Genomic DNA, 72,089 nt, shown 5'->3' on the forward strand with positions numbered 1-72,089 from the left:
TAAACTGTTTCGTTTCTAAGGATGGCGTAGTGTATTAAGTTATGTATGAATTTATGGCAAACTTTTTTTTATGTCAAAAAGGAAAAAAAAATTGTTCCTGTTTTGGAATCGACACACTCTCTTTGTATGTTATCCACATCTGCTGAGATTTCTGGGAGAGGGTTTATAAACAGAAGATATGCAGAATTCTAGCAAGCACATAAAAGACTGCATTCATTCTAGGTGGATGGTGATGACTTCCTCTTCTAAGATGGTGGCAAGAGATGGGACCCAACGCGATGGTGCCGGAAACGGCTGAGGCTGTAACTGACGTTCGCTTATACTCAGGTTATGCAATATATTGTTAAGTATAAGCATTTCGTCATCTAATACGGGTGAATAAGAGGGGGTGTAATCCTCTTCTTCTACTAATTCTTCTGTTACTACTTCTACCTCTACTTCAGCTTCTTCTTCTGATTCTACTGTTTCTTTTTCTTTTTCTCTCTGTTCAATTTCTTCCAATGAAGTTGACTCAGTTTCACAAAGCTGATTAGAGGAAACGTTAACATTATTTATGGAGTTGGTTGGGGACCGAGGGGCACTCCACGGATGTAAGTTCAGCTTTCGCCGCAAGGATATAATACGGAACAAGTTATCATCACTGTCTACTGAAACAGCACTGTCCGTCGGTGGAACCTGGTAAGAACAGGAAGGACGCGGACGTCGATGAGACAGCGCTCTGGCCTCATCGACCATCCGAGCGTGACGTCAGGCCATGTCCTTTTTTACTTGTATGATTACACATCTACACAACGGGCAAGACGTGATCTTTGATGTGCAGACTGAGCAAAAGCCACTGGAACAAGATACAATTCATAAGTTACGAAAATCAGACCAAACTACTACTCTATTAAAACACCATCCTTCCCTCCATTATAATTAATGCAAAAAAAGCGTAAAAGAAGGAACTCATTTTCACACTTTAAATTTTTTTTAAGTATTTTGTGTGCATTATTTTAAACAACTTACAATGTAATAACGGAATTACGCTCTAGAACTGTCCTTTTCGGCCAAAAACTATCTCTACCTATGCAAAAAATCTATGGTGGCGTGAAAATAGATTTTGTTCCGATGTACTAGTCTGCAATTTCAACTGATGGCATTATAATATGGAAACGTGCTTATCCGCACGAAAGGTTCTATAGTTAGGCCCAACTCGTTTCTTCACAGCATCGTATCGAAATACTTAATTGTTTGCTTATACTGCTAGGTAGACCACTTATAGGTGGGGTCGGTAACTTTATATACAACTTAGGTTGTCTTCTTAAGTCGAAGGTCATGATAATGATCACCTCCTAATAATTGCTGCTTAAGTTTGCTACCACTTCACCCTAGAAGCTGCATTGGAACAGCGCTGCGGGTCTGTCATTGGCTTTATGAAAGTCAACCCAAATATGACGATAAAACTTACTTATGTCCGCAGGGCTCAAGAATGCGTGAAGGAACGTTGTCGTAGCATATTGAACAACTATTATCGTTTTCTGCGATGTTCTTGAGTTTTTCCAAGTATAACCTCTTTGGTAGTATCTGCAAAAATCAATAATAAGAGAACTTAAGCAAACCTGCTTAACCAAAACGGTTCTATAAAACGACTGTTAATAGTTTATTCCTATTAAATATGGTATATTTCTATAGATATTTTTTATATACGAGGGGAGCTCCAAATGTTCGTGGAATGGAAGGGTTTGAAATAAAATGAAACAACAAAACTATTTTTCCTTTTCAACATAATCACCCTGAATTTGAATACATTTATTAGATCTATGAATTAATTTTTCTAAACCGTCGTAAAAATATTTTTTCTTTTGCCGCAAAATGAGCCAAAATTGCCTCCTTCATTATTATCCTCATTTTCGTCGGAAAATTTCCTTCCCTTTAAGTCTTTTTTTAAATTTGGGAACAAATAAAAATCACTTGGAGCCAGATCTGGACTGTAGGGTGGGTGGATTAGCGATTCGAAGCCATGTGTGAGCAGAGCAGCCATTGCAACTCTGCTCTTGTGAACCGGTGCGTTGTCTTGCAAAAGCAACACACCTTTGGTCAGTTTTCCTTGATGTTTTTCCTTGATGGACTCCTTTAATTTTCCTAGAATCGTTGCGTAGTATTCTCCTGTTATGGTCCTTCCCTTTTCTTTATAATCAATCAGTAGAATCTCTTCACAATCCCAAAAAACAGTTTCCATCAACTTTCCAGCCGACTCCAACGCTTTGAACTTCTTTGACGGTGGTGTCCCCTTTTTGTGCATGCATTCATTGCATGGACTCTTGTTTGGATTTAGGCTCAAAGTAATGAACCCATGTTTCATCTCTGGTAACAATTCGCTCCAAAATCTGTGCAGGCTCGTCTCTGAAGCGGCGTGAGTATTCTCGGAACCCATCTTGCACTGACTTTTGTCTTACCCAGATGGTCATGTAGAATTCGCAAAATGGTGGTATCTGATACTCCAACTAATGCAGATATCTGTTTTTTCTTTAAACGGGTATCTTCCAGTTCTTTACACTTTTTCGATTATGTTTGATGTGGTGGCCTCAACTGGCCTTCCTGAGCGAGGTCGTCTATAGACTCCCGACCATGTTTAAAAAGACCATGCCACTTGTAAATTATTGATATACTAGGGCACTGGTCCCCATAAACGGTTCCCATTTCATTTAAAATGTTTTGACCAGTCTTTCCTTGCTTGGTAAGGAATTTTATTACAGCACGGTGTTCAATTTTCTCCATAGTTTTAGTGTTCTTCCGGATTTACTTGTTTATCAGGCGAGTATTCGTAAACGAATGACGCAATTAAGCTGAAACTCAGCTTATATACCTACTAATGATGAGTCCGCAATTAGTATGACACTAAGCAAGCATCCCTATCCCCACTCCATCCCCTTCATTCCACAAACTTTTGGACCTCCCTGCGTATATAATATAAATTTTTTAAATAAAATTTAAATCTGCATTCCATAATGCCATTGGCATTAAATTTATGAAGGCGTAATTTTAAGCAGACGTAAATTAGGCCTTCATCAATTTAATAAGACAGAGCGTAATAAAAAGCGCCGAAAGCCTGTTTATAGTGGAAGTGAAAATATAAGTATTACCTGTTTCTGATCCACTCTAAGACAGCCAATATCATTGAAAGTTTTAAATTCTCGGTCCGTGGGCGGATACCTAAACATTTCGTATCCGAAGTTAAAACGGCATTGTTGGAATGCCATAAAAGTAGCGGCAGCGAAGAATTCGCGACTGAAATACAAAAAAATATCTTAATGATTTAATAAAAACATACTTTTTATTTTCAGTTTCTAATTTTCATCAGTTTCACAGCGATCAGTTGCGTATGTGTGGATAGCAGTTTGAAGGAATGGATCACGCCTGTTTAAAGTTCAAAAGGGTTTAAACCATTTTGGGCTTTTCTTCAAATTTGAATAAAGAATTTAAAAATATAATCCATACGTTACTTACTTGGTGGCTTCGAAGATCTCTCTACAAGTAGTTATGCGCTGTCCGTTGAGGGAAAATATGATTTCTTTATTGTCCAGGTCTAATAGGCAGCCCAAAACATCACCGGGTTGCCAAGAAGGAACTGAATCGATTGCCGAATGCTGTGCGTTATACCACACTTTTATCCGGCAACCATCGTATGATATCGAAAACCGGTCGTTGCCTACAATTCGATTTTCCTACAAAAGACGTAGGGTGTTACTAACAATATGTAACAAGGAGACGCAAGGTTTTAGGGTGAATAAGTCTACTTTATACGCAATTTTTAGCGCAGTGTCTGTTAGTTTGTAGTGAATATCGTTGGATGGAAGCCGGCAAGAAAATTAGCATTTCCTATTTTTTAACATCAACGTTTTACTGTATTGTTCATGTTCACCAATGTATTCATAATTATTCTGTCTTATCTTCTACCGAACGCATACAAATGCACGTGTAAAAGTGATTGAAAGTAATTGCAGTTAGTTAGGGTTGTCAGTAACAGTTGGTGATCAAGTACCCCCTATTCATTTAGCCTTTTATGTTATTATTATATATATCTTCATACATTTTAAATAAATTATTAGAATAAAAATATATAATATAATAATGTTCATTTTACTTTCTGGTTTCTATCTGTAAAACTTGTTAACTAATTACAAAATATCTATTTTAATTATAAACCATATTTAGAATCGGCCTTTCAGTTACCAATATAAAATATACAATATTCGAAGCCATGGGAAACCTCTCTTTTATTAGAAAAGAAGCGTGTGCTCAGCAATTGGACTATATTTCATAATGCGGCAAGGAGAAATCCGATTAAGATCATCATCATCATCATCATCATCAAAGCTCTACAGCCCTGGGTGGGCCTTGGCTTGGTCAAGCATATTTCTCCAGAGCTCCGAACTCCTAGAACCCTCATATCCCTCTCAACTCCATCACTCCAACGACCCCCAGGTCGTCCTTGGCCTCTACGCCCCTCCAAAGTGCCCTCCATCAACCTCTTTCTCTCGTGCCTTCCATGCGTTGCACATGCCCTGCCCATTGCATTCTTAACAGTTTAATAGGACTATTAAACTAAGGACGTAAGGACTTACAAAATTTGGTTCTTTAATTTTTTTAAGATCATACAACTTATATTATAGCTTTACGTTAAGGTTTGAAATACAACAAGAGCCTGCTATCTTGCTTATTACAGAGCCACCAACATGACGACTAGGTACGCAACATCAAATAGCGAAGAAAGATGCACTTATCGTGAGTTTATATGGTGCGTAATAATCGCACATAATATTTTCGCGCCAAGATTAAATAACAATGGCAAACTTACATTAATGTTAATTGAAATCAACAGTGTATGTAGGTACTGATATATTATAAAAAAAAAAAACTAAAATTAACATATGTAAAACTCGCTATTTCATTTTGTGAGTGATAAAATGGCACGTGTATGCTAAATTACTAATTAGAAAACAGAGTAAGAGAGCCGCTTCTGGGGATGAGCGAGAGTTGCGATTAGTTACCACCTAACTGCAAATGAAGCTATAAGTTCACGATGCAGAATGCGATAAGATCGAGCGATCAAGATATTTTTTTAAATTGCAATTAAAGTTGATTTTTGTAAAAGGCGATAAGTAAATATTATTTATTTAAATTTTATTTAAATGCTATTTATGTTACTAAAATATAATGCATAAAAGCCTTGACAAAATATTGGTACCCTTTTGGCAACCATATTCTCGCTCTACCCTAATCAGCGCTGCTAAGAAATAGTATAAGTAGTTATTCACTTACAGATGTTAAAAAGTGACTTCTCATTGTTGCAAAGCCGATGTACATTAAGCCGGGTGTAACGATCAGGGTCTCGAAATACCAGCAACCTTTGTTCACTTCTACGGTGCAACGTACACTTTCAAGAGCGTACAAGTCGCAGCGGGCCTCGAGTCCGTTGCTGGATATTTGTAAATAATCGTTGCCGTCTTGGGCATTTAGAATAGCGTGTATGCCACTCATGTCCACTGTTTCATAAGAGAGGCTTCTCCCCTCAATGATAACTGAAATCACATATATATATCTATTATTTAAAGCCAAAGGCCTTCAAACTTCGACGACTTGCTAATTCACAAGACGTCTTGGTGAGAACAAGACAGTGTGTCTGAGTTTCTTTTGTTTACACGGAGATGTTTGGAACACCGTGCTTAAGACGGTACGAGTCCGACATAACCAATGTGCCTCCCCGTGGCGCGGTGGTATCCTCGAAAATTACCCCACGAAAAAAAGGTCATAGTCGCAATAACTGTATTTTTCAATATTTGTCACGTAAGATCGAAACATCCTGACCGTTGCATCAGGATATTTATCATTATCCAATTAAATTCTCTTGAAATTATTTGAATCGCACTTTAGAAGTAACGACGGGTATCTAAATAAAATTGATGCAGTCTGAATGAACATACGCTTTGTTATCTACGTAGTCTAATACATAAATTTTAAAATTTTGTCAGGCGTCTACCTAAATTGCGGCTACCTAAATATTGTTCTGATGTTAATCCAGAATATTTGTAAGTGGAGTTTTAAACTCAAATCTTAAACGCGTAGTGTTAGGTACGAATCCTAGTATTGTATTATCGGCTAAGTGGTCGTCAGACTTGCTCATGAAGTGTGCCATACCAAGGTGAAATACGAAACATTATTAACAGGCAGAAGACATAAAAAATACGTTTCTTGTATGTCCCTTTCATTGACAATATGTTTTTAAATTTGATTAATAACTGAGTTTAGATTGCGTGATTGATTTTGTAGTGAAGTCACGCCGTGGTTTCAGTCGCACGCTATAGGTGTAACTGCGTTGTTGTAGCAGTTAGTATGTCCGGCCTTGGGTCATGAAATCTTGGATGCTATTTGCGCGATTTGGGAACGACAAGACAAAATTTCAGGGCCTTAGCTCATCGCCTTTTAGGCATTCACTTGGTGGAACCCAATCCTCAGTGGAGCAGCTTTTTTAAGTTAGAAATAAGAATGATATATTGTAATTAACTGAGTTTGTGCTTGTGCTTTTAGCTATTAAGTTTTATTGTCGGTAGCCGAGTCTGAGTGCAGCAACCATTGGAATCTATTATTACAATTGAATGCGAATGCAAAATTTCGTGTCCATGCTCTTAGCCGTTGAGGAATTCATTAGCTGGGAGCCAACTCTGAGTATAGTAGCCATAACTGGATTGAACGAATATAACGGTATAAATCCTTTTAAAATATGTAACAACAACAAACAAATGAAATGAATATTTAGCCTTTCAATGAAATATTTTAAATAATTTAAATTTTAACTGTTTTGGCCTGGTTAATAAGGAAAGCCAGCTTTATAGTTCTAAAAAGCATACTTAAACTAGCGGAGGCGGGAATTAAGACGCGGACGGAGAGACAGGCAGACTGAGGAGCGATAATTAAATAAATCGCTGTCTATCGACAGTAAGTTGTTATTGAGATAAACGATTTTCCACTCCGATAATGCAGATAGACAGTCCTAATTGGCATTGCAACGTGTGGCACGCTAATTGGGAGGATTTTTCTAAAGCTTATAATACCACTTTAGGTCTGAACACTATTTGATTGATCAAATCGGCTCACAAGCGCATTTTCCATTGGCAACTTTAATTTAACTAATGTGAAACGTTCTGCGATAGCTTTCAATAGTGTTTTGTTAGTAGAGTGGCTTTTAGGAATTAAAAAGTTTTTTTTCCATACAATTTCAATTTCATTTTCCACTAAAGATGGATTCTTCTGTAAGCTTTTAACATTTGACCCGACCCAAGGAAACACTGCGCGATTTGACTGAACTCGAACTAAAAACACATAAAGCATTTACAACACACGTTAGATTCTAATCTAAAATCTATATTGGGTAACATTCGCGACAACTACAAAGAACAGTGAGTTGCCAGTGTCTTTTTGCTCGGAAACAGGTGCGCTATGCTAACAACTATGGATTTCATAGAAACCCAAGAATATCAGCAGACATAGCTCAGTATCTAACGACGCTGAAGCGGCAGTGAGCGTCGCATTTGCTTGGAGGATCAATTTACCATGCGATTGAAATGTTCAGCAACAATTTTTTTATATGCAGATATACTTACATATGTTGTCCAGCGCCCATTTAGCGCAAAAGCCAACTTGTCGCCAATCGCAGTCGTTACTGTTATCATAATTCTCAAGGACCAGTAACGGATTCTCTGGACACTGATCCAAGCGACTTTTTATTTTTAACTTGTTCACAGAGGTGAGTGCGAATTTCTTTAATGCTATTAAAGCAAATAATACTATGCACGGTTCGTGGTGCAGGCTCTGAAAAATATGATAAACACAGTGTTATATAGTGATACTGTTTTGTATAGAACGAATTTGATTTTTATTATAAAGATATACTCGTACCATGCTTTGAACCTAAGTCATTTAATGCCAACTACCTACTGATAAGAAATCCAAAACACAACAAAAGAACCTACGAAATATATATTTACACAGATATACATGAATATTATTATGAGTTTTCTCAAACCAATAAATTATAAATAATATATAAACCAAAAAAACCAAAAAAAAAAACCCATTTTGAATAAAATTTGACTAGACTATCGACATGAATCTAAATACTTGATTCCCATAAAATTGTAGGCTTTATGGATTTATGTTAAAGGTTTGATACCATAATAATACTATTCTATAATTTTCAACAATGAAATTAATTTTTACAATAAAATAGTGGGAGAAGTTCAGCAAAACGAAACAGCAAATGTCCTCGTAACTTCGTCGGAGCGAGCGATTGAGAATACTTGAGCTACAATTTAAAGTGGAAATACAAATATGCAATAAGAAGAAACACGAGGATAGAAAAGCTAAAGAATTTGCGAAATAAAAGATAAGGAACTGCAAACATGGATCCTGTTCTCGCAGATTGTAATGTTCTTATTATATTTCACGTGTCATTTGATCCACCAAACTGCTGGGCCAACGTGGTGGTCACGGCCTTAACCCCTTCTCATTGTGGGAGGGGACTCGTGCCCTGTAGTGGGCCGGAAATGGGTTGAAGGAAGGTCCAAAATATATTAACACAAAAACTCTTTGTGGGGCTAAGCTTTATCAGGACATCCTAATTAAAACAGTCTTAGGGTTCAGAATCCAAGTGTGATGAAAAGTATTATAGCACATATTATATAACAAATAATTATTTAGTTTCCATGGTAACTTACAAAATGTGTAATGTATTCTATCGTGTTCTCTCCTATTATTGAATTACGTCATTAAACCATATATGTGCCTATTTGAATAAAGAAATATTTGACTTTGAATAAATAAATAAATAAATAAATAAATATACTACGACAATACACACATCGCCATCTAGCCCCAAAGAAAGCGTAGCTTCTGTTATGGGTACTAAGATGACTGATAAATATGAATAATATACATAAATACTTATAATGTATAGATAAACACCCAGACACTGAAAAACATTCATGTTCATCACACAAACATTGTCCAGTTGTGGGAATCGAACCCATGGCCTTAGCTCAGAAAGCAGGGTCGCTGCCCACTGCGCCAATCGGCCGTCGCTCTGCTCGAGCTTCTGCTCCTATCCTCGCTAGAATGCTCTGAGAGTTAATAAAGCTGTGGGAGGACATACATTTTCCGGGGAGTTAATATTTTCCCGCTTAGGCTAGCCGTGCCGAAGCCTACAAGCCGACATAAGATAGATATGTTCAAAACAACGTTTGTTTCAGGCGCAGAAACAGCTACGAAACCTCTCTTACCCTGTCTTGCCAGGAGGAGCTGGTCGGCGTCGAGAGGGAAGCTGCTAATGCTGTCCATTCAGGGACAGGGCAGATACAAGTTTAAACAAAGTAAGAACATACTGCGCTTTAGAAAAGTTTACCCATTACTGTTGTCATCAGTTTGTAATGTTTTACCAATTTGTTAATTAAGTAAAGCGGAGCGGATGAATTAGTAGACCTAATAGGGTGGTAAATGTAAATTAAAGATTTACTGAAGTAATCCTTCATCCGGTTGTTGCATTCATCTTACGATTTATATTAATGCTCACTTGAAGCCTCTACTTCTTCAGACTCATGTTTCCCCCAAAAGTTAAAGTATTGGGTGTTATGCAGACTGCCCGCAGGGTACAAACATTTTTTATGTTTGTAGCTCTTTGTATCTTATACATAAAAATAGTAGTAAAATGTTAACTTGATTTACGTAGAATTCAAAAGCTCAAAGTATTTCGAGCCCTTCGATTATTGCCAACTACTTAATTTCGATTAATAACACAAATTAGGAAATAAATTCTGCTTTCGTACACCCTCTATGTGTGTAATGAAAACAGATATTTCTGCGTGACAAGTGTTAGTTGGGATTCTAAATGCGAATGAGTGGTTTTATATTTGCGTCGCAGGAAGTCAGTGACCTATCTGCAAAGACCCTTGCAATTCTGTCATAACAGGACTACGTCGCTTGCGACTGCTTACATTAGACACTGCAGATTTTGCATTTTATATTGGTAAAAATACATCTGTCTTAGTTTGTGGAAATTGTTAAGCATAAAACATACCAAGTAGGCCAGCAAATAGTCCAGTGTATTCTCGGTGAGTATCGCTTCACTGTTAGGTCCGACTAACTTTTCAGCGATGCATCCTAAAGTGATGCAAATATTCCGCTCAACACGTGTCCTCTTGTGTCTCAGATTTGTGCGTTTAGCTGATAGTCCAAGGTACTGTGTCATCTGGTAAAAATGATAAAATTAAATATATATTCTATATATATGTTACTTAAAGGTAACGTAAAGGGTAATAGGGTAAACCCTCTACGGGTGCGAAATTTGTGTTGAAAGTTTGTATGAATGGCTTATGATGTTAAAATAATAAACTCGAATATTAGCGTTAAAGTAAAAATACCTTTTCTTTTTAAACCACCTTATATACGTCGCTACAATTTACGTGCTTTACTGTAGCTGTTCAAAATAAAGTTTCTTGATTTTCTCTTTAATGTAGAAACTAATTAAAATGCTCAGTATTATAATTCACGTAAATAGTCCTTTTTACTTTGACGGTAAAGTTTCATAGCTCTAAAAGGGCTTTAGTTTTGCGAGCGTTCTTACGTTCATACAAAAGGCTGCACTATAAATAGGAAACTAATTTACTCACCCTTATTACTGTTTCCTTAGACGGTAGAGGACACTCATCTAGTAATACAGAAATAGCTGCCGGGCCGAAAGGATCTTCTATGGGGATCACAGTTACCATGGATACTACCATTTGAATCCAACCGTCATCCTTGTCCGCTATAACATGCAGTTTCACAAGTGAGACTGATGATGCTTCGTTACTGTAACAACAAAAATTAGGTTAATATTTTTATCCACCTTCATTCACGTAACCTTATCTAATCGATATACAACTTAAGAGGATCTTTGAGATAGAACCGAAAGCGGTAAAGGGAAGGCGCTAGTATAACTCGTTAGTAGAAGGACAGAAGGACTGGATAATTTTTGGCGCAGAGGATCAACTTGGCTGTTCAGCACCGAAATGCAGACATCGATCTAGGCACCACTCAAGTTTCGGTTATATTTTAATTTTGTTATAAGGTATATTGTAATTTTTTAATAAAAAAATATATGATAATTGTTTAAGTAACTTAATTTATGTAAAAAACTTTCTAACTTTCTAGTTTTTGTTTCTAGCTCATTACACCGGTGAGCGGTGATAGCCCAGTGGGTGGTAGACTTCACTTTCGAAGGGCCGAGTTCGAATCCCAGTACGCATCTCTAACTTTTCTAAGTTATGTAAGTTTTAAATAATTAAAATGTCACTTGCTTCAAAGGCAAAGGACAACATCGTGAGGAAACCTGCATGCCTGAGAGTTCTACATAATGTTCTCAAAGGTGTGTGGAGTCCACCAATCCGTACTGGGTCATCGTGGTGGATTATGTCTTGAACCCCTTCTCATTGTGGGAGGAGACCCTTGCTCTGTAGAAGGCCGGTAATGGTTTGATATGATGACGATGACACCGGTAAGAATCCACGCTAGCCCTATTTTAGTTGAGTCTACCATTGAGAATGAGACATAGGACCTATAAAATCGTTCGTTTGGCATAAAAAATCGTACACGCTGTGAAGAGGTTGTATCGCTGTACATCGGATCTTACTAGCGAAGAAACATTGTTGATGGCTGTTTGATCAGGTCTTTAAGGACGTGTTCTGAGCATATTGTGTGTTCTGAGCGCTTAGTGTTCAGGTTGAGTAGTAGTTTATATAATAAAAAATAGAATAGCCAATATTCAATAAAACTTCTTACCAAACTGTTATAAAGAAGCTTCTTGGTTTTAATATTTTTAAAAACTTTTGCATTTCGCATAATAAAACCTAGCATTCTAGAAGCTCGCTTTGCAACATTTTTTATATGAGGGATAAATGTTAACTTCTGATCATATATTACCCCTAGATCTCTAAATATCTCTAGTTTTTCCAAAACGTGCATGTTTATATGATAGTCGTAGCTAAGCGATTTTAATTTTTTTTAAATTTGACATAAAAACATCTTTTCTTATTTAACTAAATTAAATATCAAACTGCTAAAGACACTACTTTAAACAAAATTGTAGGTTATGTTAAGTTCGGATGGCCCGATCAAATTGAATCGGATCGTTATAAACAATATCACTTAAGGCGGGAAAATATTTTTGTAGAACAGGGATGTTTGGTTATAATGATATAGAGTAATTATCCCTGCCAGCTTGCACGCCGCTGTGATGGACGAATTACATTCCGGGCATATAGGCGTTGTTAAGATGAAACAGCTGGCTCGGAACTATCTGTGGTAGAGCGGTACGCCGATATCAAGCGCGTGTGTCACGAGTGCACCGAGTGCGCCGCGCTGCGCGCACAGCTGCCGCCTGCGCCGCTGCACTCGTAGGAGTGGCCGGTGGAGCCTTGGTCGCGGCTGAACATTGACTTTATAGGTCCGTTTTGTAATAAATATTATTTAGTTCTTTGAGATGCTCATTCCAAATGGTTGGAAGTGGAACCAGTGCCAAATACTGCGGCAGCTACCGTTATTTCTTGCCTGCGCAAAATATTTGCCCGGTTCGGTCTATGCAAGGTCATTGTGAGCGACAATGGTCCACCATTTTCTTCATCCGAATTATTTGAATTTTTCATTATTTGAATAAAAATGGAATCAATATCATCCATCGAGTAACGGTGAAAACTATGTTAAAACTGTAAAGCTAGTATTAAAGCAGGCTATAATCGAAAACGAGAATTTAGAAAAAGCGTTATGTACATTTTTATTTATATACAGAAAATTGTACCACTCAAAAAGAACCCTCCGTGGCACTTTTGGGACACAGGTTACGCGGCAGGTTAGGTCTTTTACGACCGAATACCAGAGATGTCATTCGCGATAGACAATCAAGTCAAGTAGAACGTCGCGGTGGCTCATTGCGTGTAATGAGCACTGGAGACCACGTTCTGGTCCCGAACTATAATAATAATTTGGTAAAACGGAAAGAAGGTGTAGTGTTGGATAGAACCGGTCCCGTCTCCTATGTTGTCAAAACAGACGATGACAATCGTACTAGTAGAAGACACGTTGATCAGATACTTGACAAAAATTACAAAAAATCTAGGTATACTTTAACATGTGCTTAAGCGATTGTCTGTATCCACAAAAAAAGCAATAGTATGCGGGGATTTTAATGTTGATATTTTACTTAGTAATGCAACTACGACTAGGTTGCTAAACTTATTTAAATGTTTTAATTTAAATTATGCTTTTAGTGAACCTACTAGAATCACAGCAACCTCAGCATCATGTTTAGATAATATTTTTCTCAACTGTGATATCTTAGGTAAAAAGATAATAACCAACTTAAGATCAGATCATTGTGACCAACAAATTACTGTTTTGAATAATATAAACAAAGATGAACATATCGTCAAGTGTAGGCCGACGACGAAGTGTATAACTAAGAGCAAATTGACGCGATTCAAAGGTGAAATATCATCCAAAATTCCTGCCCTTGTCTTTAAGAACGGTCATCCGGACAGCATTTATGGTACGCTCTTTAATATTATAGAAAATGAATTTAACAAAATATTCAATTTCAAACATATAGATTTTAATAAAAAAATAAAGTTTAGCGATTGGGCAACTATTGGCATATACAAAAGTAGAGATAATTTGTATGAGCTCTATAGTGAAAAACAATATAACCATACTCCAGCTTTCCTACAACACGTAAAAATGTACTCTAAAACGGTTAAGAACGTTTGCTTTCATGCTAAGTCGCTATACTTTAAGGATCAAATCATAAAATCGGATAACAAAGTACAAACAACCTGGAAAATTGTTAATAATGAAACTGGGAAAGCTAAATCTCGCAACGTAAACTTTGAATTAATTAAAATAAAGTTACCGCTGACAGTGAGGTTGCAAGTACCTTTGAAAACTTTTTTCAGAGTGTTCCTATTTTGTTGACTGATTCACTTAATTCTTCACCTACTGCAGCTCAGAGTTTATTGAGGAACAACGTTAATGAGTGCAACGTTTTATTTAATTTTAAACATATATCTGCATATGATATAATAAAGAATTTTAAGTTGTTGAAACAGAAAAAAACCGGTGATTTATGGGGTATGTCTGTAATGGTAATATCTAACATTATAGACGTTATTGCCCCTTACTTAGCCATACTTTTTAATGAATGTGTTGATAGAGGTTCTTTTCCAAATTTAATGAAACATAGTAAACTTATACCTCTATTTAAATCTGGCAATAAAAACGACATTAACAATTACAGACCCATTTCAATCTTACCAGCTCTTAGTAAGGTCTTTGAAAAAATTATATTAAATCAACTTTTGAATCACTTCAATGTAAATAACTTACTACATCCGGAGCTGTACGGTTTTACTAAAGGTCGTAGCACCACGGATGCAGGCGCTAAACTTTTAAAACATGTGTACGATGCCTGGGAACGTTCGCAGAATGCCATTGGTGTTTGTTTTTTGTGATCTATCCAAAGCATTCGATTGTGTTGATCATAAAACCTTGCTTCTTAAACTAGCCCATTATGGTATCAAAAACGTTGCACTAAATTTGGTTGCCTCTTATCTCAGTGACAGAACCCAAAGGGTTTGCATAAAAGACATTAAGTCGCAGGGGTCGGCTACGTCAATGGGTGTCCCACGGGGTTCAATCTTGGGTCCCTTTCTATTTTTGGTGTATATAAATGATCTACCACACCATGTCAGTGAAACCTGTGACATTGTACTGTTTGCTGATGATACATCTCTAATTAAACTGATAGAGGTAGAGACAACTCTGACGATGTAAGCCGTGCTATGTCGCATGTGTCGCACTGGTTTACTGTCAATAATTTACTTTTAAATGCAAAAAAAACTAAGTGTGTGGAATTTATTTTACCAAATGTAAAGAAAGTTAATAAAAATATAATAATAAATGGAGAATCACTAAAAATGGAAGATTCCACAGTTTTTCTGGGCATGACCTTGGATTGTAAGCTTCACTGGGGTACCCATATAGATACACTAGCAGGTAAACTAAGCTCGGCTGCCTACGCCGTCAGGAAAATTAGACAGATTACTGACGTAGAAACAGCTAGACTTGTTTACTTCGCGTACATTCATAGTGTGATGTCTTACGGGATATTATTATGGGGCAAAGCTGCTGATATTGAAACTATATTCATATTGCAGAAAAGAGCTGTACGGTCAATATATAAACTTAAATCACGTGAATCCCTCCGTGAAAAATTTAAAGAAATTGGTATACTTACGGTAGCCTCACAATACATTTATAACAATATAGTATTTGTAAGACAACATATTAGTCTTTATAAACAAAAAGTGGATATAAACAGTCGACTTACAAGAAATGGTCATAAATTAGTGACATCTGCATATCGTCTGCGAAAGGTGCAGAAGTCATTGGTGGGATTGAGTATACGCTTTTATAATATGATTCCTAAGGTAATTTTGGACCTACCAATGCATAAGTTTAAAGAATGTGTTAAAACACATTTATTACAGCGAGGTTATTATACAATTGATGAGTTTCTTAATGACAAGGTTGCTTGGAAGCAATGTTTCATCTCTCACAAGATAGAAAAATGAATGTTAAAATATAAAATATAAATTTTTGATGTTGGAAAAGAGCAACTGCTGAGTTTCTTGTCGGTAGAATCTGCCTTCCGAACCGGTGGTAGAGTCACTACACACGGACTGACTTGACGTTTCAAAAGTGCTTGTATTAGGCCTACTTGAAATAAATGAATTTTGAATTTTGATTTTTTTTTGAATTTTCAGGCATGGTGGATAGTGAAAACACGGGAGAAACAGAGATGAATGATGAAGCATTCAAAAGTTTCGATAATTCTGTTGTCGGTTCGTCTCCTGTAACAGATACAGAAAATCAGCTAGTAAAGGCACCTTCACCTTCACAAGTGATTCCCAATACTAATAGTCCTCTTCGTATGGTATTAAGACCGCGGGTCAAAAAGATGACGTAATTGTAATTAAATAAGCTATGTAAATATTTAGTTTTTTGGCTTTAATGTAAATCTAATTGTTAAATGTAGAGAAGAGCAGTGTAATGTAGGTAGTTTAATAAATAGCCCGTACTTAATTACGTTGTTCTACCAATAAACCATTCTGCGTTAGTCCGTCTTTTTATTAAGTACATTAAAAATACAAAAGGTTTGCAACACCTGACGTAAATAAGCTCCTTACCATCTATTTCAAGTAAGAAGTTAAATAATATTTACTCATCGGTAAAGGCTTTGAAAAAAAAATCTTTAAGCGTCATCAAAACGACAGAAATGTCTCCTGTACATTAACATATATTTCTTTTGAAGCTTTTTCGATAGAAGGTTCTGAGAGAAACGGTTTTAAATTACTCTTAATGAAGCCCAATTGACGTATACCCAACGGCGGATGCAGGCACTAAACTTGTTTAAGGCTTGGGCCCTAAACAAGTTTAGTGCCTGCATCCGTCGTGCTACGATCTTCAGTAAAACGGCATTGCTCAGGGTGTAAGTTACACACTAAACTGATATAAAAGTAGATTCAGCACAATTATTTCACAAGATTTACTTAGAGCTGTTAAAAGATTGGGATAGGTCTGTAATTGTTTACGTCATTTTTATAACTAGATTTAAATAAAGGAATGGTTTGGGAAAGTACCAATATCAATGCATTCATTGCAAAAAATTGCTAAATGAGGAGCAATGACTTCAATAATGTTTGATTTTACTATTACAGACATAATTGAGTTATGTCGGTAAAAGTAATATCAAACATTATTGAGATCACTTGTTTTCTTCAATTTTTAGAACATGAAGTTTGTAGTGATATTCGATGCATCTCTATATGTTTAAAATCAAATAAAACGTTGCACTCATTAATGTTGTCTCTTTATAAATTCTAATCGGTTCTAAGCGAGTAATTTACATAACAATAACATTCTGAAAAAGTTTTTAAAAAGAACTAAAAATGTACGTCCCGTGCTTTAGTTTTTTCAGATTCATTATTAACAATTTTCTAGGTTGTTTGTATTTGGTTTTCAGATTTTATTATCCGATTTCTTAATGTATAGCGACTTAGCATATTTACAAACGATTTTAAAATGCTAGAGTCTGATTATATTGTTTTTCATCATACAACTTCAACCTGCTTTTGTAAATGTTTTGGCTACTATAGGTAGTAGCCCAGCCACTAAAATGAAAATCTATGTATTCAAAACATTGAAGAGCGTACAATAGAGAATATCGGTATGACAGTTTTACAACGACGAGAGTATTGGCTGATGTTTCGCCTTTAAATCCAATGAGCCTAAAAATAGTAACAAATTAAATCAATTCTATTTACTCTGAGTTAGGTATCGGGCTGCTCTTAATATTTGCTGACCCTAAAAAAAATTAAATTAATCCCAACCCATAGGAATAGGAACAAAATATATAAAATGGCAGATGGTTAGTTAAATTTAAATTAAAATAGATAATGAAATCAAAATTGCAATTATAATAATAATAATAATTCTTTATTTTCAGGCCATAGTCCCATAGAATAGATTTGTTTTATAGTACAATAATAACAATAATAATAAATAAAGCTAATGCAGATGTAAAAAAAAAAAAAGAATTATCTTAAAACCTAAAATTATTATTTTTTTTAGTCCTCATTTAAAGTGCAAAGGATGGTATTGGTGGTGGTCTAAGTCTCTCCCAGAAGGAAGCCGTTCTTGTTCTGAGAATGGCAAAGAAATCGGGAACCCTTGCTGCAGCGAACATTGATTTAGCACTACAGAAACGAGGCAGCTGCATTAGGATGCGAAAAGCGTTATTATATTGTATCCTTAGCGCGTTATAGCTTCGCCTGGTAAACCTTGTCAACAGCTGACACGTGTAAAAACATTGGCAAAATGCTTTAAAATAGGTCACCTTCACGTCATCAGTGCAGCGAGCGAATCTGCGTGCTAACATGTTAGCTAACATGCAATGAACAATTAAAGTTATAAAATTTTTATTATAAAATAAAACAAAAACAAAATCGTAGTCAAATTTAATTTTATATTTAAATTACCTAATTAAAGAATTAAGAATGTAATCCGCGAAAATACAGATATTTTGAAAATTTTATACTAAAATATTTAGAACTAATCTGTTTTACATAAAAAATATTTATATGAATAGCAAATCTATAATGCTTACGAAGCTTGTACTAATAAACATCTTATACTGATGTATAAAACTGGAGAGTTTGTTTTTTTGTGTGTTTGTTTACTCGAACGCGATGATTTCAGAAACTAAAGGTCCGATTTGTAAAATTATTTCTGTGTTGGATAGCCTATTTATCGAGAAAGGCTATAGACTATATATAATCACGCTAAGACCAATATGAACATAGCACCAATAAAGAATGTTTCAAAAAACTTTCCGCTGCCTGCGCTGCGTTAACGGTTAAGTTAAGTTTCTATAAATTATTTATGTCAAAGTTGTTCTATCTTATGTTTTAAGGTGGACTTAGACGCGGACAAAGTCGTGTGGGGCCACTAGTATTAGATATAAGCTAACTGTACATGTTCAAAATGCCCACCTCAGAATCATACTACTTACTACTATTAATAAAAATATACGTTTAAATACGCTGCCAATAAGCATCATGACTGTTAGAAATAATCGCTGAAATATTGTATTTATCTAATGATATATAATTATGAAAACGTATTTTTATTTATAATCTAATTCAGATTTGTGTTTACTTTCATTAAATAAAACTGCAAAATCTAGCGATCCGTTAGGACAGGTGAAACGCTGAATTCAAAATAGTTATGACGACACGTCTATATAAACATAATTTTTTACCGCTTGAACTTCTATCAAATCTCTAAAATCTCAGCGTAATTGTTGATAATGAATTAGTTGGTTTCATCACTAGAGGTCAAGATGAATGCACTAACGAAATATTGTCTACGTATGCCATAAATAAACGTATGATAGATGCTTTACCAATCTATGTTGTTAAAAGCTGAATAGACGAAATTTTGTGATTTCAAACTATGTGTTGCTAAGTTTTTTGTTATCAATACCAAAATCAACCTTTTGCTATGGAACATGGACTTAGTACAGCTCCAATTTTCCTATTATGTCACGAGTACGGCTATGACACCTGGCGAGCGTTCACATTGCAAAATATAATTTACAATTTATATTCAAAAAAATCTGCAAAAATAACATATCTTTTAAATATAGTAGATACTTCCGAACGTGATAGGGCAGTTTTTCAAAATAAGTTAACATGCCTAGTCTACCTAAGGCATAATTAAAAATAATAAAAAAAAAGTAAATCACGTGGCGCTATTTTGATTTCTCGCGTTTCTAATTTTTGTTATATTTTTATTCCTTTATTCTAATACATGCAATGGAGGGAATGGGAAGAAAAAAATGAATACCGACGAGACCATAAGCGAGGCAGAATCCTTGGATATATCACCTGATCTCCCGGAACCTTGCGGTAACGTGTCATTGTGCAATACCAGACGTAAGAATACTCAGATACATGAAATTCGTCCAGCAAGTCCCAAACAATTTCCATTTATGATGGCAATCCTCCTTGTAACGAATACGTTTGCGGTGGTTATATTATTAAAAACAGTCTGATACTTACCACTTGTTGTACTTGCCCAGTGTATTGAATCTATTAGTCATGCCCTATTAAATACTACAAACAATAAGAAAGACGACAGTACAATATCTTAACACATAAATAAGTGAGAGCTTTCCAACATATACTGGACCGAAATCGACCAAAGATGTTGCAGTTATTTACACCCAGAAACGCAATAATACATTTGCTACCAAAATCAATCTTAGCAATGTAACGTTTTTACATGACCTTAATGAAATGGAAGCTATAGGTTTTGGATTAAATGCTGACGTTGGATAGGTGAAAGAATTACAATATGTATGAAAACAAGAAGCAATCGTTGGTTTTATCGATTGTATTGATACTGAAGTCGTTACGTGTTTTAAAGACAAAGGTGGACCTATTATTGTCGATAATGAATTAGTTGGTTTCATCACTAGTGGTCAAGATGAATACACTAACGAAATAATGTCTACGTATGCCATAAATAAACGTATGATAGATGCTTTACCAATCTATGTTGTTAAAAGCTGGATAGACGAAATTGTAAAACATAATGAACAAGAAGAGGAGGATCACAAAGTTATCCTAAAAAATCTGTACTAGGAGGAGACATGTAGGAGACATTATTAAAATTATGCATCTTTATTATCAACTGATGCTTTTCATTTTAAGTTTCTTTTAATTGATTAAAAACTAAATTTTTCTGTATTAACTTTTCTTTCATAAATAAATACTTGAATTTCACTTGATAATCCGGTAACTGGCTCGGTGACCAAAAACGCATGATTTCATTTCTTCTTTCCGATTATTATTTGTAGTCACTGACATTTTACCGAAGTTTCATTTCATATTACAGTTCAATTTTCTACAGCATATCAAATATCCTAGAAATATAAATTACATTTTATCGGAAAAATATCTATCCACTCCCTAGTCCGCAAATGATATAAAGCATGTTCGAGGGATTTCCATAACAACATGTACCTACCTTTCTACATGCAAGGTTATGGTTTATGATAGCCTGTAGGTTGATACTAGAGCAATATAAGCAATGTAACATAGTTATTGCGGCAAATAGGAAACCAGAGACGAATTTTACCTCTTAATAGAATAATTAAATCACTTATAGGATCGCTTGTTTTACAGGCTGTAAAAGGTTTGGTTCAGGTTAATTCATCGATTACGCTAGTTAAATAAAATCTATTCAAGTTGCTAACTATATAGGATTTGAACACGACTTTGAAGTTATGAATTGTGTATTAAATGTTTATAATCTTAGTTATGTGGATGCGGATGACATATATAGTTGTCCAGGGTTCAACGGTTAGGCCAATAAAAGAGTTGTTCAAATTGGTGATGGGCACGACGATCATGGGCTCATATATAATGAGAAAAAGAGCGAATACATGATTTAGGGCCAAAACAATACCGACTAAAGAATGTGAAGTAAAGTATAGTATCATACTGAATTGTAGCAAATATGTTAAACATATATAATAAGAGCGTAGTGATTTGGCGGTGTTCTCTTATATGTTGACCCACAGGTTTTCCAGTTGTAGCCAGGAAGCAAAAGTTAGTTTGTACAAAGCCTTATCTCAAACCTTCTACACGGGATCCCTGTGAACTTGCTAACTAAAACAATCCATTACCGATACAGGACACGGACATAATCCATCACGCTGGCCCAGTGCAGATTCGTGGACTTCACACATCTTAAAGAAAATTATGGAGCACTCTCAGGCCTTCAGGTTTCCTCACGATGTTTTCCTTAACCGTTGAAGCAGGCGATATTTAAATTGGTTAAAACGCACATAACCTGGGAAAGTTAGAGGTGCTTGGATTCGAACTCGACCCCCCGAAAGTTAAGACGAAGTCCCTCCCATTGGGCTATCACCGCTTCACTAAACAAACAGGCATCGCTAAACGCTCTAGGAGTTTAGTATAATTATGGTTTCAGAATGCTTTTGGGCTTACCGCGCTATTGAAGTGCTTCTGAAATGTCTCGACGGCTTATACTAATGACTTTCGTGCCATCAAAAGGAGTAGCATCCTTGACGATATTAAGAGCGTGGGTAAGCATTAACGGCATTCTAAGGGCGTCAATAGATCGATATTTCTCTCCAATCTAAAAGCTCTATATCAAACTACAAATAGTATGGTAAACTTAAAAAGTTACAATATTGTAAATTAAATTTTAATATCCAATGTATTTTATTGATTTGGTTTTTGATTACTTGTATTTTTATTTATTCAATTTATAATTATATATTATTGGATTGAAGCAGGCGTTACTTTGCGGAAATCCATGATAATATATTATCACAATTAAGCTTAATTTGCTATACTAACAATTATTATTATATTAATTATATATTATATATAAATTGTAATTGGGTCATTGTAAGCAAAATAAAGACTTGTTTTTATTTATTATTTAATTTACCTTTCTTCTACGTAACAGAAGAAGATCAGCCGTAGGTTCAAATTATTTTATTCAAACAAATTTTTGATGAAGAATCTAGGTTACCAATATAGCCCAACGAGGCGTGAAACTATAGCAGCATTGGGCTGGACGTATCACTCGGTAAAAACGATGGTGGGGTAGATGTCACGCAGCATTTTTGGACTCCTAAATATTCTCTTATAATGACGATTTACATAACGAAGAACAGAACTAAGGGGAAGCTTAGCTTTAGAACCTTTTTGTGATAATTATACAAGCTTTTATTTAAATGCGTTAAAAAGAATAGGAAAACTTTTCCTTTAGAACTTCGACTGTCAATTTATTATGTCATTACATTATTTGTATATTATAAAAGCTTGTGCTGACATTTAGTTACTCGTATTAACTTAGTTAGAAAACTTTAGAAATGAAAATAAGATCGAGTTATTTAATTTACTTGTTTATCTCGCTCATTAGCTTTATTTGTATAATGACGGTATAATATATTTATATGCCATCTATAAAATTCTATATGCCAATAAAAGTCTATGAAATCATGAAAGTCAGTCATGAAAGTCATATACAAAATATATGAAATAAAAGTCATGTCACTTTATTTTCCGAGTTATTCTCAGCAAACTCTTTCATTTGGTACCCATATTGCAGGAGTGTAAAATAAATAATCCACTATGTTGGAATAAGAATGACATCACATAGCCCACCATGCATTGTTATACAATCTAACCGTGTATACAAAAACAGCTTCATAAGCAGTATACAAATTCGGCTCAATCGGTTGAAGACATTTGCTTCAAAATTGAGTTACAAGATTTCAACCGACCAGATTACATTGCAAGTTAAATAAAAGCCTGTAAAAATAAAAACGTTAATTTCGGATGGAAGTTTAAGTTTAGTAAACATACGAGTAAGCAATTTTTTGACGAGCTTCCCGGCGCAGTGGTGCGGGGTCTTATAAGTGAGTGGTCCCAATTTTCGCTAATCGCTAGAAATGGATTAGAAGTTTGGGTGTATCATAACTGTCCTACCCCTAACAGGTTAGCATGCTACTTACTATCTAAAACTGCATCATCACTTACCACCGGGTGAAAATATAGTCAAAGGGAGTCAACCGATTTATTTCAACCCAAGCCGCTGTGTTACTATTTTCTGTCCGGGGGTAGTATCCATAATGTGGCCATTTAAAAACTAAATAACTTTCAGACAAGAAAAATTTCCTCGGTTATCCCAAGACATGATGCTCAACATTTAAAAAAAGCTGCCTCTCTGCGAAAAAGGTATGGCTTGCTTTTAAAATATTATATATTATTCAAGAGAAATAAAAATGGTACGAGGGAAGTAGCGTAAGTAGACAAGAAGTTTTTCTGACAATTATGGTTGAGGTCTGAGGCTGTGAATTTTATTTTATTATTTTATTACTTCTTTTTATTTAGTGACATCTATAATAGTCAAAATATTTTTTTTTTTAATTATTTCTAATTTTTTTATGAAATGTTGGGAAAATGGTTTAAAAACAAATGCGAACAACGTATACGACAGTAAAAGTCTATTAACCAATACAATTGGATTTTCTTTATCACCTGTGCTATCTGTCTTACCTTTATACAACATTTTAAGATTATAAGTCACTGGGAACTACCTGTAGGTTTTGGTAATCAGCCAGTGAATTGTAGTACGTTAATACGCTTTAAAGGCGCACGGTTTATATCTTTTTTATTGTTTCTACTAACTTATATATAAAAGTTCGCCATTGAGTTTGCCAGTAATCTTTTGATAGTGCAGATGGTGTTAATAGCGCTAAATATCTGTTGAATAAGAAAAAAAAGTCATTTGAAGTATAACAACAATTGACATAATCGCTTTGTATCACAAATTCGGTGCTAGATGTATTTATAACACGATCAGCAAAGCAAAGAAGAATTCGCTGAGGAAAAACATTATAGTTGCATGGCAGTATTAGTACATTTGCTACAAAAAATAATACGGTATTGCATAAATAATAAAGCAACATACCGACTGAAATAATATTTTTCAAAGAGATAAATGGTGTTAAGCCAGTCCCGAGCAAAAAAATTGATAGAAATATACGATTTTGAAAAACACGAGTGTTAAAAAATAAACGTGCCAGCGGCAAAAGCTTATGTTGTAAACACCTATAGGTACTCGTTTATTGAACAACTCTTTAAAAGAAAAATGGAAATAATTTCATTAGGTTCATTAAAATGCAAGTGACGACGCCGAGGAGCATATGCTTTTGTTCCCATAGAATGTCTCTTATCAAAATAATATTAAGTAGTTTGATGTCTTGACTAACGGTGGTAAACTTTTTTACATTGTGTGATTTTCATAGAAAGCAGAAATGTGTTGTGAATGTGTATTGGAAAAAATTATTAGCTTAGGAGTTGGAGGCAGAAATTCTAAAGCCAATTAGTGGCAACAAGCTCGAGTTTCAGTAGTTTAATACAGTAAAGTTAGAATTATATTAGTCGTAGAACGCGGATAAAGCAAGCCTAAACCGCGGAGTCCACCCGCGTCCTTAGCGGCGTAGCGTGAGGTTCGAGTCTTGTACTTCAGAATTTATACTCCCTTTGCAATATGTTTTACCATAGATGCTTAAACAGGATCCTTTTTTTTGATAATAATTTACCGGCAAATTTTATCAGATTATCAATTAATGCAACGATATAACTGACAAATAAATTTATGTTTGCTTCCGTTAACAAGCTTCAAAACGATTACCTACGAAAATCACTGATTATTCATAATGCCGAAATTGCAACCAGCTCTTAGTCTACATTACCTACTCTATTGTAAGAAATGAAGTAAAAAAAAATCCTTGGTACAACCTTGGTTGATTAATCGATAAGGATATCATAATATAATGAGCAATATGCGCAAAGCAACAATCATAAAATTTATCGCAAAATGGCATAGACCTACTTTTACGAATTCGCAAAGGACAATTTTCTTTTTCATACCAGTCGACAATGCATAATTAGAAGACCTGTTTTCTAAACGCAACGTACGCCATTACATAAAAGTTAGCGGGGCTGTAATGTGATTTGAATCAACCTACCTCTGAAGAAACCAGGCATAGTCCTGCCTGATTATGCCCGATTCTGAACTCTACTGCGAAGAACTGATGAGATTAAAGCAAGAAGTTGAGAGAAAGCGGCCAGCATTAATCAACAGAATGGGTGTGGTTTTTCATCATGATAACCCTAGACCTCACACATCTTTAGCCACTCAGCAAAAATTAAGAGAATTTGGCAGGGAGGTGTTAATGCATCCGCCGTATAGTCCTGAGCTTCAGATTTGCACCTGTTTCGGTCTCTTCAGAATTCTTTAGGCAGTGTCAGGTTAATATCACATGAGGACTGCCAAAACTACTTGTCGCGGTTTTTTGATCAGAAGCTCCAAAATGTCTATAGCAATGGGTTTATGATCCTACATATAAGATGGCAAAAGTTATCCAACAAAATGGTACCTACATACTCTAGTTAAATGTAAATAAACTATATTAAAAAAATGTTTTGAATTTTTAAAAAAAAAATGCGAAGAAACATTTTCCCCAACCTAATATATCAAATAGCATGAGAAGTATTAGTAAGAGAGAAAGATAAAGTTAATATTTGATGATTGAATTCCTAAATAACGAAGAAAATTTTTCCAATCTCTAATGACATGTCTTTTAGTAAATGGTTTATAAATATACATTTTGTGATTTTGGTCATCTCTTTAATTAACACAAAGCTTTAACATGAAAATCAAAACGAAATATGTAAAAAAATTAATTTCGCTTTCCCAGAACACGATGCCATTTTATCAAAGCTAATTCTGTATGGCGTGTATATATCATCAGCGTATTGAATGCACGGCTACGCTTCGACGATATTGATGTAAGCTTATACGTCAATATCCAATACACCTATGGACGCATCACTCCAAACTCGGACATAACAGAAACACGGAATATGTACTACACCTAACTGGTATTGCAATACACACAGTGACACAGACATACGTCCATCCTACCTATATTCCCTCCCACTCCGTTGACATTTGAAGCTGGAAATTGATTACCACATTTCGACGAAATTTGATAGCATAACTAAATATAGACTCTTGTATTGGGGAAAATATTATTAAATATGGATAACATTCTTGCATGAATACATTTTTTATTTGTAAACACACTGAAAAAAAAACTTGTTACAGAGATACAAACAGCATAAAGCGAGATAGAGGGTACAATAGCCAAATCGCTACCTAGTCATCTATTTCGGGCAACAAAAGCGTAAAATCTTGATCTTGGAAAAAGCAACTCTCAGCAGTTGTTGTTTTTAAACATTTCTTGCTTGCTTCTTCTCGGACCTAAAATGGTGATAGTCACTTATAACAAACAATGTTAACTTGTCAAAAGTGCTTATAAAGTAGGCCTGCTTGAAATTCCTAAATAAGTTTGAAATATTGAACGCCTTCGCTATAGGTAATACCGGTATATCGACGTTCACATGATTGTATACATATTTCCAATCCGATGTTATCGGGGACTCGTATAAAAATGGTAGTCCTACGATGCATTGTAATACCTTGGAAGTAGGACATCTCCATAGATTTTAAATTGGAATGGACTGGGCGGCGAGTGCACTCATATACATTTTTCCGATGTTATAGTCGTTATGATAGAAATTCTGGAAGACCACAGTACAATGCTGAGTGACCTCAGAAGGGCTTCGGCACGAGGACTTAAGAACGAATATGAGATTCGACTAGAACACGGCAATCGACGGTAGGTTGAATTTTGAGAAAGAGCTCACTGTTTTAGTAGAGCTCTTTGTCGAAATTCTGACAAAAAGCATTCGAAATTCCTCAGTGTATGTTTAAAAAGGGTATGTTGTCAGTTTACTATGATGGGCTTACTAAGAGTCCCCAGTCAGCCACCGTGCGACGGAGTAGAGTAAGATAGTCTATTTACCTGATCGAATAAGAATGAGGAGATCCGTAGAACCAGTTAACAGGGATGTGCTTAAGAGTGGGAATTCCGGTACTTCGTTATTGAATTATTAATTAAATATTCGAATTGAAATTAAGTTATGCAACTAATTCTGTCTACGAGCTGAAGATCCGTGCTAACAGACAGATACCAATGTTAGATCAATGTAGCTCCGTGCCGAAAACAAGGCACGGTTTTAAAAGCAATTTTAAAATATTGGATAGAAGCAGGCGTTACTTTTCGGGATGATATATTATGAAAATAAAGATAATTTGCTATGTAATTTACTACTTTACTATACTCAACACCAAACAGATCTTCGGCAATGTACTCTCTACGCACGTTTAGCTCCAAAACCGGAGCATCCTCAGGAGAGGTTGACTTTACAATGAATAATGTTAAGATCTGTTACGTGTGGAGTATAAAGATTTAAGAAATTATAAATTACACCATACAGACTCTCCTGCTTTTCGCGAAGTATAGCAAATGAAGCTTAATTTTCATAACAATTTTAAAATCGCCAACTCTGATAACTCGCACAACACAAGGTCCGGGTCTCTTTATGAAAATCGATACTAATGCTTACGTTTATTACTTTTTATTAAATGCACCAATTGGAACGATTGTTAATTTTATTTCCAAGATTTGGGAGCTCATTTCACGCAACACGTGTGGCATGTGTGATGATGATGATGATTTCCTAGTGTCAGCTGAGATATTCAATCCCTCATCTCCACAAATCATCACAAAATTTAAATAAGGTCACACATATTAATATAAAACTACGCATGAACATCGTTAAAATATAGCTACACGAGAATGAATTAAAATGAAACGGTTGATAAATCAATAGTTTTACATATTCAATGGGAAAGCTGCTCGCTAATGACTATGGTTTTACGTTTAATACGATTGTAAAATTTGCAACTAAATTATAATAAGACGGAACTTATGGGAAATTATCGGGAGCATAAAGCCAATCAACAACCAAACCTATGCTGAGTGGGCTGAGGGGGCTATACGCTATAGTTATCTATGTGTGGAGGATACTTAAAATACTTGTTCCTCCTCCGCACATTGGTAATAATAGGGAATGTACTAGAATGAGTGAGGGTGAAGATACTGACTGACTGACACAGACTGTGGATAGCCACCTGCACTATCGAAACTGTGGGTTGAAAGTAAAGGTAAGATTTTACCTGTTATTTTCCGTCTGTTGATATTTCATCTGTAGTCAGTGCACAAGCAAATATTTATTTTTCATCACACGTGTTCGTAAAGCGGCCCTTATTACATCCATACAAGGCTCATAATCCGATATATTAGACACGCGCGTTTTATTTAAAATAACCGTACTTTTTTATTTCTGATTAGCTGTTGCCCGCGACTTCGTCCTCCTTTCTTTTATTTTTAAAGTATCCCGTAGGAACATTTTAGTGTCAAACATAGTGTCATTTCGTATGGAATCTTGTTATGGGGCAGAGCTGTTGATATAGAAACTATATTTGTACAACAGAAAAGATCGATATATAAACTTAGATCACCCTAATCCCTTCGTGCCAAATTTAAAGAAATAGGTATACTTACAGTAGCTTTGCAATATATTTATAATAATATAATCTTTATTAAACAAATCACCTTACTAGAAACTACATAAATTAGTGATATCTGCATATCGTCTGAGAAAACTACAGAAATACTTTTTCGGGATGGGTATATGATTTTATATCATGATACTGAGGGTAATATTAGACCTTAACTTAAGTTTAAACCATATTTTGGAAAAAAAACTTTAAATCAATCGTGGTTACTACACGATTGAATTCCTTAACGACAAGGCTGCTTGGAAGCAGGCCACTCCGCTATCATCTGTCGCAATATAGAAGAATTCTAAAGACTGTTAAACTATAAAATGATGTTAGAAAAGAGCAAAAAGCTGATTTTCTTGCCGGTTCTTCTTGGTAAACTATGCCTTCCGAACCAGTGGTAGAGTCGCTACAAATGAAGAAAGACTTGACGTTTCAAAAGTGCATATAAACTAGGCTTACTTCAAATAAATGAATGTTGAATTTGAAGAATTATGAGTTTCAATTTCCATTGAAAACTAATCAAATTTAGCACTCATGATGCCAAGTTTGTGTATAAAACAGCTAAATTAGTTATAGGAGGCTTTACTAGTTTTTTGTGGTCGCTTTTATTTTTGGTTGTTTGCTGATGTACTAAATCGCAAGATCCTTTTCTCCATTATAAGTTCTTTATGAAAGCTCAAATTTCAGCTTTTTAACTATTGCTCAGTTCTCGTTGATATCTGGTGTCATATCTGAGTAGACACACGCTGATGTAGGTAGTTTATTTTTATGATGTTTATTGTTATTGTACTTCTAAAACTCCGGATCTCTCATGATTTTTTATATCCTCCAGCCTGCCTGGGCTCACTTTCTCAATGCCAAACAATATGACATTGCTGCTTCGATTCTCACGCTCAGCTTATATTATTGCATCAATATTTATCGCAGACGGAGGATTTTTTTCATTTCCAAAGCTCGCTCCTATAAACTCCGTATAAATGAAAGTATTTGTAAAATAGACACTGCGGATTGCGCGTTATAACTGTAGAGCTAGTACCCGCTGTATAGCTCTTAATATTTTTGCCTGGATATAATAAACGGTATAAGAATGCAAGTGTTTCCTCGCAGATACGCAGTTTTAAATATCCTTTAAGCTAAGTGTGGCCAAATCAAAATACAAATGACTATACAAAGGAATATATATGAAATGATTTGTTAAAATAACGATCGGACGCACGCATTGCGAGTTGCGACTGCGACAGCGACGTAACGATGTCTTTTACGGTATTTCTTATTACACCTACAGACGTTCGCGTTATAACTGTAAAGTGTAGAGTATTTTAACACAGCGTTGTCTTGTTCAAATTGCTTAAATTTTTTTTTTAAATATCCATTAACTAGCTGTAGAATATTTAAATAAAACATTCAAACTAGCTGTAGTAGTTTACTACTTTTCATAGTAGAGTATAGCAATACAACTTTAAAATTAATCTGTTAAAATCAATTTTCATTGATTAAAGAACGACGCAAGAACGCAGGTTTTGTCTCACAGAAACGTGTCAACTTAGTTTTAAATATATTTTATAAGTAATTGTGACAAATCAAGAAAAAACTACTATAAAACTTGACGGCCGATTGGCGCAGTTTGCAGCAACCCTGCTTTCTGAGTCCAAGGCCGTGGGTTCGATTCCCACAACTGGAAAAATGTTTGTGTGATGAGCATGAATGTTTTTCAGTGTCTGTGTGTTTATATCTATGTATATTATAAGTATTTATGTATTATTTTCATAAAAATATTCAACAGCTATCTTAGTACCCATAACACAAGCTACGCTTACTTTGGGGCTAGGTGGCGATGTGTGTGTATTCGTAGTATAATTTTATTTATTTATAAAAAGCTAATTAAATTAAAAATAATAGTCGTAGCCACGCGTAGCGGGCTCGCGGTGCACAGGACGGATTGCTAGTTGCTATTCGATGCGGCGTAGCTCGTCGTTAACGGTGATTCTTATCACTCTTAAGAGTTTTCGTGTTGAAACTGTAGCGCTTGTGTAGATCCGCTGTAGCCCCTAAAATACTAAAAGCATTCCTAAGAGCAAATACGATATACTTTTCTGCTGATCATAGAAAAAAAGATAGACAAGAACTCAAGTTATTTTTCGTTGGAACGCGCTAAGCACTGTTTTTATACACATTTATAACGCCATTCAGCGTTCTGAGTTTATAACAACTTTAGTATCTTTATAACAAAAGTCAATGGGTTCCCTTAAGAAAATTGCGTCTCATCTTTAGCTGCATCTACAACTCTGTTCTATTCAAGTTATTCTAATAAAGAAAAGACGCTCTATCCGCCAGAAAATTAAATATGGAAATCTATTAAAACATTATGTTGATAAATCACCTTTTTTATAACTTCTACTACAATATAAAATAAATAAATAAAACTTTCTATGTTTTGTACCGAACACAAGAAACCGCCTGCATTTTCTATTTAAGTAAAAAGTCGAGTGACATCAATTTTGCATACACCGTTTAAAATAATTTGAGATCCATCATCATAATATGAAACCAGCCACCAGCACTAGCAACTAACAACTATTTTTTATAACTAGGTACTTACCCATTTACTCGTACAGCAGCGGTTCTCAGCATTTCCATGATAAGTCTCTCCATGAGAATGGGATCCACCACTAGTGATAGCCTAATCGGTGGTTCGTCAACTACCGGGATAGACGGACGAGCTGGTGGTGGTAGATCCACCAGCTCGTCCGGCGCACTTTCTCTACTGCAACAGCAACCCATCGCCTGAACAAAAGTCAAATCAAGATTAAAGCATTCCAAAGAGGTTCATATAAAAACTGAAATATCATTTCTATAGTACAAAGATATAGGAATAAAAAAAGGAATTTAAATCGCAATCAGCTTATGACAGCTACCGGTTGAACTCGGTTCCACAGAACATCTTATCCTTAACGTCTTGAAATAATTTACAGCTAAGAGAAGGTACTAAAATACCTATCATTGGCATTTTGTTTCAAAATAAATATTAACATTCACACATCTGCCATGTAAAATATACTTCATCCTCCAGTTCAGGATCTACACACATCGGCATATTTAGCGGAACACAAAAAAAACGTTTGATATCAGTATCATATAAGGTTGCTGGCTGGTTTATACGTCATTTAATTTAAAAAAATATATTTTCAAATTAAGAAAACAACTGAACATCACATTTTATGCAACTGTATTTATTTTATTCAAATACACCTTATCTGCCTTTAATCGCAAAATCTGTTCTTAATGTGATCACATTTTAAGTAAAACAAATGAAACTTTGAATAACAAAAGAAGTGTAGTAAGTAGATTTTAAAATAAAACCATATTTTTTATGGACCTTTATTCTGTGTTCCGTTAAATATGCCGGTGTTTATATTTTACATTAGAAGCATGCACGACAATCTAGTAGACGGGAATTAAAGCAACGACCTTTTTTATTTGAATGCACCACTACATTGGCGTAGTGTCAGTGTCGTAAGAAGGAGGCTAATACCTGCCAAATTGACGACCTCCCTGGCGCAACGGTAAGCGCTGCGAATTTAAGTAGGAGGTCCCGGGTTCGATTCCAGGGGCAATTTGGAAATTTATAAATGCTTAATTTTCTCCGGTCTAGTCTGGTGGAAAGCTTTGGCCATGGCTAGTTATCACCCTACCGACAAATATGTGCCGCTAAGCGATTTAGTGCTCCGGTGCGATGTTGCGTAAACACCGATTAGGGGTATGACTACCATACTCCCTAGCAGGTTAGCCCGCTACAATCTTAGACTGTATGAACATTTACCACCAGGTCAGATTGCATTCAAGGACTGACTGGTAGTGGAATAAAAAATAAAAAAACACAAATCTAATTTGCATTGCAGTCTAACCGGTTAGGTTTTGGCGATTGAAAAGTGGTGGTATCTTTATAACACTTTTCTTGATGGAGTTTGGGTTTCAAAAAAACTTAAGAACAGCATGACCAACGTAATGATAACGGAAAAACAGCAGATTTCTTGAAAGCGGGTATAAACGCGTTATCTTTAGATAGATATCTTAGAAGTCCTTTAGTGATTTTTCATTTCCATCATCCAATAAGTCAAAATGCCAGAGCCATAGCACAAGCGCGTTGGCGTTGCTCTTCAAAAAGGTGATAACACCTTTCCTAAGAATACTGACTTCTCGAAAGTATTTACGAATTATTTAGCTTGTAAGCAAAGGCATATTTAATTCCGCAAGTGGTGAGTTGTGTGTGCGAAAATAAAACCAGAATCAAATTGTAGAGACTCTGGAAGACTTAGAGACTTAGCAGAATGCTGCTCCATCTAGTTATCATTGCGAAATAATGGAAACATCGTAACAAATAACATATTCTCTGCAGACCAATGTCTTCAAACCACGAAAGTTGAAATTGATGACTTCTCTCACTCTAAAGCATGGCTGCTTATGAGCCTACTCAGAAAGCTCCGAATCATAACATTAACTAAGAGCTATGCTGGATTCTCTCTATATGATCAAATCAGAAATGAGGAAGTCCTTAGAAGGAATGGAGATAACGATTTAGCTTAACTATCCACGAAGCTAGCGGCAACGGGCGGGTCGCTTAGCTCGAAGAGGCGTTCGATGCAAAACTGCACTAGCAAAGACAACACTGGAAGACCCCGAGTTTTTGTTCAGATTAGATTAGATTAAAGGCGTCACATGAAGCCGCTGAACCATGGAACTGAAATTTCTCAAAAAAATACCTATGTCCAGTAGAGAACATCCATCTCAGTTTGGTATGAAGATGATGATCATAACTGGCGTGCACAAAGAGCTTAAACAGGCGCTCCAAAATGGAAAAATAACTTTTGATAACGAGTTACAAAAAACTTGGCATTTATATATTCATGTACCTACATGCATTTCACGCCCAGGAGCCCTTGAACAGTTATGTTATGCTGTTAATAGTTACAGGTAATTGAATTTTCGATCGCGCTGCCAATGGTTACGGACCGCTTATAATGTCGTTATATGAAGTAGAGTAACATACTGCGCCGCATTATGAATACGTAAAATTTCCCTATACAAAGTTTTACCTCAATTATAAGCAGCTTAAGCGGTTCGTTGAAGTTTATACCTTGTGATTCTAGTCTAGTCGTAAAGACTTCCCATGTAGGGGACTAAGATCAGTTCCCGGGCACGCATCTCTTACTGTTCATAGTTATGGGCATTTTAAGCAAATAAGTAACACTTGCATTAATGGTGAAGGAAACCATCGTAAGGAAGTCTGCTGCTGTGTTACAAATCCGCACTTTATTAGGGTCGCAATATCGTATTTTTTGACAGTGTGTATATATTCGTACATATATCAAACCTTAATGTATATATTTCTTCTTTACGTGTGTTTGTCACATCATATCTCCTAAACGGCTGGACTGATATGGATACAAATTTCAATGGGTTCCTTAATAGTTTGAAATAACAACCGGCACATACTACGATGTGTGTATTGTCGTAGTATATTTATTTATATTCAGTAGGTAGCGCTGCTATCGGTATACCATATTTGATTAAGCGGCACTGCTTTATAATCCCGGGCAGAACGACGTTGGCCAGGGCCGTTTGTATATATACTTACAAAGAAACCACGACGATGAAAGACATCTTGATAATTGCGGAAGGAAACGAGAACTTTATGATAGAAAAACGAGCTTTAATGTCACCACATATGTATTAGCGGCATGGAATGAACCAGATGTAATGTTGTGCCATACTCCGGTAGTTCCTTCTTGAATTATTTCGGATAACAAATAACAAGCAAAAAAAATTATATTAGGTATGACCTTTAACAAGCTATATTTCGTGAAGGTAAATTAAACATCGTTACAACTTTTCTCTGGAATAACAAGTACGACGCACGATCTTACTTGACAATTTTATAACAATCTCGCAAAATGAACAAAAGTTAGTCGTAAAGTCATACTGACGAAATACTGTTATTGCTCTGCAGAAATATAAATAACCAATAAACGTATAAATTATTTAAAAGGAATGTAAGTCATGTCATCCGAGCGATGGGGACGATTGAATATCCGATTGAGTGTGTATCAAAGGCCCGGTGGAATGATTTAGTTGAGAGAAGTCACGTCACTTTTATAAAGCTGAACAGTTTTTTTTTATTTTTGAACAGAGAATTCCGGACGATTTGTAGGAACATGTATTGCACTTAGATAGTTAGTTTATAGAAGAATAGTTACCTATAGACACAGACTATACCATAGCTCTGTGGGTAGGACTTCGACTCCACTTTCGGGGAGCCAAGTTCGAATACTAGCACGCACCTCTAACTTTTCTATGTAGTGTGCGTTTTAAGCAATTAAAATATCACTTGCTTCAACGGTGAAGGAAAACATCGTGAGGAAACCTGCATGCCTAAGAGTTCTCCATACTGCTCTCAAAGGTGTGTGGCGTCCACCAATCCGCACTGGGCCAGCGTGGTGGATTACGGTGCTAACCCTTCCTCATTTCGGGAGGAGACAAGTGCCTTAGTGGTAATGGGTTGATATGATGATGATGATGGTGATATTTACATGTGAATCTACTTCACACTAAAATCTTAACCGCAGGTGATAGTTATCGCAGGTGAAACCGCGAGGTACAGGCGTTTCTAATATTATAAACTCGAAGAGGTCTTAGAACACGTATGGTGTAAACCAAATAAACTCGGATGCTAGTCCATATATATACCCAATATTCTAACCTCAAATATAAACGCAAAAACTACACAACCAATGTAAAAAATTCCTAATAAGATTACCTTGATAGATTAAATAAATAAAGAGGACTATATTTTATTATAGTAGGGGAGCCCAAGCGGGGATGTCGGGTTTTACTAAAGCGCGGCTGATTAACATACAGGGGGATACCTTGAACCCGGTTTAGTACCTCCACAAAACATGAGGCCCAAATATAAGGCCGCCCGTGAAGGATACAGGATCAGATTAGTAAAAAAAAATTGACCATCAGAAATTCTCGAGCGCGTCAGATTAAGGTAGGGTGAGTTAATTGCATCCTAAAAAGTGTATATTCCACTAATCTGATAATTCGAGAGTGACGTAAAAAAAGGGGAGGGCAACAAAGTTGTAAAAAAAACGTCATCTCGACATTCTCGAGCGTAGCTAAATTTTTTTTTATTTTGAAGGAAATAATTCAAGAATAATGAAAAATATATAATCTGACGATTTATGCAAGCCGAAATAACAAAACTTCGTCAATAAAGTTAAATGCGTGCAGCTGCGTGATGCCTACATTTCCTTCTCCGCGTTTCTATTCCTACACTTATTTATTTGCATGCTATTTTCTGAGCTTTTCAATTAATTAAGTTCAATTTAAACAATTCGGGAAGTTATTGGTTTTACCCCGTTTTGCGAAAATCGAGTTTTCATCGAGGTCATAGGAAGCTAAAACTAATCCGCCTTTGAGCTTTAAAAAACCACATCGATCGCCACCAAGCTGGTCAAAATCGGTTTATTCGTTCGAGAGATATTGTGAACGAAAGAAACAAAGAAAAGTGTTTTTTCGGGATTACTCCGAAATTTGAGGTTCGATCAATTAAAATTGCAAAATCACTTATTGCGGATTTAAAATTCCAAAAATAGTGTTCTATGAAACTTCTATCAGACTTTCGAGCTGGGAGAGCTCAAATGCATAGAAATATTATTTCTTTGAACTCAGCGAGCTCAAAATATCACATAAATTATATGTTGAGCTCAAAAATGTCATAAGTACAATTTTAAGCGCCCAGGAATGGAATTAGCAGGAAGTTGCAGGGATGGCCTTTAAGGTGAACCGTTTTTTCTAATTATTTTTTTGTCAGATCAGGCGAATCCTTCTAGATAATCGTCAGATTATGAGACAATACGTTTAGAATATAAAGTTGAACCATATATATCTTAATCTGACGCGCTTGAGTATTTCAAAATGGCGAATTTTTTTTGCACATTATTAAAATAGCCGCGAGTTTGCGTCTCATCGAAATCGTGAGATTAGTGAATGAGAGCTTTTTTTTGGTGCACTTAACACTCCCTTGGAAAATCTGACGCGCTCGATTAAATTAGTTTTTTTTTCATTTTCAACCCTTAAATACAACCACCCGCATCATGCAAACGATCAGATTAACATACGTACATTAATAAAAATACGTAGGGCATTGATGCTATCAATATCTGAGAGGATGTCCATGCATCAGTTTTTTTTTACATATTTAAAAATCTATAGCCGCTTCCCCCACCGATGTAAAGGTATATATTATATAACATTTTCTTCTTATCATCTAAGCTTTGCATCCCAATAGGTCTCTACGACGCTCGAGTAAATCCCCATTTAGCATCGTGGGCTCCCCTACTATTACGGGTTAATTAAGATTCCAGCCGCCTGTGTTTACTAAATTATCCGACACAAGTAACACTATGTACTACGATCATATTAGCGCGAAGCGAACCTATATAGCTACCTATCATTCATATAGATATAGGCAAATAATATGAATTATTTGAAATAGAAACATTTCATTTTCAATGCAACCTCATGTAAAGCCTTAAGCTCGTTTTAAGTAGCTTGTTGCTTCGGCACATAATAGACCGTGCCGTCGCACAAGGGGATCTTACGTATAAAAGTAAGGTGCTCGCGCGTCTACCTACGAAACAACGGCTGTTTACGCGAACAAGAGTTTTAAGCCCTCTCCGACCTCCGGTATCTGCTAAAACGGGATCGCGACATAAAACCTACATTTTAAAAATAATACCATTGCATGATTCATAGTGTGCAAATGTCAATTTTATCAGGCGGCCATCTTAAAATTTGAAAACAATGTCTTATTTGTTTTTAGGCACCCAAAAAACCCTGAATACGACTTGCATAATGTAAAAATGACAATTGTCGCAGCGGCTATCTTCATTTGCTAAAATAATACCATACTGTTTCGTCTTGGCCGCCGCATTTTGTAATTAACTCGAGTAGACCGAATATTTAAGGTGAATTATTTAATGTGAATGTGAATGTTTAATTTAGGATAGATTTATGGGAAACAAAACAGTAGAAAGTCTTCTTTTGTTCGGTAAAGCAACGCCATTATTAATTGTAGTTGAGCTACGGAGACATAGCGGCACGCGACGGTCCTCTGTAACTTCTAATCAAACCTAGCTCGGTGTGGGTGGCGGGGGTGGTTAAATAAAGAATAGGCATTTTGTAAACGCAAAAAAAAAAATTACAACAGCAATACAATTTTACCCGAGTATACCTACTTAAATTGTGTTTTAGAATCCGAAAACTACTAAACTAGTATTGAAAATGTCATCTCTTGCTACCGCTCACGTACCAGCTGTATTAGAACCTATTGGTTTGGCGCGGAGTGATGGTAAGAGACCTGATGGTATGACGCTCATACCTTGGAAGCTTGGAAGGTCACTTCTGTGGGATGCAACTTGTGTTGATACCCTAGCTGCATCACACATCCAGGCCACCTCGTCAATGGTAGGTGTGGCTGCTACCAGTGCCGAGCAGGCCAAGAGGCGTAAATATGAAAACCTGGATAGCAGCTTCATTTTTGTGCCTTTTGGAGTAGAGACTTTGGGACCGTGGGGTCCGGAGGCAAGAGCCCTTTTCAAAGAATTATCGAAAAGGGTTATCAAGTCTTCCGGTGATCCTAGAGCGGGAACCCAACCCAACCAAACCAACCCAACCCAACCTTGGCCAACGAATTAGTTTGGCCATCAAAAGGGGCAATGCTGCCAGCATCTTAGGAACTGCGCCTCGCTGCGGTTTCGAGGACGTTTTAGATTTTATTTAGTTCGAAATAGTTTATTTTAGGTTATATTTTATATTTTTTTAAATGTCATATATCATTTTCAATTATATAATATTTAAAAAGCTCTTAAAGACCCTTTTTTGCCGCAAGTTAACAATATTTGATAAAATATAAACAGCCATTTATTTGTTTTATCTAATAACTGATGGAACAAACAGGTGGCTTATCTGTGGAAAATTATAATTTGTCAGTTGGACCATCTGTTAGAAACAGAGCATTTCGCAGGGTATGCTAGGCATACGCCCTATAGAGAGCAGCCCCCTGCTGCGTGCTGTCTCATGTGCCTTGAATCACACTGGAAATCATGCCCTTCAGACCGGAACACACCAATGCTACTCAGTAAGCTTTGTGGGTAGTACTTCCCCGGACAGGCTCTGGCACAAAAACTCCACTTATATGAAACATTTCCGCTGTATGTTAAAACAATGAAGGTACATGATATTATGGTAGTCAGGCATATAAAGAAATTAACCAGGTATACGAATGGTACAAATTATGTGATATGAAAAGGTTTAAAAAAACAAACGCAATCTTTCGCTAAATACAATCGGCCAAGAAACAGTAAAGAATACGGTTCCCATCCAATACCTACATAAAGATATACTACACTGTATTGAGACGGTCCTTGTCTATTATTATCACGTTTGACAAAATGGCTGTCTACATCAATTGCTACCAAATTAAAATATGCATCAGTCGGGCTTCCCTATGTAATCGCTTTAATTAATTTCGATCTTTGTCAATCAATGAGCATCAAACACGAGATATTAATGCCTCGTGGATCGCTGAACCAACAACATGATCGTTATCATTATCTTCGTCATCGTGTTCTTAATCATTATGAACGAGATCATCATCGTGGTCATCATCGTCTTAATCATCATCATAGCCTACTACAAGTTAGAGGTTTTCGGTAAATATTAAAAAAAAAAAAAAAAAAAATTATTTCGTTTCGAACAGCAAAATAATACATTGAAATTGGGGTCATCCTAGTAAGTTACTAGTATTACTACTAGCATTTGTGGCAGGCGGCCCCACTCTTGCATAAAATCATATACAAATTGTAATAAATAAGTAGATCAAAGTTGTATAAATAAAAAATAAGTATAATTTAAAGTTATAATTACAATATGAGTGTCTACTCGAGGTGCGTGTGAGTGTGTGTGTGTGTGTGTGTGTGTGCGTGTATGTGTGTGTGTGTTTGCGTGTGTGTGTGTGCGTATGTGCGTATGTCTGTAAGTGAGTGTATGTGAAAGTGAATGTATGTATAGGTTTGTTATAAACGTGTGCTTGTGTGTCTTTGCGTGACAATGTATGGGATGCAAAATTCATATATAATAGTATGGTTAACAGAAATACGATGCAACTTCGTGTCCTCGAACCCTGAATGACACTACATGACATAGACTTTTTTTAAATATATACTGGCGCTTGACTACTAATACACCTGTTGGTAACTGATAATGCGGCCTAAGATTGAGCGCGCTTGCCTAGAACCGATTCACTTTTTATTTGAAATAACCCATATTATAGGCAGCGGGCGAGATAGCATTCCAGTCATTTGCGGAACGTATTGGAAACGCTTCATACCAGTCCATGGGATAAATGCTTTTGAGTAGAAATAATAAAGGACAATTGTAGAGGGACCACCCGTTTAGCAACTCTGTTGAAGTCATTGAGCATTGTATTAAAGTATCCCAGACTACCATTATGACTATATCATCGCAAACCGAAGTTGAGTGATGTACTCGCCGTTGATTTTCATGCCAAGTCCGTTCCAAGCAAGAACTCCTTAAACGCAGCGTCGGGCACACTAAATCCTTCTGTCTCACTTAGACAAAACTTCAACAATTAGATGTCCAATAGGCATCCTTGCATTAACCTTAACACGGCCCAGGTTTCCAACGAACGAAAGGTTTTCTCATAGTCCACAAACGCTAAGCAAAGTGGCCGGTTATACTCTACGCCGTAGAGTCTACGGTATTCTGTATAAACTGTAGCGTACGTATGTAGTGAATGGTACTAAAGCCCTTTCGGAAACAGGCTTGTTCGAGCGGTTGTAAGTCGGCAAACCTATTAGCGAGACGGTTCGTAATGACTATCAAGAGCAGCTTGTAGACATGGTCCAGCAGCGAGAAAGGTATGTAGTTCTTCGGCAAGGTGAACAAGAGTAAGACGAAAATTATGTCTAACACCCATTCTGCGCTTCACTCAGTAATGTTTGAGATATCTGGACTCGAAATTGTAGACAAGTACATAAACCTAGGACACACGAGAAAAAGGTGAACCGCCGTTCGTGAAACTTTATGACATCTTTTCGTCCAAAATCCCTCATTTCCTGAAGACCAAGGTCTTCTTCAATGCGTGCTGCCAGTGATGACTTACGGCTCTGCATCGTGGTTGCTCACTCGGTCAGTGGGCGATAGAGAGCTTTGAGTATCTCTACATGATCGAATCAGCGAAGAAGATCCGTAGAAGAACTAGAGTTACCGATATAACTCAATGAGTAGAAAAGCTTAAGTGGCAATCGGTGGGGCACATAGCTTCGAAAACCGATGGACGTTTGGGTCTCAAGGTGCTCAAATCGCGACCCCGCACCGGAAAACGCACCAACCCCCCACGAGGTGGACAGACGACATCGAAGTATGCTAAGTTGGACGGCTAAGGTATATAACGCTGAAGTCCTAGAACGCAAAAGATAACCACGATGATTGAACTATTAATCAGGGTAAGATCACGAAATTAGACCATATATTGCGTTACAACAGGTACGGCTTGCTGCAAACAATTATGATGGGTCGAACTGCAGAACATCGAGTCTACCCTCTATCTGAATTCTGGAAGGTGAAAGAAGTCCTTGCTACGAAATCTACCGGAGTGGATCGGATCAAGACAGTCGGAGAACTATTCTGTGTAGCCATGGACAGGGTAAAGTTTAAAAGACTGGCTGCTGACCTTCAGCATTATAAATAGAAGAAACGTATAAACTCAAAGTTTTAGTATCATGGTGAAAACAATAAAAAATATCTGTATTGAGTTTGCAAATTATACAATCGATAAATAAATCATTAATAAAATGTTGTCTAAAACTATCACATGGTTTCTTAAATCCGCTATCAATCATTATAAACAAACTTAGTTAGTCTAAAAAACTACATAACGAACTCTCTATGTCGAGTCAGATTTACACTTGCACTTGGTATTATTTTATTAGAGCAATAATTTATAAATAAAAATCATATCTACCAGGTAATCACATTTTTAAACAGCTGGATTTTAAAGGAACTACGGCCTAAGACCATTTTGTTCTTTTTGAAAGAATGCACTAACTTTCAGTAAATATTTCTGGTAGTTCATTAAACCACGAGATAATGAAGTATTTAATATATTTTTCACATCCGGAGTTTATCGAAAATGAATTGAATTTACTTCGGTAATTAAGTTCTCAATGCAAGCCGAAAGAAAAGCTACAAGTGGTTTTAACAAAAATAAATAAAATGTAATTATTTCTTAACGGTAATATCTGTTCAAACAGCGCAATCGAAAATGCCACTTTTATTTTATAAACGAACGAAAAAAGAAAAATATATTTAGAAAGGATATAAAACGCTCACCTAAAGTATTTGTAGACACGTATTGTAGATACACATGGTTGACACGGGTACCTCAACTCAACTGGCAGATTGTGTTTCACCTAGCCTAGGCAGCCTGCGAGCTGAGACTAGTGGTGTGAAACGACGCGACGCTAAATTATTAAACAACCCGCTAGCAATTTCGACTTATATTATAAATACGAAAGTGTTTATTGATTTGTCCCTCTAACATACAGCTACCGATTGACATGATTAACAATAATAGCTTTCGGTTGGTGTGGATACAAAAATCAGTAGTCTTTGAAAAGGCGCGTTTTGCGAAGAGGTTCCTCTGGAGGGTACTCAAAAGCTTCGCAAATAGAGCAGTGGATTTTTTTAAATAAATCGTTTTCTTTAGACATTACCATTGTTGAGAATTAATTAATGTGAATAAATAAATGTTAGTATAGCAGATGTCTATGTTTGATCAATGTACTAAAAAAAAGATGTTGGATTATGCTTGTTGGAAAGAAATGATGAGGTTTTTTTAGCTTGTAGCGAACAACGCTAAAGGACGTAGGTTGGATGCCGCTGTTCGGCCTTGGCTTAGTTAGATGACCGTGGAAATTCGTACCACCTAAACAGCGTAATCCGGATTGGAAATTTCCAAACAAAGGATTTTTCTATTTCCGGGCTATTTCTCTAGACCCAGCTATTTTTGCTAGTAAACTTACGCTAGCGGTTTTCTGCGACTTCGTCCGGATACAACTTCTGATAAGATTCCAATAAAAACTGTCATTTTTCTAACCAATATAACTACCCCCATTTACCAAGTCAACTTACCAGCCCGCAATGTTACTATACTTGATCTCCTGCTAAGGGTTTGGTTAAGTTTTCAGTTTTGCATGAACTCCTATTTGAATCCTTAGGATATGGAATTTTAAAAAATCCTGAAAGTATAGTTTTACTTTTTTAATTGTCAACCTAAATACGATGTCAACGTACATCGATATAACTCAAAATATGACGGACTTCCTTACAAACCTTCATAACTTATTAACCCCCCTTTGAGTTAAAATTTAACACCGATGTGTCATTTATAAAATACATGTTTAATATATTTGTTCCGGACATTAGCGCGCTCAAACAAAATAAATATAATATTAAGGTTTATTCTTAGTAGAACATTAAAAATGCACATATGACGCTTGCAGCATATATTAAAATAACGGTTCGAACGCACATCACTCATGAGTGCGGCCATAGCGGTGGGGTACTTATCAGGGGGACGGTGCACTCCCTCCCCCTACATAGCCTGGGAGGCCGCCCGCCGCACGGCTATTATTATTTGAATACCAATATGTTGAAATTTAAAGTAAATTTATTATGAAATATAATTTAATATGAAACTTAATTAAAAATGAATAACCTTTAACATTCACTCTTAAATCCTGAAAATTGAGTTCCTGAAACAATAATAGGCAAAGCTACAGGTAATATAATAAGTCTATTAGGCAAAGCAGTAATTAGTGTTAAGTGGTATTGATAGCGTTGAGTATTTGCCTAATTGTATTTATGTTATTTATGTTATATTAAACGACTTAATGAGTAGGTAAGTATCTTTCAGTCATATCTTATTGCCTTATCGATGTGAATCTGCTATTTGCGCGCCTTTGCAACGAATACCAGTATGCCGTCACGGTAAATGGCGTAACGCTCTGCCTTGTGCACCGCGTTGTTGACGTAAATGGTATCATTATATTAAATCTTATCTTTTTTCGGTCTTATTTTTTTTTTCGGTTCAGAGCGATAACACTGTATTATTATACTAATATTTCTTAAATAGGAGGAGAAATCTCAAAAAAAAAAAATCATTTTAAGAGCAGATTTTAATTTTTCAACTAATAAAACCTTTATCATCTTCCAACACCAACTTCATCCCTTTAGGGATGGACTTTATTGAACCCCGTTCTTAACAGATAACATAATTTTAAAAAAATCTGTATAGCGGTAGGGTTCGGGCGCGGCTAGTTACCATCCTACCGACAAAGACGAGCGGCTACGCGATTTAGCGTTCCTCTACAAAAAGTAGAAACCGATTTACACCCCTAACAGGTTATCCCGCTACTACATTAGACTGCATCATCTCTTATCACCGGGCATTTAACGATAAACTTGTATATTATTAAATTAAAGCCTTTATCATTTAATTCCAATAATCCACTCAAAGTTCCACCATGTCATGGCTGCTGCAATGAGAGTCGGCTCCGACGAGGAACTGCTCAACTGTTTGGAGCAAAGACACGAAATTTTGCATACGCGCTCAATCGTGATAGCCGATTCTAAGTATCACGACGACATGGCTGCTGCACTCAGGGTTGGCTCCCGGAAATCCGTAACAGCAGACATTTAAAACCTAACTGTTAATTGAACGCATCTATGATGCTTTGTCTATGGCACAGTCAGGAACTGTATTACTATAGACAATCATTTCTTCCTTCCGTAATCTGCTCTCTCTCTTATGTGCTTCTTCATCCTATTGTCAACTTGACTTTATTGCAACCATGTTACTTAATACTTTCCGAGTAAAATATTGACTCTTTAAATAGTATTCGTGTATTCTCCACCACGAGCGATTAAATTCTACACTAACCAAAACATCGACCTGTAATAAAACTGTAGGCTCCTAATTTTTCTCGTACATTCTCTGAAGAGTTTTCATTTTTGTTCACGTTCGATAATATCATTAATTGTAAATAAATGTTTAATTCGATATTAAGTTTTATGTAATTACTTTTCTTAATAAGGCATCGCTTAAGGATTGATACTTATAACCTTTGCCTGTACACGTACGATATGGATACAGTTTGTGGAGACCGTGGTATAACCTACTCGTTCGTAATTTAATATTTCGCTAATACCGACTTAAGTGAATGCAAAATAAACTTTAATAGCAATTTGTACGCTTTGAATTTCATTTCATCTGAAGTGGGATCTAAGCCGGTTTAATATTACTATATTTTACAGGGTTAAATATCTTGATTGTTGCGTTAAAACCAACAACCAACGAGGTGGACAGATGACATCAGGCGAGTAGCTGGGAACCGCTGGAGGCAATCGGCCCAGGACCGTGTATTGTGGAACTCCCTACAAAAGACCTACTCGTATGTCCAGCTTTGGACGTCAATTGGTTGAGATGATGATGATGATGGTGATGATGATGATGTTAAAACTTAAAAAGCTCGTTACTCTGACAACTTAGAGATGCGTTCCGAGAATCGAACGAGGTGCCAAGAGGGAAGCCGAAACCTTACCCACTAAGCTATCACGGCTTTTTTGGCTTACTGGATGCCTTTGGTAAAACTAAAATTAAATACTGCCGTGTGTTATACTCGGTGTGTTATAAGTTTGGCATGACTTAGTGGGTGTGTGTGTTTGTGTTTGGGATCTTTGTAAAGGTCTGTTAGTCATGAGTGTTCTTATCTATTTTGATAAGCATCGGTCCAATATGGCCGCCATCACAAAATTATTAATTACATTTTTTTCCCAACTCTCAAAATGGTTATGAAATGAATGGCCTTGTCTAGTATAATAACGTACACTTTATTATATTTATATATTAAGTTTAAGCGATGCGTAATTAACTGAAGTCGTTACAAATTTACTAATCTGTACCTTCAGAATTTTACAATTCAGAAGATTACAATGTACTTATACTGATTAGTAGAGTTGCAACGATTTAAGTTCCGGTATTACGTGGTTTATAGTTCGTTCAATTCCATTCGGTTATTTCATCGGGTTTGAGGGAATAAAATATTCTGTATTACCAGATCTTTGTTCATCACACACACTACATCACACGACTTTTAAGTGAGATATAATAATTATATTCAAATATGTTAACTATATTATAGTCAAATAACACTTCAAAACACATTCACTCCTTGTACATATTCAATATTACATCGAACATTTATATCAATTATAAATTAGATATTAAGTTATTTATAGACAATATAGAATCACACAAAAAACGCATACAAACAAACACACACACTCACAAATACAGACTAGAATAAGCTGTACAGTATCATAAACATTTTCTGTACCTACACTATAACTTAACATAAACTTTAATAAGTAAAGCAAAATCTTTAATTCTTCTAAAAAACAAACTTACTTTAGTGTTTGCTTGCGCTAATTTTTATGTGACTAAAATAATATCTTTAAGTGTACCAATAAAGTTATATTGTTAGTAGTTATACTAGTTATTGATAAATAAACTTTTTAATTTCATTTCATTACAGAATAAAAACATTTACTATACATTTCCACTAATTCAGTTTTTATACATATCCCCTGTACTGTCATAGACTTATCACTATCACACCTTCTTCATAAGTATGAAAGTAACGAAGTAAATGAAGTAATTCAAATCAAAAATTATTTTTATTCATGTAGGCTTATCACAGGCACTTATGAAGCGTTCATACATATATGTTTACATAATTGTAAGGGGACGGTGATAACTTCGTTCGCCATCTTAAACCTAAAGCTACGAGGGTTCCAAACGCGCCCTGGTCTAAGAAGAGCCCACAACAAACTTAGCCGGGTAAATTTTTTTTTTGTTATCACCATCTCACAGGAAATTTATATTATTAAGCTATGAAGCTAGAGCAATTCACACCCAAGCTTTTATTATAATATGATTTTTCTGTAAGCTTACGTTTTATATAAACTTTGAACTTATTGAGAGACGTCTCATCTTCATTTGGTAATCCATATCCATATCCATACTTCCATACTTTCATATCCATATCCATATCCACATCCATATCCACATCCATACTTACTAATATTATAAATGTGAATGTAAGTTTGTTTGTTACGCTTTCACGCAAAAACGAATTAACCTATCATCATGAAACTTTGTACACGTATTCTTGGAAGTGTAAGAAGTAATATAGGATACTTTTTATTCTGACATTAAGCTCGGTGCCTTTGGGAGAGGTGATGAAAGTGTTTGATGACTTCACACCATAACTCAACAAACAACCAAATTATAACCGATTTAAATAATTATTTTTGTTATACTACAGAGGTTATAATATGTGTTTAATTTTGCCAAAGCTTTGTGCAGATCTGATGAATGTAGTTAGAACAGAAGAACTCCTCAGCGGACAGCAGCAAACCGTTTATTTAAGGCTTAGCGATACTGAATACTTGAATGCCAATTGAATGCCACATAAAAAAAAATCAAACGCAGCCGAAGTCGCGGGCAACAGCTAGTTTGCTATAAAATAATATACAATTGCCCATGAATGAATTAGCAATTTTGTGTAGCCTAGTAAACTGCACAGCGAGTTTATTTCAAGTCATCAATTATCAATAGCCTGTTACGTGCGTAGAGGGTACATTGCCGAAGATTTGTTTAGTGTAGAGCATAAGGATTGAGGAAATTATAAATTACACCATACAGATTCTCCTGCTTTTCACTGAGTATAGCAGATTAAGCTTAATATCCATAATGTATCATGGAATTCCGCAAAGTAAAACCTGCTTCTATCCAATAATGCTCATTCATAGTACAGCCAGAGCGCACATATTTTTTCTAATATACTTATTTTAAATAATATCATAAGTTTAGGTTTCAAATTTAAGTGTTTAGTATCATGGGCAGACGAAAAAGTAAACATGATTATGAATTTATTGCCCAGAAGATCAGAAAGTTGGAAAGAAAACTTCGCAGAGAACAAACAACGTCGAGTTCCGAAGGTTAGTTCGGTGTCACACTATAATAATTGACTTACGTCTTAAAGTTTTGTTACGGTTAACCATTTGGGGTTAACACTACAAACACAAGTAGGTAATCACTTACGAACTGTTACTTAATTAGTATACGTGGACACATATGCATTGATATTCTCTATTTAAGAGCATTTGTTATCGATTTATCTATATTTATTATGCATGTATGGGTCAACGGAGGAAATAATGGAACCTGAGCGTACTATTGAACTATTTTCAAGAAGAAATGAAAAAAAAAATAAAAAAAAATTTTTTTTTTAACGCAGCTCTTTGCAACCTCAGGCCGCAACCGTCGAAACGGAGGTCTTTATTCCAATTGAGGGCATACCTCATACCTCATACCTCCGGCCGAGCTGGGGTCTGAGATTTAAAAAATATTTTTAGACAAAATATATGGGAAAGAATTTCAATTAGACCTGACAATTCGTTTACAACATGGCTACAAAAGGTTAATCAAGTGAAATGCGTGAGGAGTAGACGGAAAAAAACTTACCTCCAAGTTCTCGAACTCGTCCACTTGCTGATGCGGTTCTATTCGTCTATTACGTGATAAACATCATTTCACTTTCGAATCGAACTTTATTTTGCACAATTTTAAACGGGATATGAAAAAACAATAATAAAAGGCGAGTGGATAAACACTAGGTTCGGACTAAGCGAAATATTGGAAATTGCAAAAACAAAAACCGGAACCGAATTAAAAACAACAATATCCAAACCACCTAACCATAAGCCGTAGCTCCACAGTCTCTAAGGATAAATTTAAAATGGCGGGCTCCCGCCATCGAGTCGCAGGCAAATGGGAACGGAGGACGAGGGAGCCTACGCCGAGGAAGCCACTCGCGGACAACTCGCGTGGGTCCGGTCTAGCTCGGCAGGCACTCGCACCGCGGGCCAGCTACCGCAGTCGTCGTTAGATGGCAGGGTTAGCGAAAATGACGATGCTTCCTTTATAGACCCTGGTTAGTAGTAACTTCTAATCCTACCATTTTGTAGTGGATTTCTATGCATAAAATACCCTTTTCAACTTGTGTTGCTACAAGACAAAATCCCTATGTAAAGAAAAGCTTTCACCAATGAATATAATTTTAAAAAAATGTATTGATGCTAGCTCAGGCGCTAACTCCACTGTGATCCACAAAATCGGTTTATACTATATCTGGTTTCGGTAATTTTATAGTATTAATACCGAAACCGAACGGTAAACATAGATTCATACTTGATTTAAAAAACTTAATAAATTCATAAAATTCATTATAATTGACGGACCAAGCCGCTGGCCCACCTGATGGCTAGTGGAAAGCCATCAACCTGAGGCTGTAAGGGCTCATGTCCCTGTAATTACAGCGGAACCCACGCCCTTCAGACCGGAAACAGCTTTGCAACAATGCTACTTAGCGGCAGAAATAAACATGGTGAAAGTACTTACCCGGACAAGTTCTATCGAAAAGCTATACTACTAGGTACTTTTTGTATTTACAAAGATAATGAAACCGGTTATTCTCAGATCATATAGCTATATTTCTAGTATATATTTAAACGATATTTACTAATTGGCGATACTTATGATTGTTTAATAAATACGGCAGTTATTGTCAGCCTTAGTTTTTTATATGACGGCCGACTGGCGCAGTGGGCAGCGACCCTGCTTTCTGAGTCCAAGGCCGTGAGTTCGATTCCCGCGACTGGAAAATGTTTGTGTGATGAACATAAGTGTTTTTCAGTGTCTGGGTGTTTATCTGTATATTATAAGTATTCATGTATATTATTCATAAAAATATTCATCATCTATAGTACCCATAACACAAGCTACGCTTCCTTTGGGGCTATATAGCGATGTGTGTATTGTCGTAGTATATTTATATTTATTTATTTTATAAATAAAAATAAATGCAATTTGGTACTAAATACATCTCGTCAAAATTGAGGCTACATAATTTTAAAAAAGAGTTAAAAATAAGTCTACCTACAGAAACAGTTATAGGTATTTAAAATAAATCACAATGCCTTCGAAATATGTCAGGGTTTAAAATTAGAGATTTTGCGCTACGGGTTCTTACGTTCACGTTGGGCTTATTACGTTCCGCTTGACCACTATAACATTATACGTATCATAATCCGATGAGTACGGTTTACAAATTTGCGTTAGTTCGTATATAGGGTGGTGGCGTGTGTGGAGGGAACGAATAGGGGGGCATGGACTACGGAGGAACGCTTAGGTATACCATATCAACTATTCAGAGATTGTTGCCTGGATATAATTTAATTACCTAAAAAGTATTACCTGTCTCCAGGATGTAAGCTTACTCTTAGCAAATACTTTGTCGTCATCGGTTTTGCTGCCAAGCTTGGCATAGCTAATAAAGTTTTTTTGATCATGTTGCGTTGCGAGCTATCTAAGCCTAGCCGTACATACTACCATAACGGACCTGTCCCCGAAACTGATAGGAACTTAATAATAATTAGTATCCCCGTTTTATTAGATAATGTAGAAGGTTTCAAATACCCAGGGGTTTGTCCAGAAGATATATCTAAATCGTCATTAATTGAAAACCTATTTGAAAAACCCAATAGGTACTTTTCAGTTTATTTTATAGCAGTTTTTTGTGGGTAAAACCTAAATAATACTAATTTAAGCAAAAATAAATCGTAATTTTTTCTACTTACCATATATAATTTACTAGTTGCACCTGCTGTGGCACATTGTGCAGAACTTTTTGAGTTTTTGAAGCGTACACAAACCAACATAACATTTTTATATATATAGATTTACCACTTTGGCTAAAAATTAATAATAACTTACTGTGCCCTGTGGTTTTATTCGTTAACTGAGAGTCCCAACTTACTTTGTTTACAAACTTCTTTTTTGAGTGAACTACCCAATGCGAGGCTTTGAACATCAGATATTATATGTATCAATTTGTCACACGCCAAGTTGAACGATGGTCTCTGTGGTTTTTTTTATTTTGCAACCATAAAATCCCGCCATAACATGTCATCCAACTACCGATTTGTATAACTCAGTATAGCGAGACGCGACCATGAAATGAGTGGCAAGTGTAAGATTTTATACCTACATTTACCATCGCGTGAAAGTTAACTACGATTTATATGATATCGCAAGAGCGCCATCTAGTTTCAATACTGGGAAGCAGGCTTGTCACTAGATCGCGCTCTTTCAAAGCCATATGAATCGCAGTTATATATCTATTTTGCCGCCGATTGGTTTGTGCCAGTTGGTGGATTGGATTCTACCGCTAAGCAGCATTGGTTAATGGCCGATGGGCGCAGTGGGCAGCGACCCTGTTTGCTAAATCCGTGAGGCTGTGGGTTCGATTCTGGAAAACACACCTGGAAAAATTATGGATGTTTTTTCCGTGTCTGGGTGTTTATTTATTTATTACTAGCGTACCCAGCCCTAAATAGCTAAATTTTGCTTTATTTTATTTAAACAATAAACTTACATCATTAAATTTTTAATTTAAGTCTCATAATATATTAAATCATTTATGTCTCTCCGTATTCATTCTCTTCTATTCTCTTCTCGAGCGGGTGAAGATCATGTAGACCATGTACACCCAACAATAGAATATCATCATAGTAAATAAAAGCTGTATTTGACAGTTCAAAAATAGGAGTGCTCCGATCGTCACCAAACTTTAAAGGATTACTCGCCAGGTCAATCCGGAGATTTCCTGAAAGTGTCTTTAAAATCGGTCCAGCAGTTTCAGAGCCTATACAGAACATACCCACACACTTTCTCTTTTATATATGTAAAAGATTATAAGTATGTATGTAAATTATTCACAAAATATTCATCAGTCTTCTAAGTACCCATGACATAAGATATGCTTACTCTGTGGCTAGGTGTGTATGGCGATGTGTGTATTGTCGTAGTATATTTATTTATTTCCCGCGATCGAATAAGTAAACGTTGGTACAACAACTCACACATAGGGTGCCAGCACTCTGTAATAGTTATCGCCTTGAGTCGCACAGTAAATTCGCAAGCGAATGTGGACCAAGATTAATATTATAGTATAATATATCAAATAGATATAATCCATTGTTTGTTATCAAGCCAAACATGTATGCTGTCACTGAGATCTTCCTCATCAACCGATTCAGTAACTCACGTATATACGTGACGTTCTGAAGTATCAGGAAATTTGATCCCAGGTCCCTTAACCGAACTGACGTGACATGTATTGTTATGCACGTCAGATATCAACACCGACCAGCGCTAGTCTGGCACTAAAGATCACAGGTAGGTATGTTTAATATTAATTAGGTCACATTTACTATGTAGGTACAAAACGGTGATAGCTTGAGTAAAGTTTCGGCCTCCCTTCCGGGGGACGAATTCGATTCCTGGCACGTACCTCTAATTTTTAAGAGTTATGTGCGTTTTTCATTTATACAACTAAATATCACTTGCGTTAAAGCAAGTGATATTTAGTTGTATAAATGGTGAAAAAAAAAACTTAGGTGGAGAAAAACATCTTGAGGGTTTCCTTAATAATAATTTTCGTCTCCAAATATTCAGAGTTAATATGTGTGTTTTTAATTTAAGTAATTTATTTTATTTATACTCTTTATTTGTACACCACTCAGAAAAACGAGACAAAAAAAAGAACAAACACATGAAGAAACATTTAATCACTTGCTTTAACGGTGAAGTTAAACATCGTGAGGAAACCTACATTCCTGAGAGTTCTCCATGTTCTCAAAGATGTGTAGAGTCCACAAAACCACACTGGGGCAGCGTTGTGGACTACCGCCTTTACCCCTTCTAATTAAGGGTGGCTACTGTGCACTGTAATATGCCATTAAAAGTCGAATATCGAATATAAATGTTGCACATTTTTAGAAGAACCTTTTTAAAACCCCACTTTATACCATGTGAAAAATGACTTTTCACTCCAAAATGTTTGCTATTAAATCTGACTTCGTTATTTCAGTCTGATATTCTTAACAATATAGAAACACTGTTATAACTTTTGTTTCGCATTTTTTTTCTAAGATCAATGTTTTTAGAGAAATGCCTGTACAGAGTTGTTAAAAAAATACGCAGTGACAATTAGCTGTGCTTACATTTAAGCAATGCCGGATTGAGAAAGCGCGGGACCCGTAGCAGCGTATTCTTTCTAAGAGCCCTTGATCTGCTATGGGTTCTTAGTAAAAATACAATTCAATACTCAATACGTTTCAATACGGATGATAGCTAAACGTAATAAAACGTGAAACTAAGTGCAATTTGACGCGCTAAAGTTGGAATTAGCGGTTGGAAGTTGCAGGGCTTTAGGGTCAACCGTTTTCCTTTTTTTTTTTTTAGCCATAACTTTTATAACTCAATATACCTACTTATATTGTAAAAAATAGATTTTTGGTTACTAAATTATACTAAAAATAATGTAGACTATTAGTATTTAAAATAAATAGATAATTTTAACAATTTAAATCGAGCCATTTCAATTCTGCTGCACATCCACACCAAGTTTTGGGTAAGAGTGCTTGTATATACGGCAGACTTTTTGTAGAACTGATTATCAGGCCGACTGAAATTCTACACGTTTATACAAGCAACTTTTGCGTTTAGCGTATGAAATTATTTAAATTATTTACGCCAGGGAAATAGACGGGTACCGAGTGTCTGACGTGGATTGTCTTAGTTATTGTGACATCAAAAAATTCAACATACTCGTACCATCTAAATAAGTTTCACTCAAAAAATAACGCTCAGGCAGAGATGAGTGGGTTTAAATATGCGGGGCCCCCTTTCGCGCGGGGCCCGTACCAATTGCTACTCTTGCTACATGGTTAATCCGGCACTGCATTTTTGGTGACACACATTAGAAGAAAGCTTAGGGTAATTTTTTTTTTTGACGAAACCAAAACTGACTGCTAATTAGTTTACTCGTACCAACTAAAAAGCAAGCAAAAAATATTTTAGTACGAAATTGTTATATTTTACTTGCGCCTTTAAAATTTTGTAGCAAAGTTGTTTTTTTCTTGCTTTTCAGAGGGTAGGTTTGTAATTATTCTCTATGTTATACTAGCAAGATACCTATTGTTTTTCCCGAAACCAGGACGATATAATATTTGAAGAGTTCTCTTGGTTTCTCCAGGATTCCCACATAACATTTAAGCGTGATAAAATGGGACTAAATGGGAAACGTTTCAAACAAAAAAATAATTTTCCAAATCGGGTAATAAATGACAAAGTTCTGAGGAAACAAAAATAAAATAAAACTGAATTGATAACCTCCTCTTTTCTTTGATCCGTCAGTCATAACACAATAATTTAAACACAGGTGTACACTCACACATTAAGTAGTAATAACATTTATTACAATTTAGGGTTCCGTTTTTCAAACAAAGGCTACTTACAAACAAGGTGAGCGCATAGCGCGTGAACAACCTCCGTATTCAAAACCTTTTTCTACAGTATGCTAACCGGTCGACATCACACAAAACGTATTAACGCCCGTTGAACACGAAGTGCTATTCATGAAGATACGGCAGGTCGCAATAGGGTAGCAACTGTCTGAAAAGTTACTGAATATGGGGCCCGGTCACATAAATTCCTTTATTAAGCTGGGAGCTTTTCAGACATATTCGTGGCGCATTCGTGTGTAACCTGTACTTAGTTCCGATGCAGTGAGTCCTTGGAATTGTTACATTAAAAATTAAAATTTTATTGAATTCATAAAAGAATTGTTGCATGCTTCGACGGAGTCATGATAGCTACATTTTTCCATTAATAAATATTTTAAATATATCGGTACAGTTAGAATTAGAACCTACAGTTAGAATTTATAATTCACTTGCCTTGGCCCGTTAATAAATATTTTAAATATATCGGTACAGTTAGAATTAGAACCTACAGTTAGAATTTATAATTCACTTGCCTTGGCCCGCGTAGTTTGGTTCTCTTTGTATAAAAAGAAGACTCACTCTTTAACTATGGAACGTTTTGAACGTTGCTATGTCGCGCCGTTGCTGTTTTTCTCACGTAGCATTAAAAGTGCTACCAATGGGATGGGCCTACTTGAATAAAGATATTTTGGCTTTGACTTTGCTGCGTGAGAGTAGAAAGTAGTAGAAACCTAACCATTTATAATATGAAAATTATGCTTAATTTACTATAGTGCGCGAAAAGCAGGAGAATCTGTATGGCGCTATTTATAATTTCTGGATTCCTAATACTCCACACCAAACAGATCTTCTGCAATGTACCCTCTACGCACGTTTCGCTTAGAAACCAGAGCATCCTCAGGCGATGTTGACTTTACAATGAATAATTGTTAAGAAATTGTCACTAACAATTAACATTCCTAAGGAGTATTGACGTCAGCCAGACAGTTGCAAAATATACAATCATTAATAAAATTTCACTTTCTGAGTTTTGTCACTGTAAACTCAGAATCAAACAGAATCAACCCCAAGTTGCCAAACCACTTATCAAAACGAGTCAGAATTAGGCAAGAAGCTAACACGAAAAGTCTGATGTCTTTGCTGGGCATCTAGGAGAATTCTCCATTCTGGTCATTCTTCCGTTACTGACACAAGTAATTAACCGTAGGAGCCATTCGCAGCTTACGTTCAGTGGCACACATACCAAATTGGGGTCTTCCAGTCTACATTCTGACCTCGGAGCTTTTACTGGCAAACCGGCCTGTACAACGTTCAGGATAGCAGGTCTTTTATCAACATTCAAGACCAACCTCCAGTTATGTAGCCACTCTGAAAGTCTGGTTTGGCAAAGTACGCGTATAAAGACGAAAGGGAAGGGTCCTCTTCACCGTTACGAAGGCGGTCACGGTGTCTGGAAAGTCATCTGCGTACCTACTTGGTGACAAACAGCTGCCTTGGGGAACTCCGGCTGTGATGCGACGTACTTAGGAATCCACGCCATCTACTCTACTTGGGAAGTTCTACCGCTGAGGGATGACTTTGCTTAGAAGTATTGCCGGTTTTAACTAGATGGCGCTTAAATATTCAAAGAAGAGGACAAGCTATTTCCTAAGAATTATATTATATTTACTACTACTATATAAATAATACTATATAAATATAATTGTATTATTATTATATTTATAGAGGTACTTTTCCAGTTCCAGGGACTCCCAGCTTTCGACAGGAGCTTTTCGGAGTATGCTAGGTAGCGCCTTAAAGCAATGATTTCCAATAGGGCTGGTAATACCTAAGATAACGAGACATTGATACATGCAAGCTCATCATGTTTATAATACCTTAAGTAAAGGTAGTACTCATAACGTAATGTTTTAGGTATTATTAAAGTTTGGAACCGCGACACAGACTGAAACTTTAACCGATTCAATGCGGTGGACTATTTGACAAACTTTCATGCCTGGCTACGAACAAATGTTTCGTGGCTCCTCTGGGGCGCCCAACGCCAGGCACTTTGATGGCTCCCCTAAGGCGCCTTCCGCCATGTATTGTAATGTATCGCTTTTTTTGTTGTTTCCACTTGCTGTAAGTTTAGTCGCCAACCAAAATCGAACGTAAGCGGTTTTATTGTTCGTTTAGTGTATAAAAAAGTGATTATCTACGTGTATTAATGGAAATGGAAGGTAAGTGACTCATTTATGTAAGGTGTTGTAAACCTTTTTGTAGTTTTCATTGAATTTATAAAACTATACTTATTTCTTTTCTAGTCTGTCGACAAAATTTAAATTCATGATAGATTTTTTATTTAATTACATTTATTTACATAAATTTAAAAGATTTACAATTCAGTTTACGCACTTTTTATTTTAAACAAAAAGTAGTTACAGAAAAATTCGTCGTAATGCTCACAGCAAGTTTTTTTTTTGCTTGATATAAACATATATTCTTTTTTGTTCTAGAATTACCAAAAAAAAGAAAATATATCCCAGAATCACAACTGGAAACGCAATGTGACACTGACTACGAGTTTGTCGAACAGGCTTATTTAGAACAAAATTCCCAGACTTATGATGACTGGGAACCTGGTCAAGAAAATGAAGATGAAATAAATTCTGCGGCGGAAGGTACAAAAAAACCTACGAAAGATTGTGCAACGTACACAGAAATATCCACCAAAGATATTTCAACGTTTACTGAAAATATAATGGTAGAAGATAAAGAACAATTTACGAGTACAACCGTCGTGGATATTCACGCCTGTAAATATTTTGGGAAATTCGTATCTAACGAGTTACTACGTTTTAGTATTAATGAGAGATATATTATAATGCAAAAAATTATAGAAACGCTAAAAAAATAATTTTATTAATAAACCATAAGTTTTAAATGAAAAGAGTTTTAGATGAAGAGAGAGAGGCGAGTTAAATGAAAAGCATCGGTTTTACATAATATTAAGGTTTATTTATTAACATTGTGCAATAATATTACATAATTGTACTTATTTATAAGGTAGATTTTTACTATAATCATTAAAAAGACTGATTTAGTAATTACTAATGAGAATTGTTTGTTATAAGTATTTAAAAATCTTCAATTAAACAAATTATAACATATAGTGTGTGTATTAATTGAAATCATGAAATACCTGCAAGCTAAAAATATCATAAATATTAAAAATTTCTAATACATTTGTTAATATTTATGATATTCTCGGAAGCATGGGGTGAGACATAACCCTGGGAATTCTGGGCAATCAGAACAACCATACATAACCAAGTTTCTTTTTTTAGTTTTGCTATAGCATACTCTGCATCGCTTTCTCATTGTCCTTCCACCACTCTTAGTAAAAGTACTAGGTAAATGTATTTTTCTTTCAACAAGGGATCGTTGTGGCACGGTTGGTGGCTTTAATAAATTTTCTAATACACTTTTTCTAAAATCATATAATTCTATATTCGATTTGCTTATTTCTCGATATAAAAGAAAGCTATTCACCAAACATATTTGGATTAAATGGATTATAACTTTTTTATACCAACGTAAGGTTTTGTGTTTGCAGGAATAATAACTTAAAAGCTGGTCGTGCCTATCAATTGCTCTCATGTATTTATTGTACTGAATTAGTACATCAGGCTTATACTTTATAGTGCGTATTCGGCGACTATTAGTCCCTTTGTAAATGCTTTTATGCTGCGAGCTCAAAAGCAGCACTTCGCGTTTATCCTGCCATTTGGTAACAACAATTTTTTTGGAATTGTGAACAATACAAGATTCACCGGTGTTTAATTTTATATTAATTAAAGTGGGATTACCAGCGCGCTTTGCTCGTAGTGTACCTGTTACGTACGTGTTTTTATCTAAAAGCTCCTCTGCTAAACCAACGCTGCTATAATAATTATCAATATAAAGTGAATGGCCTTTATTTAAATATTTTTCTATTAACAACATTACTACTTTTTTTACATGATTTTTTCCACCTACCAATTGATCCCCAGAACCAGCATATAAATGAATTTTTATTACTAGGCCATTCATGTCAGCTAACATATATAATTTAATTCCATAACGATGGACTTTCCCTTTTAAATACTGGCGGAAAGAAAGACGTCCTTTCCACAAAATCAAGGATTCATCTATTGCAACATTATTGGATGGGTAATAAGTTGTGGACATTGTTTCGTTGAACATATCTATTAACGACTTTACTTTAAAAATACTTTCCGGCCTCTTGGACATTTAATGCTCTTAATATTAAATAAAACCTGTCCCTAGCCATAAATGAATGTGGGCTTAGGCGCATTAAATAATGTCGAGACCAATATTCGGCCATTCTATTAACTTTCACGGTACCCATAAATAAAATTATGCCAATAAATACCGTGAACTCCTCAAGACTTATCTCCTTCCATTTTGTAAAACGAGCTTGTGCGGTGCGTGCTGCAATCTTCAATTCATTGCCGCACTGGTTTGTACAGTTTAAAATTAAATCAATGATACGACTATTGAAAAATAAAAAGAAAAAATCTATCGGTGTTTTTCCACTCATGTTATGAGGCGGTAATAAACCAGGTGTGCCCGTAAAAGGAATCTCGGCCATATTCGAGGGGTTTCCATTGAACCAATCGGTAGTAGGGGCTTCCTCAGTTGTATTTTCAACGTCCTGTTCTAACTGATCTTCAGCACAAACGGCTTCTTCATCTTCTGTGTTTTCATTTACCAAATCTTCCAGAAAGTTATCCACATCCTGTGCCAAAATCCCATACAATTCTGCATCACTTATAATAGCATCAATGCATGGCATGTCTGATAAGTTTATATGGCTGGGAGACATCATTCCGGATAACTCCATAGATATGAGATCCCAATTTGACGGGCCAGGTTCAGGGGATGGAGGAGTAGCCATTTTGGTTAGCAACTGAAAAAAATAGTAGAATAAGTTATCTAGCAGTCAACACACTTTATTTTATACGTTATAAAGGTGTTGTAACACAGACGAACACACACACAAACACACACACACTCTCTCACACAGATATACATTCTCACATTCACTGTCATACACAAGCACACACACATACACACTCACACAGTGTTTGTACATGTGAGTGTGTATGAGTGTAAGTGTTTATCTGTTTCGTCGAATGTTATGTATTTAAGCGCTTATGTGTGTGTATGTGGTGTTTGTGTGTCTATGTATGAGTCTGGGGGTGTTTGTCTGTTCATTTGTTTCAAGAGAACACCTTACATAGGGTACCTATCTTTCCGCTTAACGTAGAATTTTAAGTGTTTTACCTCTTACTTAACATTGTGTAGTTAAAGACAGAATAATAAACGAACAATTTAGAAAATTTTGTATTTTTTTTAGTTCTGAACACTGGTCACGAAATGGGATTTTTTCCAAAAACCATAAAATGTTCAATAACTCAAGACTGATTTATTTTGGCATATGAGTGTTCCTACAAAAGTTGTAGCACGAGACCTGTGCTACATGCCCTATCTAGGTTTTCCTCTAACATGGAATCACTCTGTCCCTCATGTTAAATTTCAAAAAGCTCATGTTAAATTTCAATGATTGAAAAGACTAGAAAAGAAAAAAAGAACATTGTTAAAAAAACTCACCTTGTAAAGTCAAGAATCAAAACAGAGTCCAAATTACTAGCCGGGGTAGTCACTGAAGCAAAATCTCGAAGTCCAGATACACAGTCCACAGTTGTTAAAAGGCAAACTAAGAGACTTCAGAAGCGAGCATTAAACGGTCACAACGTGCTTACGTCTGATCACCATAAATAGCAAAACAGAAGTAAACGAAAAAACATCATCGATAGTTAAGTAATTTGCGCGTGAGAAACCTTGTTAAGTGATTTATGGCACCGACTTCTTTTGTTTTTAGTTAAATAACATCTTTCCCTAGCCCATCAATAAAAAGGGTCGGTCGGCACGGCATATTAACAATAAGCAGTAGGGCAATAAAAAGCTTAAAAATCTTTAAAACATCTTTGATATGACTGCATAGCATAACAACAAAAGATAGTGCTTTTCTGAGAATCGTTTTTGTTGTTGTTTCTCACCAAAAATAAACTAAGTACATTGTCTTGATACCTAAGGAATGCAATTACTAGTCCGGTTAAATTTGGACATACTTCGAGAAACTACCTAGTTATTACCATAAACTTGCAAAAGAGCATATCCACAAAGCAAAAAAAGTGAAAACAGATATTTTTTAAATATTTAACTGTCATGATTAGTGCTATTCGTTTGTAACCCTTAATATTAAATAACATTTAAATAACGCTTAAAATGGTTTACCATCCCCGAAGAGTGTGAAATCACGCTACACCTTAAAGCGATTTCTCTGGAAAGGATCTACGTGATAAATAAAGACACTAATATTTTTAGAACACTGAAATATGTACTATTGATAAATTTAAATTAGTCAGTTTTTTGGTTTCAAATATTGGCTCCTCTGGGGTGCCACCCGCCATGCACAAAAGTTACCTTTCATAATTATTGTTTCTATTGAAAAGGTTTACAACATCTGAAATGTCTTTTTTCACGCTATATCTTGAAACTAATACTAGTATCGTAATCTACGTGACAAATAAGGAAACTTTCATTTAGGGCTAGCCTCTGAATAAAGCTTTTTTAGCGGAGTTTTACAGGAAAACATTTTGGCTCCTCTCGGGCGCCACCCGCCATACACAAAAGATACACATGGCGCCTCTGCGGAGCCATCCGCATTGAATCGGTTAACTCGACTTATAGACCTTAGTGCAAACCGTGCAATCGAGCGCCACAGCTTTAATAATAGCATCATAATGTTTTTGTATTATATTTATTTAGATAAATAAATAAATATAAATACACCCATCACCTTCTAGCCCCAAAGTAAGCGTAGCTTGTGTTATGGGTACTAAGATGACTGATGAATAATTTTATGAATAATATACATTTAAATACTTATAATATACAAATAAACACTCAAACACTGGAAAACGTTCATGTTCATCACACAAATATTTTCCAGTTGTGGGAATCGAACCCACAGCCCTTACGAAGAAAATAAGATCGCTGCCCACTACGCCAATCATCCATCAAAGTCACGTTACCTCATTTTTGCTAAAAAGGTGAACGGTTTTGGTGCAAGACTTTAGTTATTCGTAATGAATGAGGCGATTTCCATAGAAAAAACGTTTCATCAACTCTTAGGTGATAACTATTGGTAGATCTATGACAAGGAATATCCTTAGATGGATTGGACTGGACTTTTATGAAACGCTAAATCGCATAGCGGCACGTCTTTCATGTTAGGTTGGTAACTAGCCAAAGCCGAAGACAATACACACATCGCGATCTAACCCCAAAGTAAGCGTACCTTGTATTACATCAGATAACTGAATGAACTGTATACAAATACTTATAAAATCTAAGCGATTGAAATATCAATTGATTTAAACGGTAAAGGAAAACATTGTAAGGAAACCTGCATGGTTGCCTTTCTTTCTGCCGGAGTTTTCCATAACGTTCTCAAGGGCGTGCGAAGTCTACCAATCCGCACATGGCCAGCGTGGTAGACCCTTCTCATTCTGAGACGAACCCTCTAGTGGGACGAGTGGGTTCATAATGATGATGACTTTTAAAATATAGATACAGCATAGCACACACATAAACACACACACACACACTCAAACACTTTCACACACACACTCACACATTTGCATGCTTGCATGATTGATTTTGAAAAATTCTAAACAAAAAAAAAGTATAAAATTAAAAAATGTAATAAATTGGTTAAGTCATGTTATTAGTATATGTGTAAACTTTATATCGGAAAGAGCGAGACCTCCAAATACAGTTTTTTTCCAAACTTAAATGGAGGTCTTAGCCTATTGTTTTGTAATGAAATTTAGATAACAAATAAATCATTTTTCATTTTTTTTTTTTCATTTTTTTTTATAGATTAACACCCAGACACTTAAATTATTCATGTTCATCACACAAACATTTTCCAGTTGTGGGAATCGAACCCACGGCCTAGGACTCGCAAAGCATGGTCGCTGCCCACTGCGCCAATCCGCCGTACTTATTTAAGCATTGTTTTTCGTCGTTAGTGAAAACGGGCATAGCTTTTAGTTTTAACGGAAACCTAACCTATTAGTAGTAGGTTATCGTTAAAACTTAAAAGTTGAAATTGTAGGTAATCTTTAGGTACTGAGTCGAAGCTATTCCATGATAACATTATAGGAGTAATGGAAAGATATACATAAAAACAAAAATCTAATTTATAAACTCTTTATTAAACTTACAGACGTATGAAGCTTCAATACATAGATTTATAATTTTGTTAGTGATAGTGAGTAATAGTAACAGCCGGGTATTCTATTTGTTGCACCATATTGTCTCAGCGTCAGTTAAAACTAGTTACTCGCTAATTTATACCTCCGCTTTTTATCCTTTATGTCATTTTTCAGAAGGTAAAACTCAGAATATCTGTTATGCAGCATAACTAAACTTTTGCTGATGAAATAGTAGACGTACCTACTAAATTTTTTTTTGTTTTTATTTTGTGAATAATCAAGCTCATGGGCCCAACTGATGGTGAAAAAAAAAGTTAAAAACGATTACCAAGAAACAGAGGATATGCAACTGCCCCGTAACGTGCCGCGCCATGTCTAGCAACCTAAGGCGTATATGTATAACCACAATGCTGCTTTGCAGCAGAAGTAAAGATGACTGTAATATTTCGCAAGACGAGCAGTTACAAAAAAACTCTACTAAGCGAACCCCTATCGTAGTAGAAGGAAACCTATACAAAACTACAAACAAAATTTTATAGCTTCCTTTAGAAACTACTAGCGTACCCAGCCCGCTTCGCCGGGCTGAAAATTGCTGTATTTTATTTAAACAATAAACTTACATCATTAAATTTTTAATTTAAGTCTCATAATATATTAAAATAATTTATTTCTCTCCGTATTTATTCTCCTCTATTCTCTTCTCGAGCGGGTGAAGATCATTATCTACACCCATGTACACCCAACAATAGAATATCATCATAGTAAATAAAAGCTGTATTTGACAGTTTGACAGTTCAAAAATAGGAGTGCTCCAATCGTCACCAAACTTTACAGTATTACTCGCCAGGTCAATTCGAAGATTCTCTGATAGTTTCATTAAAATCGGTCCAGCCGTTTTGGAGCCTATACGGAACATACACACTTTCTCTTTTATAAACAAATTAAAGCTTAATTAAAATTTAAAATTTCCGAAATACATTTAGCAGGAATCATCCATATACAATATTATTTTAATAAATTACAGACATTGTTTCCGACTGCTGTTAAAATACACAGAGTAAATGAAACTTAAAAATATTACGTATAGGTACATTCATTGAATATGATCTTAACATTAGCCCGACCCTCGACGTTGCTCCTTACTTTCTCTATCCTTCTATAATTTTCCTATCTTCTGTAATGTTTATCAGTTTTCTTCTCGCTATTATAATTTTTTTTTGATTAGTCGATGAAGGTGTATCCATTTTAATCATCACGAGGAGGTTTACCTTCCAAGTTATCGTTCTTGTTTCCATTTCTATTGCTCTTTTCTGGTATTCTCACTAGTGTCCTTTGACAGGACCTCAGCTGCGAAATTAGCATCTGACGTGTGCCACGTCTAACGCCCATATACACGGTTTTCCTTCCACGCAGACCCTGATGCCCCGTTTCCTGCGATATAAAGTAGAATTAATAAAAGTATTTTCGTATCAAAAATCCCATGGTAAAAGAAAGATTTTTTTTAGATATAAATAAGGTTAGTTCGGCCGTTACAAAAACAGACCTGAGTTATGCTAACTTTAAAAGTTTCATATTATTCTAATAGAAAACGTCCTCGTTGATTGATGGATCTTAATTGCTTAATTGCGGAAGTTAGCTTTCTCATCAATAGATACATATGCACCACGTTACTAGCCACCAGTGTAATTTTTAATGTAAACCAACGGAACAGGGGCGTTACGATCCTCTGCCAAATTTGTATGGCGTTTAGAATCATATAATTTAGTGTTCATCTAAAATCGGATTAACGTCGTTGAGCAATTTTATGAATTCAGTCAACGACAGTCTGAGGTTTTGTTTACTTGGAAACTTTCACTTCTAACCACGCCATCTATAAAGGCATAACTGCTCTACCTAACAAAGGATTCGAAACAAACCCTACTCACTTTGATCCCAGAGATGAACCACAAGAATTCATGTAATAGTTCAGTCGTTTTCTGGTAGATGGCGTTCTACCCAATGCATTATAACTACAGTTTTTCGCAGCCTTAAAATCAAAAATCTAATATGCTTCTAATTTGCACTCAACTTCATATTATTATTGCTGTCTATATGTATGCGGTAGATAAAGAAAACTACTACCACCTGGTACACTGAATAACGAGTAAGTACCTAGGTACCTACCTATGTACAAAGTAAATTTCATTGTTTGATCGCTCCTGAAAAGCTGTTCCCCCAATAAATATTTTAGATTTAGTGTTTGTGAAAGCGTATTATGTATAAGCGTAGTCTTAAAACAAAATATCTAATTAGATTTTTTCGGAAACTATTGAAGGATATACTTTTTTATTACCACACCAAAAACTTAATGGAGGGACCATACAGCGAGGCATATGCCTGCTTATCCTACCCTACAGGTTTAACACTTTGTGCATGTGACTGCTACGGGCAGATCTGTGCGTAAACACTACTAGAACGCTGCCGTGACCGGTATTAGGGGTTAAGTTGTTAGAATAAACATCAATTAATCATCTGATGCGGTTTAAGTTTCCATATTTTAGTGTAGCTTCATCTTCGCTGTGAGACTCCCATGGATTGGCTGATATTATCTGAAATTTAAAAATAAAAATATTAATTACTCGGCTTTTGTACAATTTTTTGAGTTCAAAATACGATGCATATGGCTCCGATGCATTCAACTACGTACTGAGAGCATGCAGTCAAAACTCTTCAAATGAGATATTTTTTAAAATACGTCATATGGCACCGGAGCAGCATGTACCGTGAGCCTCCCGTTCGCTTTTTTATGAGTGAAGAAAGCATACTAACTGCACAACATTACAAATGTATGATTAAGAATGAATAAATAATGACAGAAAGATTAAAATACACGTTTCAATAATTTAACATAAATTAGTGTACACGAGTATATATTTCTGCAATGTTACTCAAGCCTTATCATGTATGAGCTTTTCTTCATATGTGGTGGATAATATAAAGTGCGTTACATACTGAAGTATGTATAAATAGTAAAAGTAGGTATTAATAGTAGTTGTAAATAGATGATATAACTAACATATTTTGTATACATAATGGTAAACATTCTAAAACATACCTATAAACTAAAATACACACAAAAGAATATATAGTCACTAAAATTCAGTAATATAGGTACATGAGAAGAGCATAAACAGCTAAACATAAAACTTGAACTATGATTGGAACCAACAATGAAGTCAACAAAGCTGGCTGTGATATGAGGATACATACACGTCACAACCACTTTATCGGCTCCCTAATTGCTCCTTGTTCAATCGCTGGTGCTGCCCCATTTTTCAATTGCCGTTGCCAAAACTTTCTTGAACTGTCGCTGCCGACGCCTTCTTCAACTGACGCTAGGTCGCCGATTGTCGCTCATCAAAGCTGGCTGTGATATGGATATTTAACATAACACAACCACTTTGTGAGCGGCACTCGACGTCGATTCAACGTGCGAATTTTTAATCGCTGTAACATACGGCACGCAGCCCAACTCGTCAAAAATGGCTGTGATATGAAAGACGACCATTGCACAACTATTTTTACGATAGGGCCACGGACCTGAGCCCCGGAAATCTTCGTTAAGTGTATCAATAAGATGGTCTCAGTAAACCGACCACATCAAAGTGGCTGTGATATGAAAACTGAAAACATGTCACATGCCGCTTTGACAGGCTAGGCCCGAGAACGCGAGGTATTTTCAGTACAAGCAAGCGTAGAAGTTCAGATGCGTAGTTCCGTTGGCAACTGATGATAGACATGTAGCCGTGCTCATCAAAGCTGGCTGTGATAGGTTCATTATGATCTATGACAAACCGACTTTGATGGCAAGGCCGCATTCATTATTGAAACATTGAAGCATCTGAAATTGAACATAGGAAAGTGTAACAAAATAAAATTCACAGTATAAAATATGCAAAGAAAGCTCCACCAATTAAATGCTGCAAAATAAGTTATCCAAAGTTAAACAAAAGACATATTGTAACAAAATAGAATTGTGATTGTCAAAATGAATAAATGATCACCAAATAAGGATAATCCGCCGTTAGAAGGCTGTAATACATAATTCGATTTATATAAAAAATATTTTAATAAGAGTGGTTTTCGTTAACATTTCAGGTAAGTTTTCATCCGAAAATTGGTGCTCATTTACCCGTTAACCCGAAAACAGGGTTTTGGAGTTATTTGATAATAAAATAAGATAGAAAAGGTACATACATTTCAGGTAACAGTTTAAATAAAATGTTTTAAAATATAAGAAAACCTTTGATTAATTATGACCCTCAAAACGAAGCGATACTGTGTGGACAATTTCTACAATAATCGCCCAATCAATTCTTTTATTCATTTTACTACTAAGGGTAATCATTAATCGAAGTAATAAACTTGTAATACACTAGCTGTTGCCCGCGACTTCGTCTACGTTTGATGTTTGCGCTGAAGAGTTCTGTCCTCTATCTCCACCCACAGTTTGCAAATGGCAAAATTTAACACGTATTATAACCTCTATAGTACTAAAATAATTATTTAAATCGCTTATAATTTGTCGGAGTTATGGTGTAAAATCGGCAAACACTCATCCCCTCTCCCAAAGGAACTGGGCTAAATGTCGGGATAAAAAGTATCCTATATTACTTCTCACACTTCCAAGAATATGTGTACAAAGTTTCATGAGGATCGGTTAAGTAGTTTTTGCGTGAAAGCGTAACAAACAAACTTACATTGACATTTATAATTATAATATATATAATATAATAAAAAATAGCTAGCTTATATGACACGTTTGTCGGTTTACTATAGCAGTGCCATCTATTGATTACTTACTCAATCCAGTTGAAAAGTATCGACATCTGTTAGAATCTTTTGGAGTTGACAGATAATTGTGACTGTCAATTAATTATGGACAATTTATTTGCAATAAAATAAAATTGCGACTATAATTAAAGATCTAAGTAATCCCATCTCTTAAGTTGGACCAGACTGCTCACGGTGTGCCAATTTAATTTAAAATCGGTTAAGTAGTTTAGGAGTCCATCGCGGACAAACATCGTGACAGGAGATTTATATATATTAAGATTTATTAAACGGAGTAAAGTCATCCTGCATTTTATAGAACATAATTTTTACGATGTTTTGTATTTAAACCTGTGCGTAGTAGGTGCGCAGTTAGCGAATGGGATTGTGTGGGGAATTGGGACTAATTTGAAAGTAAGGCGTTCACATCGGAATTTTAAAGTAGCTTCATAAATCTTTGTGCGCTTTGTGGAAATAAACTTTCAATTAATATAACTGGCTTAGTTTCAAAAATACTGAAATGGCGTACCTAGGTGCTTCTTTCGATCGCCTGTCTCACATTACAAAGTACATTATTTCTTTATCCGTGGTTTGAAATATTATTACGATCGAACATTGTAAAAACCTAAAAATGCCATTGTTTTTCTATATATAAGTACCTACCAAAATCACTTTTGAAAAAATGTATAGGTACCTACCTATCCTTTTTCTTTTTCAAACAGAAGATCTATTGAGCCAAGTCTATAGCCGATTATTCTATCTCCAAACAATGCATCCATTTAACTTTGAATACACCTTCCCCATGGCAAGATAAATTTACATAAAATGTTTAGGTATATAGTTTGATCTCCACCTTGTTGCCGAGCCGGTTTTTGCATGTTTTCATGTAATCTTTTTTGTTTTAATATATTTTTAACAATATAGTAATTTATTAAAGATATCAACACTTAAAAAGTTAATACACGCGCGTACGTTTTTGTGTAAATAAAATATATGTGTTTAAACAAATAGCCATTCTAATGACAAAAAGTTAGTTAAATCGTATTTTAACATCCCTAGATAAAAAGCTAAACTCAAAAGTGCTCACCAAAATGATTTGTATAAAATAGAATTAAGAAGAAACATAAATTCAAATTTCAAATACAAAAGTAATACGAACGGCGTTCTAATTTTAAACAAACCACCTCAAAATCAAATTTAAAAAAAGTTTCTTTATTAAATTAAAATCTTTCTAAATACCAGTAATCGATAAGAATGACTTGTCACATTTTTTGTAGTTGAAGCTAATTAAGATATATCGAAACTAGCTAAGCAATTATTTCAAAAGGCTAATAAATTATTAGTTATGAAATCGAAGAGTTTATTGCTTCGCGTTGACAACCGGCCCGGTCGAGCGCGTTTCACAGACTGATGCGAGCTTTCAAGCGACGCGCGACGTCTACAATGGTGGGAGGGTGTAAACCCTTATTCCTTTACCCCGCGTCGCGTCGCGTCGCTAGCAATATAATTATATGTCAGGGGCCGGACTCTGTATTTTCAAAGCGACGAATAACAAGTGTAAAAAGCTGTATTTTCTTATTTATATTATAAATGTGAAAGTTTGTGAGGATGTATGGATTGTTACTCTTTTAGACAAGGACTATTGAATGGATTTTGATAAAACTGTACTGTAATATAACTCGGAAAATCACGTTAGCACTTAAAAAAATTGTTAAAACAAAAACTGTCAAAAAAAAGCTAATGATAAGTTGGACAAAAGCTGCCATCCAACCGTTACAATTTGCGGAGGAAAATGTGAAAATAAACCCCTTTTAATTCTCAGGCGAAATCAGAACTTCTAAATGAAGTCGCGGTCTATCAACTAGTATCTAATAACTGAAATAGGAACCTCCTACATGACATTATCCTGTAAAAATAAATAAAATCTACAATTAATTCGCATTTCGCATTTCAATAATCCTTCTTATGTCCTTTACCCCTTGTGTGTCAGTATAACATGTCTTCTTCAAAATTGAAGTCAGACTTGTATTGACATTTTTTTTAGGATCGATCGTCTGCAACCCTCGTTGGGAATGCTTTTGTTTGTGGAATCTACCGTTTGGTTCAAAGGGTAAGATTATAAACCCACTTAATCGCAAAATCAGTCAGGCTCCATGAGATTACGCATGAGATTACGCATGATATCATTCCAGAGCCATTAGCCAAACCTCAGTCAGTACTACTTAATGCACAGACAAATATTACTAAACGACCAAATACTCTTATTATTAGCAGTATTACTGAAGTAGGTAAATAGCTGATAGCTGTTACGAATTCGGACAATTTCATATAATAGGTTACTGACGTGCAAAATGGTATCCATTCAAAGCTGCTACGTAATTTCCAATTCGAGGTGTATTTGCAGGTTTCAATTGATGCGCAGTCTAGTTTCCACCACAGGCGAAACATTTTACCGGGATGAAGGGTATCTATGTTTTAATCCAAGATTTAATATAGGTATCCGTGCAGTTTGCTCGTTAAAGCGCTGTCGGTTACAAACCATACACTCATCTAAACAACATTTCACCCTTACAATTTTAGTATAGGTAAATAATCATGTTACGCCGCGCCGTTTCGATAAAATGACGTACCTAAGTTTAAATTTTACTTGCGTACTCAATATAGATTTTATAAAGATAAAGGATTTTTTTTTGTATTTAATTGATAAACTTAAAAACGAAGTTAACGATTTTAAGTCTTTTACGTAAAGAAGCTAAACTTTCAGTAGGCTGTATTAAATACTAAGGTTTCATCCTAAAATAAAAAATAGTAATTACCTATTCCTTCCTTTCCTCAAACAACCTTTATTTGTAGTGTTTTGGTTGTCTTAATCTAGGAGATAGGAAATTTGCATTGCCCATCCCATTGCCTCGATGAACATTTTAAAATATCGTTTCTGACTATTATCTAATAAAGTTAAGAGCACTATACATTAGCGAGAAAGGATACCTGTACCTGTCTCGGCTAGTTAATATGCCCCTGCATAAGGGCATATAAATAAGCCGAGAATAATGATGATTGACGCAATTAATTAGAAAGCCTCCCCAACTGAACGCGGACGCAGGGTAGCAAAAATGCAATATCAACTACTTATTTGGATGGCTCTCGGATCGGCGGTAGACTAGATTATACTTTTAGCTTAATTGACTGAATGCATTTTACCTTAGTGAACTGTGACGTGAATAATATAAGCCTTATGCCCGAGGTTAGTAATCAATCTAATACAAAAACATCAGATTGTTTAATAAAGTTACGAGCTGTGTTTATCTACAGGGGAGAGAAGGAAATGATATAGCACTACCAAATTTAATCTCAGATCTTCGGATTAGACCGATTTAGGTTGTTAGTTTGCGAGTAAGGCCTAAAATAAGTCGTATGCGGTTACTGAGATTGATTGAGATTCATCAAACAATCGTTTGGTATTAATTACTCTAAAGCATAATATTTTTCATAATCTAAGGACCTGAGTAGATATAATACCTAGATATAATTTTTTAAGGCAAGAAATCTGCACGACTAATAACAAAGTTATCACTGCAGCGTCCGTTTTAAGCGACATAACTCTTACCTGCACAAACATAATAAAATAATATTAGTTCTTAAATGCGGAAATAGGTAAATTAATTGGTGATAATTAATAAGACACCAGGAGATATATTTGCGCTGCCCGAGTCACATTGTCAATTGTCATGTATATTCGTTGTGAATTAGTTTCTGAAGAAATTCATTAATTAAATGACATTTATTAGCTCATTTGCAAAAATACTAATCAATTTACTAAAATATCTGACACTTATCAAGTTATAGGTTGGTTTAGGTATAAATTTAATAGCATGTGTATCTTTTCTATATATCAAGGTTTGGTTTCTTCATACAAATATAACTACTATATGGTTTACCTACTTAACCGCCTTTTTTGTACCCACATCTAGCTACGAGTATGTTTGTTATGTGATCTCTTTCCACCTCCTTTACATTCTTTCAACCTTCTTCTTTACATTCTTTCTTCTAGATTATTTAATCTTTCTTCTACCCCTAACCTAGCTAAAATGGTAAAATAGTTTTTTTCTTGACCATAATATTTTTATTTATAATCCTTGAAAATGTTGCACTTAATGTTTTTGTTTTAGTAAAATCAAAATATTTATTATTTTGGCTTATAATTCTGGCAATTATTACAATAGTTCCTAATGACCATGAACACGTAATCTACTTTATCCAGTCAAAACATTCCGCACAAGCTCACAAGGGCGAAACGTAATATTTTAAGCGTAAAGAAAATAAAGTCAGAGTATTTTTTTTTTGTCAAACATATAGTTTGACTTAAACTTTTTATACAAACCTGATCTATATTAGCAGTGAGCTTAGAAATACATCTGCGACTGCGATTCCAAAATATACGGCGAGAGAGGCTTGCTCGTTTCAGAGTGCCAATAATTTCATGAGCAGCGTATTTTTAAAGTGAAGTAATGCTAAATCCAAGCGATTACTCAGGTAAGCTGGAATTCAACATGC

At 35.6% G+C, this 72,089-nt stretch overlaps 2 protein-coding genes and 1 long non-coding RNA gene across 3 annotated transcripts; 1 reads left to right on the forward strand and 2 right to left on the reverse strand.

Annotated features, from left to right (window-relative positions):
* Window positions 1-747: 747 nt before the first annotated feature.
* Window positions 748-31,867, reverse strand: LOC120636610 (RING finger and SPRY domain-containing protein 1-like). The gene is made up of 10 exons (XM_039908158.1): window positions 31,832-31,867; window positions 31,373-31,557; window positions 10,704-10,884; window positions 10,112-10,282; window positions 7,644-7,851; window positions 5,305-5,564; window positions 3,490-3,707; window positions 3,126-3,270; window positions 1,451-1,566; window positions 748-835 (listed from the first exon to the last, which is right to left on the reverse strand). The coding sequence occupies exons 1-10, from the start codon at window positions 31,865-31,867 to the stop codon at window positions 748-750; spliced, it is 1,608 nt and encodes a 535-aa protein (XP_039764092.1).
* A 24,478-nt stretch (window positions 31,868-56,345) lies between these two features.
* LOC120636137 lies at window positions 56,346-57,542 on the forward strand. Its single transcript, XM_039907451.1, has 2 exons — window positions 56,346-56,612; window positions 56,889-57,542. Exons 1-2 carry the CDS (start codon window positions 56,600-56,602, stop codon window positions 57,287-57,289), a joined length of 414 nt encoding a protein of 137 aa, XP_039763385.1. The 5' UTR covers window positions 56,346-56,599; the 3' UTR covers window positions 57,290-57,542.
* A 1,442-nt stretch (window positions 57,543-58,984) lies between these two features.
* On the reverse strand, window positions 58,985-61,173 carry LOC120636138. Its single transcript, XR_005659349.1, has 2 exons — window positions 60,049-61,173; window positions 58,985-59,344 (listed from the first exon to the last, which is right to left on the reverse strand). It is a non-coding gene; the product is annotated as an uncharacterized LOC120636138 (long non-coding RNA).
* Window positions 61,174-72,089: the final 10,916 nt, after the last annotated feature.

The sequence above is a fragment of the Pararge aegeria genome, chromosome Z, assembly GCF_905163445.1.
Source record: "Pararge aegeria chromosome Z, ilParAegt1.1, whole genome shotgun sequence".
Lineage (NCBI taxonomy): Eukaryota > Metazoa > Arthropoda > Insecta > Lepidoptera > Nymphalidae > Pararge > Pararge aegeria.

What these genes read in the sequence shown, in the direction of transcription:
- LOC120636610 (XM_039908158.1), bottom strand. Translation starts at nt 31,867, where the DNA reads ATGCCGATGTGTGTAGATCCTGAACTGGAGGATGAA. An exon ending in GCTGCTGTACGAGTAAATGG is followed by an intron (nt 10,885 to 31,372) that starts GTAAGTACCTAG and finishes TTGTTGTTACAG; the next exon opens with TAACGAAGCATCATCAGTCT. An exon ending in TTAGAGTGGATCAGAAACAG is followed by an intron (nt 1,567 to 3,125) that starts GTAATACTTATA and finishes TGATTTTTGCAG; the next exon opens with ATACTACCAAAGAGGTTATA.